We start from the raw sequence: 69,660 nt of genomic DNA, 5'->3' as shown, positions 1-69,660 counted from the left end.
AACAGTAACACTTGTTCAGAAGGAAAGAAAGCACAGAGCCCCAGATTTTATGTTGTCCTGGAGAGCTTGCAGAGCACTGGGGAAAGGCAGGCAGAGAATTCCCTGCTAGCACCTTCTCTGTGCCTGTTCACATTGCTTCGCAGAATCGCTTTTGTGCAGAAAACAGTAACACTTGTTCAGAACGAAAGAAAGCACAGAGCCCCAGATTCTATGTTGTCCTGGAGAGCTTGCAGAGCACTGGGGAAAGGCAGGCAGAGAATTCCTTGCTAGCACCTTCTCTGTGCCTGGGAAGCAGAAGTGTTCACATTGCTTCGCAAGAATCGCTTTTGTGCAGAAAACAGTAACACTTGTTCAGAAGGAAAGAAAGCACAGAGCCCCAGATTTTATGTTGTCCTGGAGAGCTTGCAGAGCACTGGGGAAAGGCAGGCAGAGAATTCCCTGATAGCACCTTCTCTGTGCCTGTTCACATTGCTTCGCAGAATCGCTTTTGTGCAGAAAACACTAACACTTGTTCAGAACGAAAGAAAGCACAGAGCCCCAGATTCTATGTTGTCCTGGAGAGCTTGCAGAGCACTGGGGAAAGGCAGGCAGAGAATTCCTTGCTAGCACCTTCTCTGTGCCTGGGAAGCAGAAGTGTTCACATTGCTTCGCAAGAATCGCTTTTGTGCAGAAAACAGTAACACTTGTTCAGAACGAAAGAAAGCACAGAGCCCCAGATTTTATGTTGTCCTGGAGAGCTTGCAGAGCACTGGGGAAAGGCAGGCAGAGAATTCCCTGCTAGCACCTTCTCTGTGCCTGTTCACATTGCTTCGCAGAATCGCTTTTGTGCAGAAAACAGTAACACTTGTTCAGAACGAAAGAAAGCACAGAGCCCCAGATTTTATGTTGTCCTGGAGAGCTTGCAGAGCACTGGGGAAAGGCAGGCAGAGAATTCCCTGATAGCACCTTCTCTGTGCCTGTTCACATTGCTTCGCAGAATCGCTTTTGTGCAGAAAACACTAACACTTGTTCAGAACGAAAGAAAGCACAGAGCCCCAGATTCTATGTTGTCCTGGAGAGCTTGCAGAGCACTGGGGAAAGGCAGGCAGAGAATTCCTTGCTAGCACCTTCTCTGTGCCTGGGAAGCAGAAGTGTTCACATTGCTTCGCAAGAATCGCTTTTGTGCAGAAAACAGTAACACTTGTTCAGAAGGAAAGAAAGCACAGAGCCCCAGATTTTATGTTGTCCTGGAGAGCTTGCAGAGCACTGGGGAAAGGCAGGCAGAGAATTCCCTGATAGCACCTTCTCTGTGCCTGTTCACATTGCTTCGCAGAATCGCTTTTGTGCAGAAAACACTAACACTTGTTCAGAACGAAAGAAAGCACAGAGCCCCAGATTCTATGTTGTCCTGGAGAGCTTGCAGAGCACTGGGGAAAGGCAGGCAGAGAATTCCCTGCTAGCACCTTCTCTGTGCCTGGGAAGCAGAAGTGTTCACATTGCTTCGCAGAATCGCTTTTGTGCAGAAAACACTAACACTTGTTCAGAACGAAAGAAAGCACAGAGCCCCAGATTTTATGTTGTCCTGGAGAGCTTGCAGAGCACTGGGGAAAGGCAGGCATAGAATTCCTTGCTAGCACCTTCTCTGTGCCTGGGAAGCAGAAGTGTTCACATTGCTTCGCAAGAATCGCTTTTGTGCAGAAAACAGTAACACTTGTTCAGAACGAAAGAAAGCACAGAGCCCCAGATTCTATGTTGTCCTGGAGAGCTTGCAGAGCACTGGGGAAGGCAGGCAGAGAATTCCCTGCTAGCACCTTCTCTGTGCCTGGGAAGCAGAAGTGTTCACATTGCTTCGCAGAATTGCTTTTGTGCAGAAATCAGTAACACTTGTTCAGAAGGAAAGAAAGCACAGAGCCCCAGATTTTATGTTGTCCTGGAGAGCTTGCAGAGCACTGGGGAAAGGCAGGCAGAGAATTCCCTGCTAGCACCTTCTCTGTGCCTGTTCACATTGCTTCGCAGAATCGCTTTTGTGCAGAAAACAGTAACACTTGTTCAGAAGGAAAGAAAGCACAGAGCCCCAGATTTTATGTTGTCCTGGAGAGCTTGCAGAGCACTGGGGAAAGGCAGGCAGAGAATTCCCTGCTAGCACCTTCTCTGTGCCTGGGAAGCAGAAGTGTTCACATTGCTTCGCAGAATCGCTTTTGTGCAGAAAACAGTAACACTTGTTCAGAACGAAAGAAAGCAGAGAGCCCCAGATTCTATGTTGTCCTGGAGAGCTTGCAGAGCACTGGGGAAAGGCAGGCAGAGAATTCCCTGCTAGCACCTTCTCTGTGCCTGGGAAGCAGAAGTGTTCACATTGCTTCGCAAGAATCGCTTTTGTGCAGAAAACACTAACACTTGTTCAGAAGGAAAGAAAGCACAGAGCCCCAGATTTGCTGTTGTCCTGGAGAGCTTGCAGAGCACTGGGGAAAGGCAGGCAGAGAATTCCCTGCTAGCACCTTCTCTGTGCCTGTTCACATTGCTTCGCAGAATCGCTTTTGTGCAGAAAACACTAACACTTGTTCAGAACGAAAGAAAGCACAGAGCCCCAGATTCTATGTTGTCCTGGAGAGCTTGCAGAGCACTGGGGAAAGGCAGGCATAGAATTCCCTGCTAGCACCTTCTCTGTGCCTGTTCACATTGCTTCGCAGAATCGCTTTTGTGCAGAAAACAGTAACACTTGTTCAGAAGGAAAGAAAGCAGAGAGCCCCAGATTTTATGTTGTCCTGGAGAGCTTGCAGAGCACTGGGGAAAGGCAGGCAGAGAATTCCCTGCTAGCACCTTCTCTGTGCCTGGGAAGCAGAAGTGTTCACATTGCTTCGCAAGAATCGCTTTTGTGCAGAAAACAGTAACACTTGTTCAGAAGGAAAGAAAGCACAGAGCCCCAGATTTTATGTTGTCCTGGAGAGCTTGCAGAGCACTGGGGAAAGGCAGGCATAGAATTCCCTGCTAGCACCTTCTCTGTGCCTGTTCACATTGCTTCGCAGAATCGCTTTTCTGCAGAAAACAGTAACACTTGTTCAGAACGAAAGAAAGCAGAGAGCCCCAGATTTTATGTTGTCCTGGAGAGCTTGCAGAGCACTGGGGAAAGGCTGGCAGAGAATTCCTTGCTAGCACCTTCTCTGTGCCTGGGAAGCAGATGTGTTCACATTGCTTCGCAGAATCGCTTTTGTGCAGAAAACAGTAACACTTGTACAGAAGGAAAGAAAGCAGAGAGCCCCCGATTTTATGTTGTCCTGGAGAGCTTGCAGAGCACTGGGGAAAGGCAGGCAGAGAATTCCCTGCTAGCACCTTCTCTGTGCCTGGGAAGCAGAAGTGTTCACATTGCTTCGCAAGAATCGCTTTTGTGCAGAAAACACTAACACTTGTTCAGAAGGAAAGAAAGCACAGAGCCCCAGATTTGCTGTTGTCCTGGAGAGCTTGCAGAGCACTGGGGAAAGGCAGGCAGAGAATTCCCTGCTAGCACCTTCTCTGTGCCTGTTCACATTGCTTCGCAGAATCGCTTTTGTGCAGAAAACACTAACACTTGTTCAGAACGAAAGAAAGCACAGAGCCCCAGATTCTATGTTGTCCTGGAGAGCTTGCAGAGCACTGGGGAAAGGCAGGCAGAGAATTCCTTGCTAGCACCTTCTCTGTGCCTGGGAAGCAGAAGTGTTCACATTGCTTCGCAAGAATCGCTTTTGTGCAGAAAACAGTAACACTTGTTCAGAAGGAAAGAAAGCACAGAGCCCCAGATTTTATGTTGTCCTGGAGAGCTTGCAGAGCACTGGGGAAAGGCAGGCAGAGAATTCCCTGATAGCACCTTCTCTGTGCCTGTTCACATTGCTTCGCAGAATCGCTTTTGTGCAGAAAACACTAACACTTGTTCAGAACGAAAGAAAGCACAGAGCCCCAGATTCTATGTTGTCCTGTAGAGCTTGCAGAGCACTGGGGAAAGGCAGGCAGAGAATTCCCTGCTAGCACCTTCTCTGTGCCTGGGAAGCAGAAGTGTTCACATTGCTTCGCAGAATCGCTTTTGTGCAGAAAACACTAACACTTGTTCAGAAGGAAAGAAAGCAGAGAGCCCCAGATTTTATGTTGTCCTGGAGAGCTTGCAGAGCACTGGGGAAAGGCAGGCATAGAATTCCTTGCTAGCACCTTCTCTGTGCCTGGGAAGCAGAAGTGTTCACATTGCTTCGCAAGAATCGCTTTTGTGCAGAAAACAGTAACACTTGTTCAGAACGAAAGAAAGCACAGAGCCCCAGATTCCATGTTGTCCTGGAGAGCTTGCAGAGCACTGGGGAAGGCAGGCAGAGATTTCCCTGCTAGCACCTTCTCTGTGCCTGGGAAGCAGAAGTGTTCACATTGCTTCGCAGAATTGCTTTTGTGCAGAAATCAGTAACACTTGTTCAGAAGGAAAGAAAGCACAGAGCCCCAGATTTTATGTTGTCCTGGAGAGCTTGCAGAGCACTGGGGAAAGGCAGGCAGAGAATTCCCTGCTAGCACCTTTTCTGTGCCTGGGAAGCAGAAGTGTTCACATTGCTTCGCAAGAATCGCTTTTGTGCAGAAAACACTAACACTTGTTCAGAAGGAAAGAAAGCACAGAGCCCCAGATTTGCTGTTGTCCTGGAGAGCTTGCAGAGCACTGGGGAAAGGCAGGCAGAGAATTCCCTGCTAGCACCTTCTCTGTGCCTGTTCACATTGCTTCGCAGAATCGCTTTTGTGCAGAAAACAGTAACACTTGTTCAGAACGAAAGAAAGCAGAGAGCCCCAGATTTTATGTTGTCCTGGAGAGCTTGCAGAGCACTGGGGAAAGGCAGGCAGAGAATTCCTTGCTAGCACCTTCTCTGTGCCTGTGAAGCAGAAGTGTTCACATTGCTTCGCAGAATCGCTTTTGTGCAGAAAACAGTAACACTTGTTCAGAACGAAAGAAAGCACAGAGCCCCAGATTTGATGTTGTCCTGGAGAGCTTGCAGAGCACTGGGGAAAGGCAGGCAGAGAATTCCCTGCTAGCACCTTCTCTGTGCCTGGGAAGCAGATGTGTTCACATTGCTTTGCAGAATCGCTTTTGTGCAGAAAACAGTAAGACTTGTTCAGAAGGAAAGAAAGCAGAGAGCCCCAGATTTTATGTTGTCCTGGAGAGCTTGCAGAGCACTGGGGAAAGGCAGGCAGAGAATTCCTTGCTAGCACCTTCTCTGTGCCTGGGAAGCAGAAGTGTTCACATTGCTTCGCAGAATCGCTTTTGTGCAGAAAACAGTAACACTTGTTCAGAAGGAAAGAAAGCACAGAGCCCCAGATTTGATGTTGTCCTGGAGAGCTTGCAGAGCACTGGGGAAAGGCAGGCAGAGAATTCCCTGCTAGCACCTTCTCTGTGCCTGGGAAGCAGATGTGTTCACATTGCTTTGCAGAATCGCTTTTGTGCGGGAAACATTAACACTTGTTCAGAACGAAAGAAAGCAGAGAGCCCCAGATTTTATGTTGTCCTGGAGAGCTTGCAGAGCACTGGGGAAAGGCAGGCAGAGAATTCCTTGCTAGCACCTTCTCTGTGCCTGGGAAGCAGAAGTGTTCACATTGCTTCGCAGAATCGCTTTTGTGCAGAAAACAGTAACACTTGTTCAGAAGGAAAGAAAGCACAGAGCCCCAGATTTTATGTTGTCCTGGAGAGCTTGCAGAGCACTGGGGAAAGGCAGGCAGAGAATTCCCTGCTAGCACCTTCTCTGTGCCTGTTCACATTGCTTCGCAGAATCGCTTTTGTGCAGAAAACAGTAACACTTGTTCAGAACGAAAGAAAGCAGAGAGCCCCAGATTTTATGTTGTCCTGGAGAGCTTGCAGAGCACTGGGGAAAGGCAGGCAGAGAATTCCTTGCTAGCACCTTCTCTGTGCCTGGGAAGCAGAAGTGTTCACATTGCTTCGCAGAATCGCTTTTGTGCAGAAAACAGTAACACTTGTTCAGAACGAAAGAAAGCACAGAGCCCCAGATTTGATGTTGTCCTGGAGAGCTTGCAGAGCACTGGGGAAAGGCAGGCAAAGAATTCCCTGCTAGCACCTTCTCTGTGCCTGGGAAGCAGATGTGTTCACATTGCTTTGCAGAATCGCTTTTGTGCAGAAAACAGTAACACTTGTTCAGAAGGAAAGAAAGCACAGAGCCCCAGATTTTATGTTGTCCTGGAGAGCTTGCAGAGCACTGGGGAAAGGCAGGCAGAGAATTCCTTGCTAGCACCTTCTCTGTGCCTGGGAAGCAGATGTGTTCACATTGCTTCGCAGAATCGCTTTTGTGCAGAAAACACTAACACTTGTTCAGAACGAAAGAAAGCACAGAGCCCCAGATTTTATGTTGTCCTGGAGAGCTTGCAGAGCACTGGGGAAAGGCAGGCAGAGAATTCCCTGATAGCACCTTCTCTGTGCCTGTTCACATTGCTTCGCAGAATCGCTTTTGTGCAGAAAACACTAACACTTGTTCAGAACGAAAGCAAGCACAGAGCCCCAGATTCTATGTTGTCCTGGAGAGCTTGCAGAGCACTGGGGAAAGGCAGGCAGAGAATTCCTTGCTAGCACCTTCTCTGTGCCTGTTCACATTGCTTCGCAGAATCGCTTTTGTGCAGAAAACAGTAACACTTGTTCAGAACGAAAGAAAGCAGAGAGCCCCAGATTTTATGTTGTCCTGGAGAGCTTGCAGAGCACTGGGGAAAGGCTGGCAGAGAATTCCTTGCTAGCACCTTCTCTGTGCCTGGGAAGCAGAAGTGTTCACATTGCTTCGCAGAATCGCTTTTGTGCAGAAAACAGTAACACTTGTTCAGAAGGAAAGAAAGCACAGAGCCCCAGATTTTATGTTGTCCTGGAGAGCTTGCAGAGCACTGGGGAAAGGCAGGCAGAGAATTCCCTGCTAGCACCTTCTCTGTGCCTGTTCACATTGCTTCGCAGAATCGCTTTTGTGCAGAAAACAGTAACACTTGTTCAGAACGAAAGAAAGCAGAGAGCCCCACATTCTATGTTGTCCTGGAGAGCTTGCAGAGCACTGGGGAAAGGCAGGCAGAGAATTCCTTGCTAGCACCTTCTCTGTGCCTGGGAAGCAGATGTGTTCACATTGCTTTGCAGAATCGCTTTTGTGCAGAAAACAGTAACACTTGTTCAGAACGAAAGAAAGCAGAGAGCCCCAGATTTTATGTTGTCCTGGAGAGCTTGCAGAGCACTGGGGAAAGGCAGGCAGAGAATTCCTTGCTAGCACCTTCTCTGTGCCTGGGAAGCAGAAGTGTTCACATTGCTTCGCAGAATCGCTTTTGTGCAGAAAACAGTAACACTTGTTCAGAAGGAAAGAAAGCACAGAGCCCCAGATTTTATGTTGTCCTAGAGAGCTTGCAGAGCACTGGGGAAAGGCAGGCAGAGAATTCCTTGCTAGCACCTTTTCTGTGCCTGGGAAGCAGAAGTGTTCACATTGCTTCGCAAGAATCGCTTTTGTGCAGAAAACAGTAACACTTGTTCAGAAGGAAAGAAAGCAGAGAGCCCCAGATTTTATGTTGTCCTGGAGAGCTTGCAGAGCACTGGGGAAAGGCAGGCAGAGAATTCCCTGCTAGCACCTTCTCTGTGCCTGGGAATCAGATGTGTTACATTGCTTCGCAGAATCGCTTTTGTGCAGGAAACATTAACACTTGTTCAGAACGAAAGAAAGCAGAGAGCCCCAGATTCTATGTTGTCCTGGAGAGCTTGCAGAGCACTGGGGAAAGGCAGGCAGAGAATTCCCTGCTAGCACCTTCTCTGTGCCTGGGAAGCAGAAGTGTTCACATTGCTTCGCAGAATCGCTTTTGTGCAGAAAACAGTAACACTTGTTCAGAAGGAAAGAAAGCAGAGAGCCCCAGATTCTATGTTGTCCTGGAGAGCTTGCAGAGCACTGGGGAAAGGCAGGCAGAGAATTCCTTGCTAGCACCTTCTCTGTGCCTGGGAAGCAGAAGTGTTCACATTGCTTCGCAAGAATCGCTTTTGTGCAGAAAACAGTAACACTTGTTCAGAAGGAAAGAAAGCACAGAGCCCCAGATTTTATGTTGTCCTGGAGAGCTTGCAGAGCACTGGGGAAAGGCAGGCAGAGAATTCCCTGATAGCACCTTCTCTGTGCCTGTTCACATTGCTTCGCAGAATCGCTTTTGTGCAGAAAACACTAACACTTGTTCAGAACGAAAGAAAGCACAGAGCCCCAGATTCTATGTTGTCCTGGAGAGCTTGCAGAGCACTGGGGAAAGGCAGGCAGAGAATTCCTTGCTAGCACCTTCTCTGTGCCTGGGAAGCAGAAGTGTTCACATTCCTTCGCAAGAATCGCTTTTGTGCAGAAAACACTAACACTTGTTCAGAAGGAAAGAAAGCACAGAGCCCCAGATTTTATGTTGTCCTGGAGAGCTTGCAGAGCACTGGGGAAAGGCAGGCAGAGAATTCCCTGATAGCACCTTCTCTGTGCCTGTTCACATTGCTTCGCAGAATCGCTTTTGTGCAGAAAACACTAACACTTGTTCAGAACGAAAGAAAGCAGAGAGCCCCAGATTCTATGTTGTCCTGGAGAGCTTGCAGAGCACTGGGGAAAGGCAGGCAGAGAATTCCCTGCTAGCACCTTCTCTGTGCCTGGGAAGCAGAAGTGTTCACATTGCTTCGCAGAATCGCTTTTGTGCAGAAAACAGTAACACTTGTTCAGAAGGAAAGAAAGCACAGAGCCCCAGATTTTATGTTGTCCTGGAGAGCTTGCAGAGCACTGGGGAAAGGCAGGCATAGAATTCCTTGCTAGCACCTTCTCTGTGCCTGGGAAGCAGAAGTGTTCACATTGCTTCGCAAGAATCGCTTTTGTGCAGAAAACAGTAACACTTGTTCAGAAGGAAAGAAAGCACAGAGCCCCAGATTCTATGTTGTCCTGGAGAGCTTGCAGAGCACTGGGGAAGGCAGGCAGAGAATTCCCTGCTAGCACCTTCTCTGTGCCTGGGAAGCAGAAGTGTTCACATTGCTTCGCAGAATTGCTTTTGTGCAGAAATCAGTAACACTTGTTCAGAAGGAAAGAAAGCACAGAGCCCCAGATTTTATGTTGTCCTGGAGAGCTTGCAGAGCACTGGGGAAAGGCAGGCAGAGAATTCCCTGCTAGCACCTTCTCTGTGCCTGTTCACATTGCTTCGCAGAATCGCTTTTGTGCAGAAAACAGTAACACTTGTTCAGAAGGAAAGAAAGCACAGAGCCCCAGATTTTATGTTGTCCTGGAGAGCTTGCAGAGCACTGGGGAAAGGCAGGCAGAGAATTCCTTGCTAGCACCTTTTCTGTGCCTGGGAAGCAGAAGTGTTCACATTGCTTCGCAGAATCGCTTTTGTGCAGAAAACAGTAACACTTGTTCAGAACGAAAGAAAGCAGAGAGCCCCAGATTCTATGTTGTCCTGGAGAGCTTGCAGAGCACTGGGGAAAGGCAGGCAGAGAATTCCCTGCTAGCACCTTCTCTGTGCCTGGGAAGCAGAAGTGTTCACATTGCTTCGCAAGAATCGCTTTTGTGCAGAAAACACTAACACTTGTTCAGAAGGAAAGAAAGCACAGAGCCCCAGATTTTATGTTGTCCTGGAGAGCTTGCAGAGCACTGGGGAAAGGCAGGCAGAGAATTCCCTGCTAGCACCTTCTCTGTGCCTGTTCACATTGCTTCGCAGAATCGCTTTTGTGCAGAAAACACTAACACTTGTTCAGAATGAAAGAAAGCAGAGAGCCCCAGATTCTATGTTGTCATGGAGAGCTTGCAGAGCACTGGGGAAAGGCAGGCAGAGAATTCCTTGCTAGCACCTTCTCTGTGCCTGGGAAGCAGATGTGTTCACATTGCTTTGCAGAATCGCTTTTGTGCAGAAAACAGTAACACTTGTTCAGAACGAAAGAAAGCAGAGAGCCCCAGATTTTATGTTGTCCTGGAGAGCTTGCAGAGCACTGGGGAAAGGCAGGCAGAGAATTCCTTGCTAGCACCTTCTCTGTGCCTGGGAAGCAGAAGTGTTCACATTGCTTCGCAGAATCGCTTTTGTGCAGAAAACAGTAACACTTGTTCAGAAGGAAAGAAAGCACAGAGCCCCAGATTTGCTGTTGTCCTGGAGAGCTTGCAGAGCACTGGGGAAAGGCAGGCAGAGAATTCCCTGCTAGCACCTTCTCTGTGCCTGGGAAGCAGATGTGTTCACATTGCTTTGCAGAATCGCTTTTGTGCAGAAAACAGTAAGACTTGTTCAGAACGAAAGAAAGCAGAGAGCCCCAGATTTTATGTTGTCCTGGAGAGCTTGCAGAGCACTGGGGAAAGGCAGGCAGAGAATTCCTTGCTAGCACCTTCTCTGTGCCTGGGAAGCAGAAGTGTTCACATTGCTTCGCAGAATCGCTTTTGTGCAGAAAACAGTAACACTTGTTCAGAAGGAAAGAAAGCACAGAGCCCCAGATTTTATGTTGTCCTGGAGAGCTTGCAGAGCACTGGGGAAAGGCAGGCAGAGAATTCCCTGCTAGCACCTTCTCTGTGCCTGGGAAGCAGAAGTGTTACATTGCTTCGCAGAATCGCTTTTGTGCAGGAAACATTAACACTTGTTCAGAACGAAAGAAAGCAGAGAGCCCCAGATTCTATGTTGTCCTGGAGAGCTTGCAGAGCACTGGGGAAAGGCAGGCAGAGAATTCCTTGCTAGCACCTTCTCTGTGCCTGGGAAGCAGAAGTGTTCACATTGCTTCGCAGAATCGCTTTTGTGCAGAAAACACTAACACTTGTTCAGAAGGAAAGAAAGCACAGAGCCCCAGATTTTATGTTGTCCTGGAGAGCTTGCAGAGCACTGGGGAAAGGCAGGCAGAGAATTCCCTGCTAGCACCTTCTCTGTGCCTGGGAAGCAGAAGTGTTCACATTGCTTCGCAAGAATCGCTTTTGTGCAGAAAACAGTAACACTTGTTCAGAAGGAAAGAAAGCACAGAGCCCCAGATTTTATGTTGTCCTGGAGAGCTTGCAGAGCACTGGGGAAAGGCAGGCAGAGAATTCCCTGCTAGCACCTTCTCTGTGCCTGTTCACATTGCTTCGCAGAATCGCTTTTGTGCAGAAAACAGTAACACTTGTTCAGAAGGAAAGAAAGCAGAGAGCCCCAGATTCTATGTTGTCCTGGAGAGCTTGCAGAGCACTGGGGAAAGGCAGGCAGAGAATTCCTTGCTAGCACCTTCTCTGTGCCTGGGAAGCAGAAGTGTTCACATTGCTTCGCAAGAATCGCTTTTGTGCAGAAAACAGTAACACTTGTTCAGAAGGAAAGAAAGCACAGAGCCCCAGATTTTATGTTGTCCTGGAGAGCTTGCAGAGCACTGGGGAAAGGCAGGCAGAGAATTCCCTGATAGCACCTTCTCTGTGCCTGTTCACATTGCTTCGCAGAATCGCTTTTGTGCAGAAAACACTAACACTTGTTCAGAACGAAAGAAAGCAGAGAGCCCCAGATTCTATGTTGTCCTGGAGAGCTTGCAGAGCACTGGGGAAAGGCAGGCAGAGAATTCCTTGCTAGCACCTTCTCTGTGCCTGGGAAGCAGAAGTGTTCACATTGCTTCGCACAATCGCTTTTGTGCAGAAAACAGTAACACTTGTTCAGAACGAAAGAAAGCACAGAGCCCCAGATTTTATGTTGTCCTGGAGAGCTTGCAGAGCACTGGGGAAAGGCTGGCAGAGAATTCCTTGCTAGCACCTTCTCTGTGCCTGGGAAGCAGAAGTGTTCACATTGCTTCGCAAGAATCGCCTTTGTGCAGAAAACAGTAACACTTGTTCAGAAGGAAAGAAAGCACAGAGCCCCAGATTTGCTGTTGTCCTGGAGAGCTTGCAGAGCACTGGGGAAAGGCAGGCAGAGAATTCCCTGCTAGCACCTTCTCTGTGCCTGTTCACATTGCTTCGCAGAATCGCTTTTGTGCAGAAAACAGTAACACTTGTTCAGAAGGAAAGAAAGCACAGAGCCCCAGATTTTATGTTGTCCTGGAGAGCTTGCAGAGCACTGGGGAAAGGCAGGCAGAGAATTCCCTGCTAGCACCTTCTCTGTGCCTGGGAAGCAGAAGTGTTCACATTGCTTCGCAGAATCGCTTTTGTGCAGAAAACAGTAACACTTGTTCAGAAGGAAAGAAAGCACAGAGCCCCAGATTTTATGTTGTCCTGGAGAGCTTGCAGAGCACTGGGGAAAGGCAGGCAGAGAATTCCTTGCTAGCACCTTCTCTGTGCCTGGGAAGCAGAAGTGTTCACATTGCTTCGCAGAATCGCTTTTGTGCAGAAAACAGTAACACTTGTTCAGAAGGAAAGAAAGCACAGAGCCCCAGATTTTATGTTGTCCTGGAGAGCTTGCAGAGCACTGGGGAAAGGCAGGCAGAGAATTCCCTGCTAGCACCTTCTCTGTGCCTGTTCACATTGCTTCGCAGAATCGCTTTTGTGCAGAAAACAGTAACACTTGTTCAGAACGAAAGAAAGCAGAGAGCCCCACATTCTATGTTGTCCTGGAGAGCTTGCAGAGCACTGGGGAAAGGCAGGCAGAGAATTCCTTGCTAGCACCTTCTCTGTGCCTGGGAAGCAGATGTGTTCACATTGCTTTGCAGAATCGCTTTTGTGCAGAAAACAGTAACACTTGTTCAGAACGAAAGAAAGCAGAGAGCCCCAGATTTTATGTTGTCCTGGAGAGCTTGCAGAGCACTGGGGAAAGGCAGGCAGAGAATTCCTTGCTAGCACCTTCTCTGTGCCTGGGAAGCAGAAGTGTTCACATTGCTTCGCAGAATCGCTTTTGTGCAGAAAACAGTAACACTTGTTCAGAAGGAAAGAAAGCACAGAGCCCCAGATTTTATGTTGTCCTAGAGAGCTTGCAGAGCACTGGGGAAAGGCAGGCAGAGAATTCCTTGCTAGCACCTTTTCTGTGCCTGGGAAGCAGAAGTGTTCACATTGCTTCGCAAGAATCGCTTTTGTGCAGAAAACAGTAACACTTGTTCAGAAGGAAAGAAAGCACAGAGCCCCAGATTTGCTGTTGTCCTGGAGAGCTTGCAGAGCACTGGGGAAAGGCAGGCAGAGAATTCCCTGCTAGCACCTTCTCTGTGCCTGGGAAGCAGATGTGTTACATTGCTTCGCAGAATCGCTTTTGTGCAGGAAACATTAACACTTGTTCAGAACGAAAGAAAGCAGAGAGCCCCAGATTCTATGTTGTCCTGGAGAGCTTGCAGAGCACTGGGGAAAGGCAGGCAGAGAATTCCCTGCTAGCACCTTCTCTGTGCCTGGGAAGCAGAAGTGTTCACATTGCTTCGCAGAATCGCTTTTGTGCAGAAAACACTAACACTTGTTCAGAAGGAAAGAAAGCAGAGAGCCCCAGATTCTATGTTGTCCTGGAGAGCTTGCAGAGCACTGGGGAAAGGCAGGCAGAGAATTCCTTGCTAGCACCTTCTCTGTGCCTGGGAAGCAGAAGTGTTCACATTGCTTCGCAAGAATCGCTTTTGTGCAGAAAACAGTAACACTTGTTCAGAAGGAAAGAAAGCACAGAGCCCCAGATTTTATGTTGTCCTGGAGAGCTTGCAGAGCACTGGGGAAAGGCAGGCAGAGAATTCCCTGATAGCACCTTCTCTGTGCCTGTTCACATTGCTTCGCAGAATCGCTTTTGTGCAGAAAACACTAACACTTGTTCAGAACGAAAGAAAGCACAGAGTCCCAGATTCTATGTTGTCCTGGAGAGCTTGCAGAGCACTGGGGAAAGGCAGGCAGAGAATTCCTTGCTAGCACCTTCTCTGTGCCTGGGAAGCAGAAGTGTTCACATTCCTTCGCAAGAATCGCTTTTGTGCAGAAAACAGTAACACTTGTTCAGAAGGAAAGAAAGCACAGAGCCCCAGATTTTATGTTGTCCTGGAGAGCTTGCAGAGCACTGGGGAAAGGCAGGCAGAGAATTCCCTGATAGCACCTTCTCTGTGCCTGTTCACATTGCTTCGCAGAATCGCTTTTGTGCAGAAAACACTAACACTTGTTCAGAACGAAAGAAAGCAGAGAGCCCCAGATTCTATGTTGTCCTGGAGAGCTTGCAGAGCACTGGGGAAAGGCAGGCAGAGAATTCCCTGCTAGCACCTTCTCTGTGCCTGGGAAGCAGAAGTGTTCACATTGCTTCGCAGAATCGCTTTTGTGCAGAAAACAGTAACACTTGTTCAGAAGGAAAGAAAGCAGAGAGCCCCAGATTTTATGTTGTCCTGGAGAGCTTGCAGAGCACTGGGGAAAGGCAGGCATAGAATTCCTTGCTAGCACCTTCTCTGTGCCTGGGAAGCAGAAGTGTTCACATTGCTTCGCAAGAATCGCTTTTGTGCAGAAAACAGTAACACTTGTTCAGAAGGAAAGAAAGCACAGAGCCCCAGATTCTATGTTGTCCTGGAGAGCTTGCAGAGCACTGGGGAAGGCAGGCAGAGAATTCCCTGCTAGCACCTTCTCTGTGCCTGGGAAGCAGAAGTGTTCACATTGCTTCGCAGAATTGCTTTTGTGCAGAAATCAGTAACACTTGTTCAGAAGGAAAGAAAGCACAGAGCCCCAGATTTTATGTTGTCCTGGAGAGCTTGCAGAGCACTGGGGAAAGGCAGGCAGAGAATTCCCTGCTAGCACCTTCTCTGTGCCTGTTCACATTGCTTTGCAAGAATCGCTTTTGTGCAGAAAACACTAACACTTGTTCAGAAGGAAAGAAAGCACAGAGCCCCAGATTTTATGTTGTCCTGGAGAGCTTGCAGAGCACTGGGGAAAGGCAGGCAGAGAATTCCCTGCTAGCACCTTCTCTGTGCCTGTTCACATTGCTTCGCAGAATCGCTTTTGTGCAGAAAACACTAACACTTGTTCAGAATGAAAGAAAGCAGAGAGCCCCAGATTCTATGTTGTCCTGGAGAGCTTGCAGAGCACTGGGGAAAGGCAGGCAGAGAATTCCTTGCTAGCACCTTCTCTGTGCCTGGGAAGCAGATGTGTTCACATTGCTTTGCAGAATCGCTTTTGTGCAGAAAACAGTAACACTTGTTCAGAACGAAAGAAAGCAGAGAGCCCCAGATTTTATGTTGTCCTGGAGAGCTTGCAGAGCACTGGGGAAAGGCAGGCAGAGAATTCCTTGCTAGCACCTTCTCTGTGCCTGGGAAGCAGAAGTGTTCACATTGCTTCGCAGAATCGCTTTTGTGCAGAAAACAGTAACACTTGTTCAGAAGGAAAGAAAGCACAGAGCCCCAGATTTGCTGTTGTCCTGGAGAGCTTGCAGAGCACTGGGGAAAGGCAGGCAGAGAATTCCCTGCTAGCACCTTCTCTGTGCCTGGGAAGCAGATGTGTTCACATTGCTTTGCAGAATCGCTTTTGTGCAGAAAACAGTAAGACTTGTTCAGAACGAAAGAAAGCACAGAGCCCCAGATTTTATGTTGTCCTGGAGAGCTTGCAGAGCACTGGGGAAAGGCAGGCAGAGAATTCCTTGCTAGCACCTTCTCTGTGCCTGGGAAGCAGAAGTGTTCACATTGCTTCGCAGAATCGCTTTTGTGCAGAAAACAGTAACACTTGTTCAGAAGGAAAGAAAGCACAGAGCCCCAGATTTTATGTTGTCCTGGAGAGCGTGCAGAGCACTGGGGAAAGGCAGGCAGAGAATTCCCTGATAGCACCTTCTCTGTGCCTGGGAAGCAGAAGTGTTACATTGCTTCGCAGAATCGCTTTTGTGCAGGAAACATTAACACTTGTTCAGAACGAAAGAAAGCAGAGAGCCCCAGATTCTATGTTGTCCTGGAGAGCTTGCAGAGCACTGGGGAAAGGCAGGCAGAGAATTCCTTGCTAGCACCTTCTCTGTGCCTGGGAAGCAGATGTGTTCACATTGCTTCGCAGAATCGCTTTTGTGCAGAAAACACTAACACTTGTTCAGAACGAAAGAAAGCACAGAGCCCCAGATTTTATGTTGTCCTGGAGAGCTTGCAGAGCACTGGGGAAAGGCAGGCAGAGAATTCCCTGCTAGCACCTTCTCTGTGCCTGTTCACATTGCTTTGCAGAATCGCTTTTGTGCAGAAAACACTAACACTTGTTCAGAACGAAAGCAAGCACAGAGCCCCAGATTCTATGTTGTCCTGGAGAGCTTGCAGAGCACTGGGGAAAGGCAGGCAGAGAATTCCTTGCTAGCACCTTCTCTGTGCCTGTTCACATTGCTTCGCAGAATCGCTTTTGTGCAGAAAACAGTAACACTTGTTCAGAACGAAAGAAAGCAGAGAGCCCCAGATTTTATGTTGTCCTGGAGAGCTTGCAGAGCACTGGGGAAAGGCAGGCAGAGAATTCCCTGCTAGCACCTTCTCTGTGCCTGGGAAGCAGAAGTGTTCACATTGCTTCGCAAGAATCGCTTTTGTGCAGAAAACAGTAACACTTGTTCAGAAGGAAAGAAAGCACAGAGCCCCAGATTTTATGTTGTCCTGGAGAGCTTGCAGAGCACTGGGGAAAGGCAGGCAGAGAATTCCCTGCTAGCACCTTCTCTGTGCCTGTTCACATTGCTTCGCAGAATCGCTTTTGTGCAGAAAACAGTAACACTTGTTCAGAAGGAAAGAAAGCACAGAGCCCCAGATTCTATGTTGTCCTGGAGAGCTTCCAGAGCACTGGGGAAAGGCAGGCAGAGAATTCCTTGCTAGCACCTTCTCTGTGCCTGGGAAGCAGAAGTGTTCACATTGCTTCGCAAGAATCGCTTTTGTGCAGAAAACAGTAACACTTGTTCAGAAGGAAAGAAAGCACAGAGCCCCAGATTTTATGTTGTCCTGGAGAGCTTGCAGAGCACTGGGGAAAGGCAGGCAGAGAATTCCCTGATAGCACCTTCTCTGTGCCTGTTCACATTGCTTCGCAGAATCGCTTTTGTGCAGAAAACACTAACACTTGTTCAGAACGAAAGAAAGCAGAGAGCCCCAGATTCTATGTTGTCCTGGAGAGCTTGCAGAGCACTGGGGAAAGGCAGGCAGAGAATTCCTTGCTAGCACCTTCTCTGTGCCTGGGAAGCAGAAGTGTTCACATTGCTTCGCAGAATCGCTTTTGTGCAGAAAACAGTAACACTTGTTCAGAAGGAAAGAAAGCACAGAGCCCCAGATTTTATGTTGTCCTGGAGAGCTTGCAGAGCACTGGGGAAAGGCAGGCATAGAATTCCTTGCTAGCACCTTCTCTGTGCCTGGGAAGCAGAAGTGTTCACATTGCTTCGCAAGAATCGCTTTTGTGCAGAAAACAGTAACACTTGTTCAGAAGGAAAGAAAGCACAGAGCCCCAGATTCTATGTTGTCCTGGAGAGCTTGCAGAGCACTGGGGAAGGCAGGCAGAGAATTCCCTGCTAGCACCTTCTCTGTGCCTGGGAAGCAGAAGTGTTCACATTGCTTCGCAGAATTGCTTTTGTGCAGAAATCAGTAACACTTGTTCAGAAGGAAAGAAAGCACAGAGCCCCAGATTTTATGTTGTCCTGGAGAGCTTGCAGAGCACTGGGGAAAGGCAGGCAGAGAATTCCCTGCTAGCACCTTCTCTGTGCCTGTTCACTTTGCTTCGCAAGAATCGCTTTTGTGCAGAAAACACTAACACTTGTTCAGAAGGAAAGAAAGCACAGAGCCCCAGATTTTATGTTGTCCTGGAGAGCTTGCAGAGCACTGGGGAAAGGCAGGCAGAGAATTCCCTGCTAGCACCTTCTCTGTGCCTGTTCACATTGCTTCGCAGAATCGCTTTTGTGCAGAAAACACTAACACTTGTTCAGAATGAAAGAAAGCAGAGAGCCCCAGATTCTATGTTGTCCTGGAGAGCTTGCAGAGCACTGGGGAAAGGCAGGCAGAGAATTCCTTGCTAGCACCTTCTCTGTGCCTGGGAAGCAGATGTGTTCACATTGCTTTGCAGAATCGCTTTTGTGCAGAAAACAGTAACACTTGTTCAGAACGAAAGAAAGCAGAGAGCCCCAGATTTTATGTTGTCCTGGAGAGCTTGCAGAGCACTGGGGAAAGGCAGGCAGAGAATTCCTTGCTAGCACCTTCTCTGTGCCTGGGAAGCAGAAGTGTTCACATTGCTTCGCAGAATCGCTTTTGTGCAGAAAACAGTAACACTTGTTCAGAAGGAAAGAAAGCACAGAGCCCCAGATTTGCTGTTGTCCTGGAGAGCTTGCAGAGCACTGGGGAAAGGCAGGCAGAGAATTCCCTGCTAGCACCTTCTCTGTGCCTGGGAAGCAGATGTGTTCACATTGCTTTGCAGAATCGCTTTTGTGCAGAAAACAGTAAGACTTGTTCAGAACGAAAGAAAGCAGAGAGCCCCAGATTTTATGTTGTCCTGGAGAGCTTGCAGAGCACTGGGGAAAGGCAGGCAGAGAATTCCTTGCTAGCACCTTCTCTGTGCCTGGGAAGCAGAAGTGTTCACATTGCTTCGCAGAATCGCTTTTGTGCAGAAAACAGTAACACTTGTTCAGAAGGAAAGAAAGCACAGAGCCCCAGATTTTATGTTGTCCTGGAGAGCTTGCAGAGCACTGGGGAAAGGCAGGCAGAGAATTCCCTGCTAGCACCTTCTCTGTGCCTGGGAAGCAGAAGTGTTCACATTGCTTCGCAGAATCGCTTTTGTGCAGGAAACATTAACACTTGTTCAGAACGAAAGAAAGCAGAGAGCCCCAGATTCTATGTTGTCCTGGAGAGCTTGCAGAGCACTGGGGAAAGGCAGGCAGAGAATTCCTTGCTAGCACCTTCTCTGTGCCTGGGAAGCAGATGTGTTCACATTGCTTCGCAGAATCGCTTTTGTGCAGAAAACACTAACACTTGTTCAGAACGAAAGAAAGCACAGAGCCCCAGATTTTATGTTGTCCTGGAGAGCTTGCAGAGCACTGGGGAAAGGCAGGCAGAGAATTCCCTGATAGCACCTTCTCTGTGCCTGTTCACATTGCTTTGCAGAATCGCTTTTGTGCAGAAAACACTAACACTTGTTCAGAACGAAAGCAAGCACAGAGCCCCAGATTCTATGTTGTCCTGGAGAGCTTGCAGAGCACTGGGGAAAGGCAGGCAGAGAATTCCTTGCTAGCACCTTCTCTGTGCCTGTTCACTTTGCTTCGCAGAATCGCTTTTGTGCAGAAAACAGTAACACTTGTTCAGAACGAAAGAAAGCAGAGAGCCCCAGATTTTATGTTGTCCTGGAGAGCTTGCAGAGCACTGGGGAAAGGCTGGCAGAGAATTCCTTGCTAGCACCTTCTCTGTGCCTGGGAAGCAGAAGTGTTCACATTGCTTCGCAGAATCGCTTTTGTGCAGAAAACAGTAACACTTGTTCAGAAGGAAAGAAAGCAGAGAGCCCCAGATTTTATGTTGTCCTGGAGAGCTTGCAGAGCACTGGGGAAAGGCAGGCAGAGAATTCCCTGCTAGCACCTTCTCTGTGCCTGGGAAGCAGAAGTGTTCACATTGCTTCGCAAGAATCGCTTTTGTGCAGAAAACAGTAACACTTGTTCAGAAGGAAAGAAAGCACAGAGCCCCAGATTTTATGTTGTCCTGGAGAGCTTGCAGAGCACTGGGGAAAGGCAGGCAGAGAATTCCCTGCTAGCACCTTCTCTGTGCCTGTTCACATTGCTTCGCAGAATCGCTTTTGTGCAGAAAACAGTAACACTTGTTCAGAAGGAAAGAAAGCACAGAGCCCCAGATTCTATGTTGTCCTGGAGAGCTTGCAGAGCACTGGGGAAAGGCAGGCAGAGAATTCCCTGCTAGCACCTTCTCTGTGCCTGGGAAGCAGATGTGTTCACATTGCTTTGCAGAATCGCTTTTGTGCAGAAAACAGTAACACTTGTTCAGAACGAAAGAAAGCAGAGAGCCCCAGATTTTATGTTGTCCTGGAGAGCTTGCAGAGCACTGGGGAAAGGCAGGCAGAGAATTCCTTGCTAGCACCTTCTCTGTGCCTGGGAAGCAGAAGTGTTCACATTGCTTCGCAGAATCGCTTTTGTGCAGAAAACAGTAACACTTGTTCAGAAGGAAAGAAAGCACAGAGCCCCAGATTTGCTGTTCTCCTGGAGAGCTTGCAGAGCACTGGGGAAAGGCAGGCAGAGAATTCCCTGCTAGCACCTTCTCTGTGCCTGGGAAGCAGATGTGTTCACATTGCTTTGCAGAATCGCTTTTGTGCAGAAAACAGTAAGACTTGTTCAGAACGAAAGAAAGCAGAGAGCCCCAGATTTTATGTTGTCCTGGAGAGCTTGCAGAGCACTGGGGAAAGGCAGGCAGAGAATTCCTTGCTAGCACCTTCTCTGTGCCTGGGAAGCAGAAGTGTTCACATTGCTTCGCAGAATCGCTTTTGTGCAGAAAACAGTAACACTTGTTCAGAAGGAAAGAAAGCACAGAGCCCCAGATTTTATGTTGTCCTGGAGAGCTTGCAGAGCACTGGGGAAAGGCAGGCAGAGAATTCCCTGCTAGCACCTTCTCTGTGCCTGGGAAGCAGAAGTGTTACATTGCTTCGCAGAATCGCTTTTGTGCAGGAAACATTAACACTTGTTCAGAACGAAAGAAAGCAGAGAGCCCCAGATTCTATGTTGTCCTGGAGAGCTTGCAGAGCACTGGGGAAAGGCAGGCAGAGAATTCCTTGCTAGCACCTTCTCTGTGCCTGGGAAGCAGATGTGTTCACATTGCTTCGCAGAATCGCTTTTGTGCAGAAAACACTAACACTTGTTCAGAACGAAAGAAAGCACAGAGCCCCAGATTTTATGTTGTCCTGGAGAGCTTGCAGAGCACTGGGGAAAGGCAGGCAGAGAATTCCCTGATAGCACCTTCTCTGTGCCTGTTCACATTGCTTTGCAGAATTGCTTTTGTGCAGAAAACACTAACACTTGTTCAGAACGAAAGCAAGCACAGAGCCCCAGATTCTATGTTGTCCTGGAGAGCTTGCAGAGCACTGGGGAAAGGCAGGCAGAGAATTCCTTGCTAGCACCTTCTCTGTGCCTGTTCACATTGCTTCGCAGAATCGCTTTTGTGCAGAAAACAGTAACACTTGTTCAGAACGAAAGAAAGCAGAGAGCCCCAGATTTTATGTTGTCCTGGAGAGCTTGCAGAGCACTGGGGAAAGGCTGGCAGAGAATTCCTTGCTAGCACCTTCTCTGTGCCTGGGAAGCAGAAGTGTTCACATTGCTTCGCAGAATCGCTTTTGTGCAGAAAACAGTAACACTTGTTCAGAAGGAAAGAAAGCAGAGAGCCCCAGATTTTATGTTGTCCTGGAGAGCTTGCAGAGCACTGGGGAAAGGCAGGCAGAGAATTCCCTGCTAGCACCTTCTCTGTGCCTGGGAAGCAGAAGTGTTCACATTGCTTCGCAAGAATCGCTTTTGTGCAGAAAACAGTAACACTTGTTCAGAAGGAAAGAAAGCACAGAGCCCCAGATTTGCTGTTGTCCTGGAGAGCTTGCAGAGCACTGGGGAAAGGCAGGCAGAGAATTCCCTGCTAGCACCTTCTCTGTGCCTGGGAAGCAGATGTGTTCACATTGCTTTGCAGAATCGCTTTTGTGCAGAAAACAGTAAGACTTGTTCAGAACGAAAGAAAGCACAGAGCCCCAGATTTTATGTTGTCCTGGAGAGCTTGCAGAGCACTGGGGAAAGGCAGGCAGAGAATTCCTTGCTAGCACCTTCTCTGTGCCTGGGAAGCAGAAGTGTTCACATTGCTTCGCAGAATCGCTTTTGTGCAGAAAACAGTAACACTTGTTCAGAAGGAAAGAAAGCACAGAGCCCCAGATTTTATGTTGTCCTGGAGAGCGTGCAGAGCACTGGGGAAAGGCAGGCAGAGAATTCCCTGATAGCACCTTCTCTGTGCCTGGGAAGCAGAAGTGTTACATTGCTTCGCAGAATCGCTTTTGTGCAGGAAACATTAACACTTGTTCAGAACGAAAGAAAGCAGAGAGCCCCAGATTCTATGTTGTCCTGGAGAGCTTGCAGAGCACTGGGGAAAGGCAGGCAGAGAATTCCTTGCTAGCACCTTCTCTGTGCCTGGGAAGCAGATGTGTTCACATTGCTTCGCAGAATCGCTTTTGTGCAGAAAACACTAACACTTGTTCAGAACGAAAGAAAGCACAGAGCCCCAGATTTTATGTTGTCCTGGAGAGCTTGCAGAGCACTGGGGAAAGGCAGGCAGAGAATTCCCTGATAGCACCTTCTCTGTGCCTGTTCACATTGCTTTGCAGAATCGCTTTTGTGCAGAAAACACTAACACTTGTTCAGAACGAAAGCAAGCACAGAGCCCCAGATTCTATGTTGTCCTGGAGAGCTTGCAGAGCACTGGGGAAAGGCAGGCAGAGAATTCCTTGCTAGCACCTTCTCTGTGCCTGTTCACATTGCTTCGCAGAATCGCTTTTGTGCAGAAAACAGTAACACTTGTTCAGAACGAAAGAAAGCAGAGAGCCCCAGATTTTATGTTGTCCTGGAGAGCTTGCAGAGCACTGGGGAAAGGCAGGCAGAGAATTCCCTGCTAGCACCTTCTCTGTGCCTGGGAAGCAGAAGTGTTCACATTGCTTCGCAAGAATCGCTTTTGTGCAGAAAACAGTAACACTTGTTCAGAAGGAAAGAAAGCACAGAGCCCCAGATTTTATGTTGTCCTGGAGAGCTTGCAGAGCACTGGGGAAAGGCAGGCAGAGAATTCCCTGCTAGCACCTTCTCTGTGCCTGTTCACATTGCTTCGCAGAATCGCTTTTGTGCAGAAAACAGTAACACTTGTTCAGAAGGAAAGAAAGCACAGAGCCCCAGATTCTATGTTGTCCTGGAGAGCTTCCAGAGCACTGGGGAAAGGCAGGCAGAGAATTCCTTGCTAGCACCTTCTCTGTGCCTGGGAAGCAGAAGTGTTCACATTGCTTCGCAAGAATCGCTTTTGTGCAGAAAACAGTAACACTTGTTCAGAAGGAAAGAAAGCACAGAGCCCCAGATTTTATGTTGTCCTGGAGAGCTTGCAGAGCACTGGGGAAAGGCAGGCAGAGAATTCCCTGATAGCACCTTCTCTGTGCCTGTTCACATTGCTTCGCAGAATCGCTTTTGTGCAGAAAACACTAACACTTGTTCAGAACGAAAGAAAGCAGAGAGCCCCAGATTCTATGTTGTCCTGGAGAGCTTGCAGAGCACTGGGGAAAGGCAGGCAGAGAATTCCTTGCTAGCACCTTCTCTGTGCCTGGGAAGCAGAAGTGTTCACATTGCTTCGCAGAATCGCTTTTGTGCAGAAAACAGTAACACTTGTTCAGAAGGAAAGAAAGCACAGAGCCCCAGATTTTATGTTGTCCTGGAGAGCTTGCAGAGCACTGGGGAAAGGCAGGCATAGAATTCCTTGCTAGCACCTTCTCTGTGCCTGGGAAGCAGAAGTGTTCACATTGCTTCGCAAGAATCGCTTTTGTGCAGAAAACAGTAACACTTGTTCAGAAGGAAAGAAAGCACAGAGCCCCAGATTCTATGTTGTCCTGGAGAGCTTGCAGAGCACTGGGGAAGGCAGGCAGAGAATTCCCTGCTAGCACCTTCTCTGTGCCTGGGAAGCAGAAGTGTTCACATTGCTTCGCAGAATTGCTTTTGTGCAGAAATCAATAACACTTGTTCAGAAGGAAAGAAAGCACAGAGCCCCAGATTTTATGTTGTCCTGGAGAGCTTGCAGAGCACTGGGGAAAGGCAGGCAGAGAATTCCCTGCTAGCACCTTCTCTGTGCCTGTTCACATTGCTTCGCAAGAATCGCTTTTGTGCAGAAAACACTAACACTTGTTCAGAAGGAAAGAAAGCACAGAGCCCCAGATTTTATGTTGTCCTGGAGAGCTTGCAGAGCACTGGGGAAAGGCAGGCAGAGAATTCCCTGCTAGCACCTTCTCTGTGCCTGTTCACATTGCTTCGCAGAATCGCTTTTGTGCAGAAAACACTAACACTTGTTCAGAATGAAAGAAAGCAGAGAGCCCCAGATTCTATGTTGTCCTGGAGAGCTTGCAGAGCACTGGGGAAAGGCAGGCAGAGAATTCCTTGCTAGCACCTTCTCTGTGCCTGGGAAGCAGATGTGTTCACATTGCTTTGCAGAATCGCTTTTGTGCAGAAAACAGTAACACTTGTTCAGAACGAAAGAAAGCAGAGAGCCCCAGATTTTATGTTGTCCTGGAGAGCTTGCAGAGCACTGGGGAAAGGCAGGCAGAGAATTCCTTGCTAGCACCTTCTCTGTGCCTGGGAAGCAGAAGTGTTCACATTGCTTCGCAGAATCGCTTTTGTGCAGAAAACAGTAACACTTGTTCAGAAGGAAAGAAAGCACAGAGCCCCAGATTTGCTGTTGTCCTGGAGAGCTTGCAGAGCACTGGGGAAAGGCAGGCAGAGAATTCCCTGCTAGCACCTTCTCTGTGCCTGGGAAGCAGATGTGTTCACATTGCTTTGCAGAATCGCTTTTGTGCAGAAAACAGTAAGACTTGTTCAGAACGAAAGAAAGCAGAGAGCCCCAGATTTTATGTTGTCCTGGAGAGCTTGCAGAGCACTGGGGAAAGGCAGGCAGAGAATTCCTTGCTAGCACCTTCTCTGTGCCTGGGAAGCAGAAGTGTTCACATTGCTTCGCAGAATCGCTTTTGTGCAGAAAACAGTAACACTTGTTCAGAAGGAAAGAAAGCACAGAGCCCCAGATTTTATGTTGTCCTGGAGAGCTTGCAGAGCACTGGGGAAAGGCAGGCAGAGAATTCCCTGCTAGCACCTTCTCTGTGCCTGGGAAGCAGAAGTGTTCACATTCCTTCGCAGAATCGCTTTTGTGCAGGAAACATTAACACTTGTTCAGAACGAAAGAAAGCAGAGAGCCCCAGATTCTATGTTGTCCTGGAGAGCTTGCAGAGCACTGGGGAAAGGCAGGCAGAGAATTCCTTGCTAGCACCTTCTCTGTGCCTGGGAAGCAGATGTGTTCACATTGCTTCGCAGAATCGCTTTTGTGCAGAAAACACTAACACTTGTTCAGAACGAAAGAAAGCACAGAGCCCCAGATTTTATGTTGTCCTGGAGAGCTTGCAGAGCACTGGGGAAAGGCAGGCAGAGAATTCCCTGATAGCACCTTCTCTGTGCCTGTTCACATTGCTTTGCAGAATCGCTTTTGTGCAGAAAACACTAACACTTGTTCAGAACGAAAGCAAGCACAGAGCCCCAGATTCTATGTTGTCCTGGAGAGCTTGCAGAGCACTGGGGAAAGGCAGGCAGAGAATTCCTTGCTAGCACCTTCTCTGTGCCTGTTCACTTTGCTTCGCAGAATCGCTTTTGTGCAGAAAACAGTAACACTTGTTCAGAACGAAAGAAAGCAGAGAGCCCCAGATTTTATGTTGTCCTGGAGAGCTTGCAGAGCACTGGGGAAAGGCTGGCAGAGAATTCCTTGCTAGCACCTTCTCTGTGCCTGGGAAGCAGAAGTGTTCACATTGCTTCGCAGAATCGCTTTTGTGCAGAAAACAGTAACACTTGTTCAGAAGGAAAGAAAGCAGAGAGCCCCAGATTTTATGTTGTCCTGGAGAGCTTGCAGAGCACTGGGGAAAGGCAGGCAGAGAATTCCCTGCTAGCACCTTCTCTGTGCCTGGGAAGCAGAAGTGTTCACATTGCTTCGCAAGAATCGCTTTTGTGCAGAAAACAGTAACACTTGTTCAGAAGGAAAGAAAGCACAGAGCCCCAGATTTTATGTTGTCCTGGAGAGCTTGCAGAGCACTGGGGAAAGGCAGGCAGAGAATTCCCTGCTAGCACCTTCTCTGTGCCTGTTCACATTGCTTCGCAGAATCGCTTTTGTGCAGAAAACAGTAACACTTGTTCAGAAGGAAAGAAAGCACAGAGCCCCAGATTCTATGTTGTCCTGGAGAGCTTGCAGAGCACTGGGGAAAGGCAGGCAGAGAATTCCCTGCTAGCACCTTCTCTGTGCCTGGGAAGCAGATGTGTTCACATTGCTTTGCAGAATCGCTTTTGTGCAGAAAACAGTAACACTTGTTCAGAACGAAAGAAAGCAGAGAGCCCCAGATTTTATGTTGTCCTGGAGAGCTTGCAGAGCACTGGGGAAAGGCAGGCAGAGAATTCCTTGCTAGCACCTTCTCTGTGCCTGGGAAGCAGAAGTGTTCACATTGCTTCGCAGAATCGCTTTTGTGCAGAAAACAGTAACACTTGTTCAGAAGGAAAGAAAGCACAGAGCCCCAGATTTGCTGTTGTCCTGGAGAGCTTGCAGAGCACTGGGGAAAGGCAGGCAGAGAATTCCCTGCTAGCACCTTCTCTGTGCCTGGGAAGCAGATGTGTTCACATTGCTTTGCAGAATCGCTTTTGTGCAGAAAACAGTAAGACTTGTTCAGAACGAAAGAAAGCAGAGAGCCCCAGATTTTATGTTGTCCTGGAGAGCTTGCAGAGCACTGGGGAAAGGCAGGCAGAGAATTCCTTGCTAGCACCTTCTCTGTGCCTGGGAAGCAGAAGTGTTCACATTGCTTCGCAGAATCGCTTTTGTGCAGAAAACAGTAACACTTGTTCAGAAGGAAAGAAAGCACAGAGCCCCAGATTTTATGTTGTCCTGGAGAGCTTGCAGAGCACTGGGGAAAGGCAGGCAGAGAATTCCCTGCTAGCACCTTCTCTGTGCCTGGGAAGCAGAAGTGTTACATTGCTTCGCAGAATCGCTTTTGTGCAGGAAACATTAACACTTGTTCAGAACGAAAGAAAGCAGAGAGCCCCAGATTCTATGTTGTCCTGGAGAGCTTGCAGAGCACTGGGGAAAGGCAGGCAGAGAATTCCTTGCTAGCACCTTCTCTGTGCCTGGGAAGCAGATGTGTTCACATTGCTTCGCAGAATCGCTTTTGTGCAGAAAACACTAACACTTGTTCAGAACGAAAGAAAGCACAGAGCCCCAGATTTTATGTTGTCCTGGAGAGCTTGCAGAGCACTGGGGAAAGGCAGGCAGAGAATTCCCTGATAGCACCTTCTCTGTGCCTGTTCACATTGCTTTGCAGAATTGCTTTTGTGCAGAAAACACTAACACTTGTTCAGAACGAAAGCAAGCACAGAGCCCCAGATTCTATGTTGTCCTGGAGAGCTTGCAGAGCACTGGGGAAAGGCAGGCAGAGAATTCCTTGCTAGCACCTTCTCTGTGCCTGTTCACATTGCTTCGCAGAATCGCTTTTGTGCAGAAAACAGTAACACTTGTTCAGAACGAAAGAAAGCAGAGAGCCCCAGATTTTATGTTGTCCTGGAGAGCTTGCAGAGCACTGGGGAAAGGCTGGCAGAGAATTCCTTGCTAGCACCTTCTCTGTGCCTGGGAAGCAGAAGTGTTCACATTGCTTCGCAGAATCGCTTTTGTGCAGAAAACAGTAACACTTGTTCAGAAGGAAAGAAAGCAGAGAGCCCCAGATTTTATGTTGTCCTGGAGAGCTTGCAGAGCACTGGGGAAAGGCAGGCAGAGAATTCCCTGCTAGCACCTTCTCTGTGCCTGGGAAGCAGAAGTGTTCACATTGCTTCGCAAGAATCGCTTTTGTGCAGAAAACAGTAACACTTGTTCAGAAGGAAAGAAAGCACAGAGCCCCAGATTTTATGTTGTCCTGGAGAGCTTGCAGAGCACTGGGGAAAGGCAGGCAGAGAATTCCCTGCTAGCACCTTCTCTGTGCCTGTTCACATTGCTTCGCAGAATCGCTTTTGTGCAGAAAACAGTAACATTTGTTCAGAAGGAAAGAAAGCACAGAGCCCCAGATTCTATGTTGTCCTGGAGAGCTTCCAGAGCACTGGGGAAAGGCAGGCAGAGAATTCCTTGCTAGCACCTTCTCTGTGCCTGGGAAGCAGAAGTGTTCACATTGCTTCGCAAGAATCGCTTTTGTGCAGAAAACAGTAACACTTGTTCAGAAGGAAAGAAAGCACAGAGCCCCAGATTTTATGTTGTCCTGGAGAGCTTGCAGAGCACTGGGGAAAGGCAGGCAGAGAATTCCCTGATAGCACCTTCTCTGTGCCTGTTCACATTGCTTCGCAGAATCGCTTTTGTGCAGAAAACACTAACACTTGTTCAGAACGAAAGAAAGCAGAGAGCCCCAGATTCTATGTTGTCCTGGAGAGCTTGCAGAGCACTGGGGAAAGGCAGGCAGAGAATTCCTTGCTAGCACCTTCTCTGTGCCTGGGAAGCAGAAGTGTTCACATTGCTTCGCACAATCGCTTTTGTGCAGAAACAGTAACACTTGTTCAGAACGAAAGAAAGCACAGAGCCCCAGATTTTATGTTGTCCTGGAGAGCTTGCAGAGCACTGGGGAAAGGCAGGCAGAGAATTCCCTGCTAGCACCTTCTCTGTGCCTGGGAAGCAGATGTGTTACATTGCTTCGCAGAATCGCTTTTGTGCGGGAAACATTAACACTTGTTCAGAACGAAAGAAAGCAGAGAGCCCCAGATTCTATGTTGTCCTGGAGAGCTTGCAGAGCACTGGGGAAAGGCAGGCAGAGAATTCCTTGCTAGCACCTTCTCTGTGCCTGGGAAGCAGATGTGTTCACATTGCTTCGCAGAATCGCTTTTGTGCAGAAAACAGTAACACTTGTTCAGAACGAAAGAAAGCACAGAGCCCCAGATTTTATGTTGTCCTGGAGAGCTTGCAGAGCACTGGGGAAAGGCAGGCATAGAATTCCTTGCTAGCACCTTCTCTGTGCCTGGGAAGCAGAAGTGTTCACATTGCTTCGCAAGAATCGCTTTTGTGCAGAAAACATTAACACTTGTTCAGAACGAAAGAAAGCACAGAGCCCCAGATTTTATGTTGTCCTGGAGAGCTTGCAGAGCACTGGGGAAAGGCAGGCATAGAATTCCTTGCTAGCACCTTCTCTGTGCCTGGGAAGCAGAAGTGTTCACATTGCTTCGCAAGAATCGCTTTTGTGCAGAAAACAGTAACACTTGTTCAGAAGGAAAGAAAGCAGAGAGCCCCAGATTTTATGTTGTCCTGGAGAGCTTGCAGAGCACTGGGGAAAGGCAGGCAGAGAATTCCCTGCTAGCACCTTCTCTGTGCCTGTTCACATTGCTTCGCAGAATCGCTTTTGTGCAGAAAACAGTAACACTTGTTCAGAACGAAAGAAAGCAGAGAGCCCCAGATTTTATGTTGTCCTGGAGAGCTTGCAGAGCACTGGGGAAAGGCTGGCAGAGAATTCCTTGCTAGCACCTTCTCTGTGCCTGGGAAGCAGAAGTGTTCACATTGCTTCGCAGAATCGCTTTTGTGCAGAAAACAGTAACACTTGTTCAGAAGGAAAGAAAGCAGAGAGCCCCAGATTTTATGTTGTCCTGGAGAGCTTGCAGAGCACTGGGGAAAGGCAGGCAGAGAATTCCCTGCTAGCACCTTCTCTGTGCCTGGGAAGCAGAAGTGTTCACATTGCTTCGCAAGAATCGCTTTTGTGCAGAAAACAGTAACACTTGTTCAGAAGGAAAGAAAGCAGAGAGCCCCAGATTTTATGTTGTCCTGGAGAGCTTGCAGAGCACTGGGGAAAGGCAGGCAGAGAATTCCCTGCTAGCACCTTCTCTGTGCCTGGGAAGCAGAAGTGTTCACATTGCTTCGCAAGAATCGCTTTTGTGCAGAAAACAGTAACACTTGTTCAGAAGGAAAGAAAGCACAGAGCCCCAGATTTTATGTTGTCCTGGAGAGCTTGCAGAGCACTGGGGAAAGGCAGGCAGAGATTTCCCTGATAGCACCTTCTCTGTGCCTGTTCACATTGCTTCGCAGAATCGCTTTTGTGCAGAAAACACTAACACTTGTTCAGAACGAAAGAAAGCAGAGAGCCCCAGATTCTATGTTGTCCTGGAGAGCTTGCAGAGCACTGGGGAAAGGCAGGCAGAGAATTCCTTGCTAGCACCTTCTCTGTGCCTGGGAAGCAGAAGTGTTCACATTGCTTCGCAGAATCGCTTTTGTGCAGAAAACAGTAACACTTGTTCAGAACGAAAGAAAGCACAGAGCCCCAGATTTGCTGTTGTCCTGGAGAGCTTGCAGAGCACTGGGGAAAGGCAGGCAGAGAATTCCCTGCTAGCACCTTCTCTGTGCCTGTTCACATTGCTTCGCAGAATCGCTTTTGTGCAGAAAACAGTAACACTTGTTCAGAACGAAAGAAAGCAGAGAGCCCCAGATTCTATGTTGTCCTGGAGAGCTTGCAGAGCACTGGGGAAAGGCAGGCAGAGAATTCCTTGCTAGCACCTTCTCTGTGCCTGGGAAGCAGATGTGTTCACATTGCTTTGCAGAATCGCTTTTGTGCAGAAAACAGTAACACTTGTTCAGAACGAAAGAAAGCAGAGAGCCCCAGATTTTATGTTGTCCTGGAGAGCTTGCAGAGCACTGGGGAAAGGCAGGCAGAGAATTCCTTGCTAGCACCTTCTCTGTGCCTGGGAAGCAGAAGTGTTCACATTGCTTCGCAGAATCGCTTTTGTGCAGAAAACAGTAACACTTGTTCAGAAGGAAAGAAAGCACAGAGCCCCAGATTTTATGTTGTCCTGGAGAGCTTGCAGAGCACTGGGGAAAGGCAGGCAGAGAATTCCTTGCTAGCACCTTTTCTGTGCCTGGGAAGCAGAAGTGTTCACATTGCTTCGGAAGAATCGCTTTTGTGCAGAAAACAGTAACACTTGTTCAGAAGGAAAGAAAGCACAGAGCCCCAGATTTGATGTTGTCCTGGAGAGCTTGCAGAGCACTGGGGAAAGGCAGGCAGAGAATTCCCTGCTAGCACCTTCTCTGTGCCTGGGAAGCAGATGTGTTACATTGCTTCGCAGAATCGCTTTTGTGCAGGAAACATTAACACTTGTTCAGAACGAAAGAAAGCAGAGAGCCCCAGATTCTATGTTGTCCTGGAGAGCTTGCAGAGCACTGGGGAAAGGCAGGCAGAGAATTCCCTGATAGCACCTTCTCTGTGCCTGGGAAGCAGAAGTGTTCACATTGCTTCGCAGAATCGCTTTTGTGCAGAAAACAGTAACACTTGTTCAGAAGGAAAGAAAGCAGAGAGCCCCAGATTCTATGTTGTCCTGGAGAGCTTGCAGAGCACTGGGGAAAGGCAGGCATAGAATTCCTTGCTAGCACCTTCTCTGTGCCTGGGAAGCAGAAGTGTTCACATTGCTTCGCAAGAATCGCTTTTGTGCAGAAAACACTAACACTTGTTCAGAACGAAAGAAAGCACAGAGCCCCAGATTTTATGTTGTCCTGGAGAGCTTGCAGAGCACTGGGGAAAGGCAGGCAGAGAATTCCTTGCTAGCACCTTCTCTGTGCCTGTTCACATTGCTTCGCAGAATCGCTTTTGTGCAGAAAACAGTAACACTTGTTCAGAACGAAAGAAGGCACAGAGCCCCAGATTCTATGTTGTCCTGGAGAGCTTGCAGAGCACTGGGGAAAGGCAGGCAGAGAATTCCCTGCTAGCACCTTCTCTGTGCCTGGGAAGCAGAAGTGTTCACATTGCTTCGCAGAATCGCTTTTGTGCAGAAAACAGTAACACTTGTTCAGAACGAAAGAAAGCAGAGAACCCCAGATTCTATGTTGTCCTGGAGAGCTTGCAGAGCACTGGGGAAAGGGTGGCAGAGAATTCCTTGCTAGCACCTTCTCTGTGCCTGGGAAGCAGAAGTGTTCACATTGCTTCGCAGAATCGCTTTTGTGCAGAAAACAGTAACACTTGTTCAGAAGGAAAGAAAGCACAGAGCCCCAGATTTTATGTTGTCCTGGAGAGCTTGCAGAGCACTGGGGAAAGGCAGGCAGAGAATTCCCTGCTAGCACCTTCTCTGTGCCTGTTCACATTGCTTCGCAGAATCGCTTTTGTGCAGAAAACAGTAACACTTGTTCAGAACGAAAGAAAGCACAGAGCCCCAGATTCTATGTTGTCCTGGAGAGCTTGCAGAGCACTGGGGAAAGGCAGGCAGAGAATTCCTTGCTAGCACCTTCTCTGTGCCTGGGAAGCAGAAGTGTTCACATTGCTTCGCAAGAATCGCTTTTGTGCAGAAAACAGTAACACTTGTTCAGAAGGAAAGAAAGCACAGAGCCCCAGATTTTATGTTGTCCTGGAGAGCTTGCAGAGCACTGGGGAAAGGCAGGCAGAGAATTCCCTGATAGCACCTTCTCTGTGCCTGTTCACATTGCTTCGCAGAATCGCTTTTGTGCAGAAAACACTAACACTTGTTCAGAACGAAAGCAAGCAGAGAGCCCCAGATTCTATGTTGTCCTGGAGAGCTTGCAGAGCACTGGGGAAAGGCAGGCAGAGAATTCCTTGCTAGCACCTTCTCTGTGCCTGTTCACATTGCTTCGCAGAATCGCTTTTGTGCAGAAAACAGTAACACTTGTTCAGAACGAAAGAAAGCAGAGAGCCCCAGATTTTATGTTGTCCTGGAGAGCTTGCAGAGCACTGGGGAAAGGCTGGCAGAGAATTCCTTGCTAGCACCTTCTCTGTGCCTGGGAAGCAGAAGTGTTCACATTGCTTCGCAGAATCGCTTTTGTGCAGAAAACAGTAACACTTGTTCAGAAGGAAAGAAAGCAGAGAGCCCCAGATTTTATGTTGTCCTGGAGAGCTTGCAGAGCACTGGGGAAAGGCAGGCAGAGAATTCCCTGCTAGCACCTTCTCTGTGCCTGGGAAGCAGAAGTGTTCACATTGCTTCGCAAGAATCGCTTTTGTGCAGAAAACAGTAACACTTGTTCAGAAGGAAAGAAAGCACAGAGCCCCAGATTTTATGTTGTCCTGGAGAGCTTGCAGAGCACTGGGGAAAGGCAGGCAGAGAATTCCCTGCTAGCACCTTCTCTGTGCCTGTTCACATTGCTTCGCAGAATCGCTTTTGTGCAGAAAACAGTAACACTTGTTCAGAAGGAAAGAAAGCACAGAGCCCCAGATTCTATGTTGTCCTGGAGAGCTTCCAGAGCACTGGGGAAAGGCAGGCAGAGAATTCCTTGCTAGCACCTTCTCTGTGCCTGGGAAGCAGAAGTGTTCACATTGCTTCGCAAGAATCGCTTTTGTGCAGAAAACAGTAACACTTGTTCAGAAGGAAAGAAAGCACAGAGCCCCAGATTTTATGTTGTCCTGGAGAGCTTGCAGAGCACTGGGGAAAGGCAGGCAGAGAATTCCCTGATAGCACCTTCTCTGTGCCTGTTCACATTGCTTCGCAGAATCGCTTTTGTGCAGAAAACACTAACACTTGTTCAGAACGAAAGAAAGCAGAGAGCCCCAGATTCTATGTTGTCCTGGAGAGCTTGCAGAGCACTGGGGAAAGGCAGGCAGAGAATTCCTTGCTAGCACCTTCTCTGTGCCTGGGAAGCAGATGTGTTACATTGCTTCGCAGAATCGCTTTTGTGCGGGAAACATTAACACTTGTTCAGAACGAAAGAAAGCAGAGAGCCCCAGATTCTATGTTGTCCTGGAGAGCTTGCAGAGCACTGGGGAAAGGCAGGCAGAGAATTCCTTGCTAGCACCTTCTCTGTGCCTGGGAAGCAGATGTGTTCACATTGCTTCGCAGAATCGCTTTTGTGCAGAAAACAGTAACACTTGTTCAGAACGAAAGAAAGCACAGAGCCCCAGATTTTATGTTGTCCTGGAGAGCTTGCAGAGCACTGGGGAAAGGCAGGCATAGAATTCCTTGCTAGCACCTTCTCTGTGCCTGGGAAGCAGAAGTGTTCACATTGCTTCGCAAGAATCGCTTTTGTGCAGAAAACAGTAACACTTGTTCAGAAGGAAAGAAAGCAGAGAGCCCCAGATTTTATGTTGTCCTGGAGAGCTTGCAGAGCACTGGGGAAAGGCAGGCATAGAATTCCCTGCTAGCACCTTCTCTGTGCCTGTTCACATTGCTTCGCAGAATCGCTTTTGTGCAGAAAACAGTAACACTTGTTCAGAACGAAAGAAAGCAGAGAGCCCCAGATTTTATGTTGTCCTGGAGAGCTTGCAGAGCACTGGGGAAAGGCTGGCAGAGAATTCCTTGCTAGCACCTTCTCTGTGCCTGGGAAGCAGAAGTGTTCACATTGCTTCGCAGAATCGCTTTTGTGCAGAAAACAGTAACACTTGTTCAGAAGGAAAGAAAGCAGAGAGCCCCAGATTTTATGTTGTCCTGGAGAGCTTGCAGAGCACTGGGGAAAGGCAGGCAGAGAATTCCCTGCTAGCACCTTCTCTGTGCCTGGGAAGCAGAAGTGTTCACATTGCTTCGCAAGAATCGCTTTTGTGCAGAAAACAGTAACACTTGTTCAGAAGGAAAGAAAGCACAGAGCCCCAGATTTTATGTTGTCCTGGAGAGCTTGCAGAGCACTGGGGAAAGGCAGGCAGAGAATTCCCTGCTAGCACCTTCTCTGTGCCTGTTCACATTGCTTCGCAGAATCGCTTTTGTGCAGAAAACAGTAACACTTGTTCAGAAGGAAAGAAAGCAGAGAGCCCCAGATTTTATGTTGTCCTGGAGAGCTTGCAGAGCACTGGGGAAAGGCAGGCAGAGAATTCCCTGCTAGCACCTTCTCTGTGCCTGGGAAGCAGAAGTGTTCACATTGCTTCGCAAGAATCGCTTTTGTGCAGAAAACAGTAACACTTGTTCAGAAGGAAAGAAAGCACAGAGCCCCAGATTTTATGTTGTCCTGGAGAGCTTGCAGAGCACTGGGGAAAGGCAGGCAGAGATTTCCCTGATAGCACCTTCTCTGTGCCTGTTCACATTGCTTCGCAGAATCGCTTTTGTGCAGAAAACACTAACACTTGTTCAGAACGAAAGAAAGCAGAGAGCCCCAGATTCTATGTTGTCCTGGAGAGCTTGCAGAGCACTGGGGAAAGGCAGGCAGAGAATTCCTTGCTAGCACCTTCTCTGTGCCTGGGAAGCAGAAGTGTTCACATTGCTTCGCAGAATCGCTTTTGTGCAGAAAACAGTAACACTTGTTCAGAACGAAAGAAAGCACAGAGCCCCAGATTTTATGTTGTCCTGGAGAGCTTGCAGAGCACTGGGGAAAGGCTGGCAGAGAATTCCTTGCTAGCACCTTCTCTGTGCCTGGGAAGCAGAAGTGTTCACATTGCTTCGCAAGAATCGCTTTTGTGCAGAAAACAGTAACACTTGTTCAGAAGGAAAGAAAGCACAGAGCCCCAGATTTGCTGTTGTCCTGGAGAGCTTGCAGAGCACTGGGGAAAGGCAGGCAGAGAATTCCCTGCTAGCACCTTCTCTGTGCCTGTTCACATTGCTTCGCAGAATCGCTTTTGTGCAGAAAACAGTAACACTTGTTCAGAACGAAAGAAAGCAGAGAGCCCCAGATTCTATGTTGTCCTGGAGAGCTTGCAGAGCACTGGGGAAAGGCAGGCAGAGAATTCCTTGCTAGCACCTTCTCTGTGCCTGGGAAGCAGATGTGTTCACATTGCTTTGCAGAATCGCTTTTGTGCAGAAAACAGTAACACTTGTTCAGAACGAAAGAAAGCAGAGAGCCCCAGATTTTATGTTGTCCTGGAGAGCTTGCAGAGCACTGGGGAAAGGCAGGCAGAGAATTCCTTGCTAGCACCTTCTCTGTGCCTGGGAAGCAGAAGTGTTCACATTGCTTCGCAGAATCGCTTTTGTGCAGAAAACAGTAACACTTGTTCAGAAGGAAAGAAAGCACAGAGCCCCAGATTTTATGTTGTCCTGGAGAGCTTGCAGAGCACTGGGGAAAGGCAGGCAGAGAATTCCCTGCTAGCACCTTCTCTGTGCCTGGGAAGCAGATGTGTTACATTGCTTCGCAGAATCGCTTTTGTGCAGGAAACATTAACACTTGTTCAGAACGAAAGAAAGCAGAGAGCCCCAGATTCTATGTTGTCCTGGAGAGCTTGCAGAGCACTGGGGAAAGGCAGGCAGAGAATTCCCTGCTAGCACCTTCTCTGTGCCTGGGAAGCAGAAGTGTTCACATTGCTTCGCAGAATCGCTTTTGTGCAGAAAACAGTAACACTTGTTCAGAAGGAAAGAAAGCAGAGAGCCCCAGATTCTATGTTGTCCTGGAGAGCTTGCAGAGCACTGGGGAAAGGCAGGCATAGAATTCCTTGCTAGCACCTTCTCTGTGCCTGGGAAGCAGAAGTGTTCACATTGCTTCGCAAGAATCGCTTTTGTGCAGAAAACACTAACACTTGTTCAGAACGAAAGAAAGCACAGAGCCCCAGATTTTATGTTGTCCTGGAGAGCTTGCAGAGCACTGGGGAAAGGCAGGCAGAGAATTCCTTGCTAGCACCTTCTCTGTGCCTGTTCACATTGCTTCGCAGAATCGCTTTTGTGCAGAAAACAGTAACACTTGTTCAGAACGAAAGAAGGCACAGAGCCCCAGATTCTATGTTGTCCTGGAGAGCTTGCAGAGCACTGGGGAAAGGCAGGCAGAGAATTCCCTGCTAGCACCTTCTCTGTGCCTGGGAAGCAGAAGTGTTCACATTGCTTCGCAGAATCGCTTTTGTGCAGAAAACAGTAACACTTGTTCAGAACGAAAGAAAGCAGAGAGCCCCAGATTCTATGTTGTCCTGGAGAGCTTGCAGAGCACTGGGGAAAGGGTGGCAGAGAATTCCTTGCTAGCACCTTCTCTGTGCCTGGGAAGCAGAAGTGTTCACATTGCTTCGCAGAATCGCTTTTGTGCAGAAAACAGTAACACTTGTTCAGAAGGAAAGAAAGCACAGAGCCCCAGATTTTATGTTGTCCTGGAGAGCTTGCAGAGCACTGGGGAAAGGCAGGCAGAGAATTCCCTGCTAGCACCTTCTCTGTGCCTGTTCACATTGCTTCGCAGAATCGCTTTTGTGCAGAAAACAGTAACACTTGTTCAGAACGAAAGAAAGCACAGAGCCCCAGATTCTATGTTGTCCTGGAGAGCTTGCAGAGCACTGGGGAAAGGCAGGCAGAGAATTCCTTGCTAGCACCTTCTCTGTGCCTGGGAAGCAGAAGTGTTCACATTGCTTCGCAAGAATCGCTTTTGTGCAGAAAACAGTAACACTTGTTCAGAAGGAAAGAAAGCACAGAGCCCCAGATTTTATGTTGTCCTGGAGAGCTTGCAGAGCACTGGGGAAAGGCAGGCAGAGAATTCCCTGATAGCACCTTCTCTGTGCCTGTTCACATTGCTTCGCAGAATCGCTTTTGTGCAGAAAACACTAACACTTGTTCAGAACGAAAGAAAGCACAGAGCCCCAGATTCTATGTTGTCCTGGAGAGCTTGCAGAGCACTGGGGAAAGGCAGGCAGAGAATTCCTTGCTAGCACCTTCTCTGTGCCTGGGAAGCAGAAGTGTTCACATTCCTTCGCAAGAATCGCTTTTGTGCAGAAAACATTAACACTTGTTCAGAAGGAAAGAAAGCACAGAGCCCCAGATTTTATGTTGTCCTGGAGAGCTTGCAGAGCACTGGGGAAAGGCAGGCAGAGAATTCCCTGATAGCACCTTCTCTGTGCCTGTTCACATTGCTTCGCAGAATCGCTTTTGTGCAGAAAACACTAACACTTGTTCAGAACGAAAGAAAGCAGAGAGCCCCAGATTCTATGTTGTCCTGGAGAGCTTGCAGAGCACTGGGGAAAGGCAGGCAGAGAATTCCCTGCTAGCACCTTCTCTGTGCCTGGGAAGCAGATGTGTTCACATTGCTTCGCAGAATCGCTTTTGTGCAGAAAACAGTAACACTTGTTCAGAACGAAAGAAAGCACAGAGCCCCAGATTTTATGTTGTCCTGGAGAGCTTGCAGAGCACTGGGGAAAGGCAGGCATAGAATTCCTTGCTAGCACCTTCTCTGTGCCTGGGAAGCAGAAGTGTTCACATTGCTTCGCAAGAATCGCTTTTGTGCAGAAAACAGTAACACTTGTTCAGAAGGAAAGAAAGCACAGAGCCCCAGATTCTATGTTGTCCTGGAGAGCTTGCAGAGCACTGGGGAAGGCAGGCAGAGAATTCCCTGCTAGCACCTTCTCTGTGCCTGTTCACATTGCTTCGCAGAATCGCTTTTGTGCAGAAAACACTAACACTTGTTCAGAACGAAAGAAAGCAGAGAGCCCCAGATTTTATGTTGTCCTGGAGAGCTTGCAGAGCACTGGGGAAAGGCAGGCAGAGAATTCCTTGCTAGCACCTTTTCTGTGCCTGGGAAGCAGAAGTGTTCACATTGCTTCGCAGAATCGCTTTTGTGCAGAAAACAGTAACACTTGTTCAGAACGAAAGAAAGCAGAGAGCCCCAGATTCTATGTAGTCCTGGAGAGCTTGCAGAGCACTGGGGAAAGGCAGGCAGAGAATTCCCTGCTAGCACCTTCTCTGTGCCTGGGAAGCAGAAGTGTTCACATTGCTTCGCAAGAATCGCTTTTGTGCAGAAAACACTAACACTTGTTCAGAAGGAAAGAAAGCACAGAGCCCCAGATTTTATGTTGTCCTGGAGAGCTTGCAGAGCACTGGGGAAAGGCAGGCAGAGAATTCCCTGCTAGCACCTTCTCTGTGCCTGTTCACATTGCTTCGCAGAATCGCTTTTGTGCAGAAAACACTAACACTTGTTCAGAACGAAAGAAAGCAGAGAGCCCCAGATTCTATGTTGTCCTGGAGAGCTTGCAGAGCACTGGGGAAAGGCAGGCAGAGAATTCCTTGCTAGCACCTTCTCTGTGCCTGGGAAGCAGATGTGTTCACATTGCTTTGCAGAATCGCTTTTGTGCAGAAAACAGTAACACTTGTTCAGAACGAAAGAAAGCAGAGAGCCCCAGATTTTATGTTGTCCTGGAGAGCTTGCAGAGCACTGGGGAAAGGCAGGCAGAGAATTCCTTGCTAGCACCTTCTCTGTGCCTGGGAAGCAGAAGTGTTCACATTGCTTCGCAGAATCGCTTTTGTGCAGAAAACAGTAACACTTGTTCAGAAGGAAAGAAAGCACAGAGCCCCAGATTTGCTGTTGTCCTGGAGAGCTTGCAGAGCACTGGGGAAAGGCAGGCAGAGAATTCCCTGCTAGCACCTTCTCTGTGCCTGGGAAGCAGATGTGTTCAAATTGCTTTGCAGAATCGCTTTTGTGCAGAAAACAGTAAGACTTGTTCAGAACGAAAGAAAGCAGAGAGCCCCAGATTCTATGTTGTCCTGGAGAGCTTGCAGAGCACTGGGGAAAGGCAGGCAGAGAATTCCTTGCTAGCACCTTCTCTGTGCCTGGGAAGCAGAAGTGTTCACATTGCTTCGCAGAATCGCTTTTGTGCAGAAAAAAGTAACACTTGTTCAGAAGGAAAGAAAGCACAGAGCCCCAGATTTTATGTTGTCCTGGAGAGCTTGCAGAGCACTGGGGAAAGGCAGGCAGAGAATTCCCTGCTAGCACCTTCTCTGTGCCTGGGAAGCAGAAGTGTTACATTGCTTCGCAGAATCGCTTTTGTGCAGGAAACATTAACACTTGTTCAGAACGAAAGAAAGCAGAGAGCCCCAGATTCTATGTTGTCCTGGAGAGCTTGCAGAGCACTGGGGAAAGGCTGGCAGAGAATTCCTTGCTAGCACCTTCTCTGTGCCTGGGAAGCAGAAGTGTTCACATTGCTTCGCAAGAATCGCTTTTGTGCAGAAAACATTAACACTTGTTCAGAACGAAAGAAAGCAGAGAGCCCCAGATTTTATGTTGTCCTGGAGAGCTTGCAGAGCACTGGGGAAAGGCAGGCAGAGAATTCCCTGATAGCACCTTCTCTGTGCCTGTTCACATTGCTTTGCAGAATCGCTTTTGTGCAGAAAACACTAACACTTGTTCAGAACGAAAGAAAGCACAGAGCCCCAGATTCTATGTTGTCCTGGAGAGCTTGCAGAGCACTGGGGAAAGGCAGGCAGAGAATTCCTTGCTAGCACCTTCTCTGTGCCTGTTCACTTTGCTTCGCAGAATCGCTTTTGTGCAGAAAACAGTAACACTTGTTCAGAACGAAAGAAAGCAGAGAGCCCCAGATTTTATGTTGTCCTGGAGAGCTTGCAGAGCACTGGGGAAAGGCAGGCAGAGAATTCCCTGCTAGCACCTTCTCTGTGCCTGGGAAGCAGAAGTGTTCACATTGCTTCGCAAGAATCGCTTTTGTGCAGAAAACAGTAACACTTGTTCAGAAGGAAAGAAAGCACAGAGCCCCAGATTTTATGTTGTCCTGGAGAGCTTGCAGAGCACTGGGGAAAGGCAGGCAGAGAATTCCCTGCTAGCACCTTCTCTGTGCCTGTTCACATTGCTTCGCAGAATCGCTTTTGTGCAGAAAACAGTAACACTTGTTCAGAACGAAAGAAAGCACAGAGCCCCAGATTCTATGTTGTCCTGGAGAGCTTGCAGAGCACTGGGGAAAGGCAGGCAGAGAATTCCTTGCTAGCACCTTCTCTGTGCCTGGGAAGCAGAAGTGTTCACATTGCTTCGCAAGAATCGCTTTTGTGCAGAAAACAGTAACACTTGTTCAGAAGGAAAGAAAGCACAGAGCCCCAGATTTTATGTTGTCCTGGAGAGCTTGCAGAGCACTGGGGAAAGGCAGGCAGAGAATTCCCTGATAGCACCTTCTCTGTGCCTGTTCACATTGCTTCGCAGAATCGCTTTTGTGCAGAAAACACTAACACTTGTTCAGAACGAAAGAAAGCACAGAGCCCCAGATTCTATGTTGTCCTGGAGAGCTTGCAGAGCACTGGGGAAAGGCAGGCAGAGAATTCCTTGCTAGCACCTTCTCTGTGCCTGGGAAGCAGAAGTGTTCACATTGCTTCGCAGAATCGCTTTTGTGCAGAAAACAGTAACACTTGTTCAGAAGGAAAGAAAGCACAGAGCCCCAGATTTGCTGTTGTCCTGGAGAGCTTGCAGAGCACTGGGGAAAGGCAGGCAGAGAATTCCCTGCTAGCACCTTCTCTGTGCCTGGGAAGCAGATGTGTTCAAATTGCTTTGCAGAATCGCTTTTGTGCAGAAAACAGTAAGACTTGTTCAGAACGAAAGAAAGCAGAGAGCCCCAGATTCTATGTTGTCCTGGAGAGCTTGCAGAGCACTGGGGAAAGGCAGGCAGAGAATTCCTTGCTAGCACCTTCTCTGTGCCTGGGAAGCAGAAGTGTTCACATTGCTTCGCAGAATCGCTTTTGTGCAGAAAAAAGTAACACTTGTTCAGAAGGAAAGAAAGCACAGAGCCCCAGATTTTATGTTGTCCTGGAGAGCTTGCAGAGCACTGGGGAAAGGCAGGCAGAGAATTCCCTGCTAGCACCTTCTCTGTGCCTGGGAAGCAGAAGTGTTACATTGCTTCGCAGAATCGCTTTTGTGCAGGAAACATTAACACTTGTTCAGAACGAAAGAAAGCAGAGAGCCCCAGATTCTATGTTGTCCTGGAGAGCTTGCAGAGCACTGGGGAAAGGCTGGCAGAGAATTCCTTGCTAGCACCTTCTCTGTGCCTGGGAAGCAGAAGTGTTCACATTGCTTCGCAAGAATCGCTTTTGTGCAGAAAACATTAACACTTGTTCAGAACGAAAGAAAGCAGAGAGCCCCAGATTTTATGTTGTCCTGGAGAGCTTGCAGAGCACTGGGGAAAGGCAGGCAGAGAATTCCCTGATAGCACCTTCTCTGTGCCTGTTCACATTGCTTTGCAGAATCGCTTTTGTGCAGAAAACACTAACACTTGTTCAGAACGAAAGAAAGCACAGAGCCCCAGATTCTATGTTGTCCTGGAGAGCTTGCAGAGCACTGGGGAAAGGCAGGCAGAGAATTCCTTGCTAGCACCTTCTCTGTGCCTGTTCACATTGCTTCGCAGAATCGCTTTTGTGCAGAAAACAGTAACACTTGTTCAGAACGAAAGAAAGCAGAGAGCCCCAGATTTTATGTTGTCCTGGAGAGCTTGCAGAGCACTGGGGAAAGGCAGGCAGAGAATTCCCTGCTAGCACCTTCTCTGTGCCTGGGAAGCAGAAGTGTTCACATTGCTTCGCAAGAATCGCTTTTGTGCAGAAAACAGTAACACTTGTTCAGAAGGAAAGAAAGCACAGAGCCCCAGATTTTATGTTGTCCTGGAGAGCTTGCAGAGCACTGGGGAAAGGCAGGCAGAGAATTCCCTGCTAGCACCTTCTCTGTGCCTGTTCACATTGCTTCGCAGAATCGCTTTTGTGCAGAAAACAGTAACACTTGTTCAGAACGAAAGAAAGCACAGAGCCCCAGATTCTATGTTGTCCTGGAGAGCTTGCAGAGCACTGGGGAAAGGCAGGCAGAGAATTCCTTGCTAGCACCTTCTCTGTGCCTGGGAAGCAGAAGTGTTCACATTGCTTCGCAAGAATCGCTTTTGTGCAGAAAACAGTAACACTTGTTCAGAAGGAAAGAAAGCACAGAGCCCCAGATTTTATGTTGTCCTGGAGAGCTTGCAGAGCACTGGGGAAAGGCAGGCAGAGAATTCCCTGATAGCACCTTCTCTGTGCCTGTTCACATTGCTTCGCAGAATCGCTTTTGTGCAGAAAACACTAACACTTGTTCAGAACGAAAGAAAGCACAGAGCCCCAGATTCTATGTTGTCCTGGAGAGCTTGCAGAGCACTGGGGAAAGGCAGGCAGAGAATTCCTTGCTAGCACCTTCTCTGTGCCTGGGAAGCAGAAGTGTTCACATTGCTTCGCAAGAATCGCTTTTGTGCAGAAAACAGTAACACTTGTTCAGAAGGAAAGAAAGCACAGAGCCCCAGATTTTATGTTGTCCTGGAGAGCTTGCAGAGCACTGGGGAAAGGCAGGCAGAGAATTCCTTGCTAGCACCTTTTCTGTGCCTGGGAAGCAGAAGTGTTCACATTGCTTCGCAGAATCGCTTTTGTGCAGGAAACATTAACACTTATTCAGAACGAAAGAAAGCAGAGAGCCCCAGATTCTATGTTGTCCTGGAGAGCTTGCAGAGCACTGGGGAAAGGCAGGCAGAGAATTCCCTGCTAGCACCTTCTCTGTGCCTGTTCACATTGCTTCGCAGAATCGCTTTTGTGCAGAAAACAGTAACACTTGTTCAGAACGAAAGAAAGCAGAGAGCCCCAGATTCTATGTTGTCCTGGAGAGCTTGCAGAGCACTGGGGAAAGGCAGGCAGAGAATTCCCTGCTAGCACCTTCTCTGTGCCTGGGAAGCAGAAGTGTTCACATTGCTTCGCAGAATCGCTTTTGTGCAGAAAACAGTAACACTTGTTCAGAACGAAAGAAAGCACAGAGCCCCAGATTTTATGTTGTCCTGGAGAGCTTGCAGAGCACTGGGGAAAGGCAGGCATAGAATTCCTTGCTAGCACCTTCTCTGTGCCTGGGAAGCAGAAGTGTTCACATTGCTTCGCAAGAATCGCTTTTGTGCAGAAAACAGTAACACTTGTTCAGAAGGAAAGAAAGCACAGAGCCCCAGATTCTATGTTGTCCTGGAGAGCTTGCAGAGCACTGGGGAAGGCAGGCAGAGAATTCCCTGCTAGCACCTTCTCTGTGCCTGGGAAGCAGAAGTGTTCACATTGCTTCGCAGAATTGCTTTTGTGCAGAAATCAGTAACACTTGTTCAGAAGGAAAGAAAGCACAGAGCCCCAGATTTTATGTTGTCCTGGAGAGCTTGCAGAGCACTGGGGAAAGGCAGGCAGAGAATTCCCTGCTAGCACCTTCTCTGTGCCTGTTCACATTGCTTCGCAGAATCGCTTTTGTGCAGAAAACAGTAACACTTGTTCAGAAGGAAAGAAAGCACAGAGCCCCAGATTTTATGTTGTCCTGGAGAGCTTGCAGAGCACTGGGGAAAGGCAGGCAGAGAATTCCTTGCTAGCACCTTTTCTGTGCCTGGGAAGCAGAAGTGTTCACATTGCTTCGCAGAATCGCTTTTGTGCAGAAAACAGTAACACTTGTTCAGAACGAAAGAAAGCAGAGAGCCCCAGATTCTATGTTGTCCTGGAGAGCTTGCAGAGCACTGGGGAAAGGCAGGCAGAGAATTCCCTGCTAGCACCTTCTCTGTGCCTGGGAAGCAGAAGTGTTCACATTGCTTCGCAAGAATCGCTTTTGTGCAGAAAACACTAACACTTGTTCAGAAGGAAAGAAAGCACAGAGCCCCAGATTTGCTGTTGTCCTGGAGAGCTTGCAGAGCACTGGGGAAAGGCAGGCAGAGAATTCCCTGCTAGCACCTTCTCTGTGCCTGTTCACATTGCTTCGCAGAATCGCTTTTCTGCAGAAAACAGTAACACTTGTTCAGAAGGAAAGAAAGCAGAGAGCCCCAGATTCTATGTTGTCCTGGAGAGCTTGCAGAGCACTGGGGAAAGGCAGGCAGAGAATTCCTTGCTAGCACCTTCTCTGTGCCTGGGAAGCAGAAGTGTTCACATTGCTTCGCAGAATCGCTTTTGTGCAGAAAACAGTAACACTTGTTCAGAAGGAAAGAAAGCAGAGAGCCCCAGATTCTATGTTGTCCTGGAGAGCTTGCAGAGCACTGGGGAAAGGCAGGCATAGAATTCCTTGCTAGCACCTTCTCTGTGCCTGGGAAGCAGAAGTGTTCACATTGCTTCGCAAGAATCGCTTTTGTGCAGAAAACAGTAACACTTGTTCAGAAGGAAAGAAAGCACAGAGCCCCAGATTTTATGTTGTCCTGGAGAGCTTGCAGAGCACTGGGGAAAGGCAGGCAGAGAATTCCCTGCTAGCACCTTCTCTGTGCCTGTTCACATTGCTTCGCAGAATCGCTTTTGTGCAGAAAACACTAACACTTATTCAGAACGAAAGAAAGCAGAGAGCCCCAGATTCTATGTTGTCCTGGAGAGCTTGCAGAGCACTGGGGAAAGGCAGGCAGAGAATTCCCTGCTAGCACCTTCTCTGTGCCTGGGAAGCAGAAGTGTTCACATTGCTTCGCAGAATCGCTTTTGTGCAGAAAACAGTAACACTTGTTCAGAAGGAAAGAAAGCAGAGAGCCCCAGATTCTATGTTGTCCTGGAGAGCTTGCAGAGCACTGGGGAAAGGCAGGCATAGAATTCATTGCTAGCACCTTCTCTGTGCCTGGGAAGCAGAAGTGTTCACATTGCTTCGCAAGAATCGCTTTTGTGCAGAAAACAGTAACACTTGTTCAGAAGGAAAGAAAGCACAGAGCCCCAGATTTTATGTTGTCCTGGAGAGCTTGCAGAGCACTGGGGAAAGGCAGGCAGAGAATTCCCTGCTAGCACCTTCTCTGTGCCTGTTCACATTGCTTCGCAGAATCGCTTTTGTGCAGAAAACAGTAACACTTGTTCAGAACGAAAGAAAGCAGAGAGCCCCAGATTCTATGTTGTCCTGGAGAGCTTGCAGAGCACTGGGGAAAGGCAGGCAGAGAATTCCCTGCTAGCACCTTCTCTGTGCCTGGGAAGCAGAAGTGTTCACATTGCTTCGCAGAATCGCTTTTGTGCAGAAAACAGTAACACTTGTTCAGAACGAAAGAAAGCACAGAGCCCCAGATTTTATGTTGTCCTGGAGAGCTTGCAGAGCACTGGGGAAAGGCAGGCATAGAATTCCTTGCTAGCACCTTCTCTGTGCCTGGGAAGCAGAAGTGTTCACATTGCTTCGCAAGAATCGCTTTTGTGCAGAAAACAGTAACACTTGTTCAGAAGGAAAGAAAGCACAGAGCCCCAGATTCTATGTTGTCCTGGAGAGCTTGCAGAGCACTGGGGAAGGCAGGCAGAGAATTCCCTGCTAGCACCTTCTCTGTGCCTGGGAAGCAGAAGTGTTCACATTGCTTCGCAGAATCGCTTTTGTGCAGAAATCAGTAACACTTGTTCAGAAGGAAAGAAAGCACAGAGCCCCAGATTTTATGTTGTCCTGGAGAGCTTGCAGAGCACTGGGGAAAGGCAGGCAGAGAATTCCCTGCTAGCACCTTCTCTGTGCCTGTTCACATTGCTTCGCAGAATCGCTTTTGTGCAGAAAACAGTAACACTTGTTCAGAAGGAAAGAAAGCACAGAGCCCCAGATTTTATGTTGTCCTGGAGAGCTTGCAGAGCACTGGGGAAAGGCAGGCAGAGAATTCCTTGCTAGCACCTTTTCTGTGCCTGGGAAGCAGAAGTGTTCACATTGCTTCGCAGAATCGCTTTTGTGCAGAAAACAGTAACACTTGTTCAGAACGAAAGAAAGCAGAGAGCCCCAGATTCTATGTTGTCCTGGAGAGCTTGCAGAGCACTGGGGAAAGGCAGGCAGAGAATTCCCTGCTAGCACCTTCTCTGTGCCTGGGAAGCAGAAGTGTTCACATTGCTTCGCAAGAATCGCTTTTGTGCAGAAAACACTAACACTTGTTCAGAAGGAAAGAAAGCACAGAGCCCCAGATTTGCTGTTGTCCTGGAGAGCTTGCAGAGCACTGGGGAAAGGCAGGCAGAGAATTCCCTGCTAGCACCTTCTCTGTGCCTGTTCACATTGCTTCGCAGAATCGCTTTTGTGCAGAAAACACTAACACTTGTTCAGAACGAAAGAAAGCAGAGAGCCCCAGATTCTATGTTGTCCTGGAGAGCTTGCAGAGCACTGGGGAAAGGCAGGCATAGAATTCCTTGCTAGCACCTTCTCTGTGCCTGGGAAGCAGAAGTGTTCACATTGCTTCGCAGAATTGCTTTTGTGCAGAAACAGGAACACTTGTTCAGAAGGAAAGAAAGCACAGAGCCCCAGATTCTATGTTGTCCTGGAGAGCTTGCAGAGCACTGGGGAAGGCAGGCAGAGAATTCCCTGCTAGCACCTTCTCTGTGCCTGGGAAGCAGATGTGTTCACATTGCTTCGCAGAATTGCTTTTGTGCAGAAATCAGTAACACTTGTTCAGAAGGAAAGAAAGCACAGAGCCCCAGATTTTATGTTGTCCTGGAGAGCTTGCAGAGCACTGGGGAAAGGCAGGCAGAGAATTCCTTGCTAGCACCTTCTCTGTGCCTGTTCACATTGCTTCGCAGAATCGCTTTTGTGCAGAAAACAGTAACACTTGTTCAGAAGGAAAGAAAGCACAGAGCCCCAGATTTTATGTTGTCCTGGAGAGCTTGCAGAGCACTGGGGAAAGGCAGGCAGAGAATTCCTTGCTAGCACCTTTTCTGTGCCTGGGAAGCAGAAGTGTTCACATTGCTTCGCAGAATCGCTTTTGTGCAGAAAACAGTAACACTTGTTCAGAACGAAAGAAAGCAGAGAGCCCCAGATTCTATGTTGTCCTGGAGAGCTTGCAGAGCACTGGGGAAAGGCAGGCAGAGAATTCCCTGCTAGCACCTTCTCTGTGCCTGGGAAGCAGAAGTGTTCACATTGCTTCGCAGAATCGCTTTTGTGCAGAAAACTGTAACACTTGTTCAGAAGGAAAGAAAGCAGAGAGCCCCAGATTCTATGTTGTCCTGGAGAGCTTGCAGAGCACTGGGGAAAGGCAGGCATAGAATTCCTTGCTAGCACCTTCTCTGTGCCTGGGAAGCAGAAGTGTTCACATTGCTTCGCAAGAATCGCTTTTGTGCAGAAAACAGTAACACTTGTTCAGAAGGAAAGAAAGCACAGAGCCCCAGATTTTATGTTGTCCTGGAGAGCTTGCAGAGCACTGGGGAAAGGCAGGCAGAGAATTCCCTGCTAGCACCTTCTCTGTGCCTGTTCACATTGCTTCGCAGAATCGCTTTTGTGCAGAAAACAGTAACACTTGTTCAGAACGAAAGAAAGCAGAGAGCCCCAGATTCTATGTTGTCCTGGAGAGCTTGCAGAGCACTGGGGAAAGGCAGGCAGAGAATTCCCTGCTAGCACCTTCTCTGTGCCTGGGAAGCAGAAGTGTTCACATTGCTTCGCAGAATCGCTTTTGTGCAGAAAACACTAACACTTGTTCAGAACGAAAGCAAGCACAGAGCCCCAGATTCTATGTTGTCCTGGAGAGCTTGCAGAGCACTGGGGAAAGGCAGGCAGAGAATTCCTTGCTAGCACCTTCTCTGTGCCTGGGAAGCAGAAGTGTTCACATTGCTTCGCAAGAATCGCTTTTGTGCAGAAAACAGTAACACTTGTTCAGAAGGAAAGAAAGCACAGAGCCCCAGATTCTATGTTGTCCTGGAGAGCTTGCAGAGCACTGGGGAAGGCAGGCAGAGAATTCCCTGCTAGCACCTTCTCTGTGCCTGGGAAGCAGAAGTGTTCACATTGCTTCGCAGAATTGCTTTTGTGCAGAAATCAGTAACACTTGTTCAGAAGGAAAGAAAGCACAGAGCCCCAGATTTTATGTTGTCCTGGAGAGCTTGCAGAGCACTGGGGAAAGGCAGGCAGAGAATTCCCTGCTAGCACCTTCTCTGTGCCTGTTCACATTGCTTCGCAGAATCGCTTTTGTGCAGAAAACAGTAACACTTGTTCAGAAGGAAAGAAAGCACAGAGCCCCAGATTTTATGTTGTCCTGGAGAGCTTGCAGAGCACTGGGGAAAGGCAGGCAGAGAATTCCCTGCTAGCACCTTCTCTGTGCCTGGGAAGCAGAAGTGTTCACATTGCTTCGCAGAATCGCTTTTGTGCAGAAAACAGTAACACTTGTTCAGAACGAAAGAAAGCACAGAGCCCCAGATTTTATGTTGTCCTGGAGAGCTTGCAGAGCACTGGGGAAAGGCAGGCAGAGAATTCCCTGCTAGCACCTTCTCTGTGCCTTGGAAGCAGAAGTGTTCACATTGCTTCGCAAGAATCGCTTTTGTGCAGAAAACACTAACACTTGTTCAGAAGGAAAGAAAGCACAGAGCCCCAGATTTGCTGTTGTCCTGGAGAGCTTGCAGAGCACTGGGGAAAGGCAGGCAGAGAATTCCCTGCTAGCACCTTCTCTGTGCCTGTTCACATTGCTTCGCAGAATCGCTTTTGTGCAGAAAACACTAACACTTGTTCAGAACGAAAGAAAGCAGAGAGCCCCAGATTCTATGTTGTCCTGGAGAGCTTGCAGAGCACTGGGGAAAGGCAGGCAGAGAATTCCTTGCTAGCACCTTCTCTGTGCCTGGGAAGCAGATGTGTTCACATTGCTTTGCAGAATCGCTTTTGTGCAGAAAACAGTAACACTTGTTCAGAACGAAAGAAAGCAGAGAGCCCCAGATTTTATGTTGTCCTGGAGAGCTTGCAGAGCACTGGGGAAAGGCAGGCAGAGAATTCGCTGCTAGCACCTTCTCTGTGCCTGGGAAGCAGAAGTGTTCACATTGCTTCGCAGAATTGCTTTTGTGCAGAAATCAGTAACACTTGTTCAGAAGGAAAGAAAGCACAGAGCCCCAGATTTTATGTTGTCCTGGAGAGCTTGCAGAGCACTGGGGAAAGGCAGGCAGAGAATTCCCTGCTAGCACCTTCTCTGTGCCTCTTCACATTGCTTCGCACAATCGCTTTTGTGCAGAAAACAGTAACACTTGTTCAGAACGAAAGAAAGCAGAGAGCCCCAGATTCTATGTTGTCCTGGAGAGCTTGCAGAGCACTGGGGAAAGGCAGGCAGAGAATTCCCTGCTAGCACCTTCTCTGTGCCTGGGAAGCAGAAGTGTTCACATTGCTTCGCAAGAATCGCTTTTGTGCAGAAAACAGTAACACTTGTTCAGAAGGAAAGAAAGCACAGAGCCCCAGATTTGCTGTTGTCCTGGAGAGCTTGCAGAGCACTGGGGAAAGGCAGGCAGAGAATTCCCTGCTAGCACCTTCTCTGTGCCTGTTCACATTGCTTCGCAGAATCGCTTTTGTGCAGAAAACACTAACACTTGTTCAGAACGAAAGAAAGCAGAGAGCCCCAGATTCTATGTTGTCCTGGAGAGCTTGCAGAGCACTGGGGAAAGGCAGGCAGAGAATTCCTTGCTAGCACCTTCTCTGTGCCTGGGAAGCAGATGTGTTCACATTGCTTTGCAGAATCGCTTTTGTGCAGAAAACAGTAACACTTGTTCAGAACGAAAGAAAGCAGAGAGCCCCAGATTTTATGTTGTCCTGGAGAGCTTGCAGAGCACTGGGGAAAGGCAGGCAGAGAATTCCTTGCTAGCACCTTCTCTGTGCCTGGGAAGCAGAAGTGTTCACATTGCTTCGCAGAATCGCTTTTGTGCAGAAAACAGTAACACTTGTTCAGAAGGAAAGAAAGCACAGAGCCCCAGATTTGCTGTTGTCCTGGAGAGCTTGCAGAGCACTGGGGAAAGGCAGGCAGAGAATTCCCTGCTAGCACCTTCTCTGTGCCTGGGAAGCAGATGTGTTACATTGCTTCGCAGAATCGCTTTTGTGCAGGAAACATTAACACTTGTTCAGAACGAAAGAAAGCAGAGAGCCCCAGATTCTATGTTGTCCTGGAGAGCTTGCAGAGCACTGGGGAAAGGCAGGCAGAGAATTCCCTGCTAGCACCTTCTCTGTGCCTGGGAAGCAGAAGTGTTCACATTGCTTCGCAGAATCGCTTTTGTGCAGAAAACAGTAACACTTGTTCAGAAGGAAAGAAAGCAGAGAGCCCCAGATTCTATGTTGTCCTGGAGAGCTTGCAGAGCACTGGGGAAAGGCAGGCATAGAATTCCTTGCTAGCACCTTCTCTGTGCCTGGGAAGCAGAAGTGTTCACATTGCTTCGCAAGAATCGCTTTTGTGCAGAAAACAGTAACACTTGTTCAGAAGGAAAGAAAGCACAGAGCCCCAGATTTTATGTTGTCCTGGAGAGCTTGCAGAGCACTGGGGAAAGGCAGGCATAGAATTCCCTGCTAGCACCTTCTCTGTGCCTGTTCACATTGCTTCGCAGAATCGCTTTTGTGCAGAAAACAGTAACACTTGTTCAGAACGAAAGAAAGCAGAGAGCCCCAGATTCTATGTTGTCCTGGAGAGCTTGCAGAGCACTGGGGAAAGGCAGGCAGAGAATTCCCTGCTAGCACCTTCTCTGTGCCTGGGAAGCAGAAGTGTTCACATTGCTTCGCAGAATCGCTTTTGTGCAGAAAACAGTAACACTTGTTCAGAACGAAAGAAAGCACAGAGCCCCAGATTTTATGTTGTCCTGGAGAGCTTGCAGAGCACTGGGGAAAGGCAGGCATAGAATTCCTTGCTAGCACCTTCTCTGTGCCTGGGAAGCAGAAGTGTTCACATTGCTTCGCAGAATTGCTTTTGTGCAGAAATCAGTAACACTTGTTCAGAAGGAAAGAAAGCACAGAGCCCCAGATTCTATGTTGTCCTGGAGAGCTTGCAGAGCACTGGGGAAGGCAGGCAGAGAATTCCCTGCTAGCACCTTCTCTGTGCCTGGGAAGCAGATGTGTTCACATTGCTTCGCAGAATTGCTTTTGTGCAGAAATCAGTAACACTTGTTCAGAAGGAAAGAAAGCACAGAGCCCCAGATTTTATGTTGTCCTGGAGAGCTTGCAGAGCACTGGGGAAAGGCAGGCAGAGAATTCCTTGCTAGCACCTTCTCTGTGCCTGTTCACATTGCTTCGCAGAATCGCTTTTGTGCAGAAAACAGTAACACTTGTTCAGAAGGAAAGAAAGCACAGAGCCCCAGATTTTATGTTGTCCTGGAGAGCTTGCAGAGCACTGGGGAAAGGCAGGCAGAGAATTCCTTGCTAGCACCTTTTCTGTGCCTGGGAAGCAGAAGTGTTCACATTGCTTCGCAGAATCGCTTTTGTGCAGAAAACAGTAACACTTGTTCAGAACGAAAGAAAGCAGAGAGCCCCAGATTCTATGTTGTCCTGGAGAGCTTGCAGAGCACTGGGGAAAGGCAGGCAGAGAATTCCCTGCTAGCACCTTCTCTGTGCCTGGGAAGCAGAAGTGTTCACATTGCTTCGCAAGAATCGCTTTTGTGCAGAAAACACTAACACTTGTTCAGAAGGAAAGAAAGCACAGAGCCCCAGATTTGCTGTTGTCCTGGAGAGCTTGCAGAGCACTGGGGAAAGGCAGGCAGAGAATTCCCTGCTAGCACCTTCTCTGTGCCTGTTCACATTGCTTCGCAGAATCGCTTTTGTGCAGAAAACACTAACACTTGTTCAGAACGAAAGAAAGCAGAGAGCCCCAGATTCTATGTTGTCCTGGAGAGCTTGCAGAGCACTGGGGAAAGGCAGGCAGAGAATTCCTTGCTAGCACCTTCTCTGTGCCTGGGAAGCAGATGTGTTCACATTGCTTTGCAGAATCGCTTTTGTGCAGAAAACAGTAACACTTGTTCAGAACGAAAGAAAGCAGAGAGCCCCAGATTTTATGTTGTCCTGGAGAGCTTGCAGAGCACTGGGGAAAGGCAGGCAGAGAATTCGCTGCTAGCACCTTCTCTGTGCCTGGGAAGCAGAAGTGTTCACATTGCTTCGCAGAATTGCTTTTGTGCAGAAATCAGTAACACTTGTTCAGAAGGAAAGAAAGCACAGAGCCCCAGATTTTATGTTGTCCTGGAGAGCTTGCAGAGCACTGGGGAAAGGCAGGCAGAGAATTCCCTGCTAGCACCTTCTCTGTGCCTCTTCACATTGCTTCGCACAATCGCTTTTGTGCAGAAAACAGTAACACTTGTTCAGAACGAAAGAAAGCAGAGAGCCCCAGATTCTATGTTGTCCTGGAGAGCTTGCAGAGCACTGGGGAAAGGCAGGCAGAGAATTCCCTGCTAGCACCTTCTCTGTGCCTGGGAAGCAGAAGTGTTCACATTGCTTCGCAAGAATCGCTTTTGTGCAGAAAACAGTAACACTTGTTCAGAAGGAAAGAAAGCACAGAGCCCCAGATTTGCTGTTGTCCTGGAGAGCTTGCAGAGCACTGGGGAAAGGCAGGCAGAGAATTCCCTGCTAGCACCTTCTCTGTGCCTGTTCACATTGCTTCGCAGAATCGCTTTTGTGCAGAAAACACTAACACTTGTTCAGAACGAAAGAAAGCAGAGAGCCCCAGATTCTATGTTGTCCTGGAGAGCTTGCAGAGCACTGGGGAAAGGCAGGCAGAGAATTCCTTGCTAGCACCTTCTCTGTGCCTGGGAAGCAGATGTGTTCACATTGCTTTGCAGAATCGCTTTTGTGCAGAAAACAGTAACACTTGTTCAGAACGAAAGAAAGCAGAGAGCCCCAGATTTTATGTTGTCCTGGAGAGCTTGCAGAGCACTGGGGAAAGGCAGGCAGAGAATTCCTTGCTAGCACCTTCTCTGTGCCTGGGAAGCAGAAGTGTTCACATTGCTTCGCAGAATCGCTTTTGTGCAGAAAACAGTAACACTTGTTCAGAAGGAAAGAAAGCACAGAGCCCCAGATTTTATGTTGTCCTGGAGAGCTTGCAGAGCACTGGGGAAAGGCAGGCAGAGAATTCCCTGCTAGCACCTTCTCTGTGCCTGGGAAGCAGATGTGTTACATTGCTTCGCAGAATCGCTTTTGTGCAGGAAACATTAACACTTGTTCAGAACGAAAGAAAGCAGAGAGCCCCAGATTCTATGTTGTCCTGGAGAGCTTGCAGAGCACTGGGGAAAGGCAGGCAGAGAATTCCCTGCTAGCACCTTCTCTGTGCCTGGGAAGCAGAAGTGTTCACATTGCTTCGCAGAATCGCTTTTGTGCAGAAAACAGTAACACTTGTTCAGAAGGAAAGAAAGCAGAGAGCCCCAGATTCTATGTTGTCCTGGAGAGCTTGCAGAGCACTGGGGAAAGGCAGGCATAGAATTCCTTGCTAGCACCTTCTCTGTGCCTGGGAAGCAGAAGTGTTCACATTGCTTCGCAAGAATCGCTTTTGTGCAGAAAACAGTAACACTTGTTCAGAAGGAAAGAAAGCACAGAGCCCCAGATTTTATGTTGTCCTGGAGAGCTTGCAGAGCACTGGGGAAAGGCAGGCAGAGAATTCCCTGCTAGCACCTTCTCTGTGCCTGTTCACATTGCTTCGCAGAATCGCTTTTGTGCAGAAAACAGTAACACTTGTTCAGAACGAAAGAAAGCAGAGAGCCCCAGATTCTATGTTGTCCTGGAGATCTTGCAGAGCACTGGGGAAAGGCAGGCAGAGAATTCCCTGCTAGCACCTTCTCTGTGCCTGGGAAGCAGAAGTGTTCACATTGCTTCGCAGAATCGCTTTTGTGCAGAAAACAGTAACACTTGTTCAGAACGAAAGAAAGCACAGAGCCCCAGATTTTATGTTGTCCTGGAGAGCTTGCAGAGCACTGGGGAAAGGCAGGCATAGAATTCCTTGCTAGCACCTTCTCTGTGCCTGGGAAGCAGAAGTGTTCACATTGCTTCGCAGAATTGCTTTTGTGCAGAAATCAGTAACACTTGTTCAGAAGGAAAGAAAGCACAGAGCCCCAGATTCTATGTTGTCCTGGAGAGCTTGCAGAGCACTGGGGAAGGCAGGCAGAGAATTCCCTGCTAGCACCTTCTCTGTGCCTGGGAAGCAGATGTGTTCACATTGCTTCGCAGAATTGCTTTTGTGCAGAAATCAGTAACACTTGTTCAGAAGGAAAGAAAGCACAGAGCCCCAGATTTTATGTTGTCCTGGAGAGCTTGCAGAGCACTGGGGAAAGGCAGGCAGAGAATTCCTTGCTAGCACCTTCTCTGTGCCTGTTCACATTGCTTCGCAGAATCGCTTTTGTGCAGAAAACAGTAACACTTGTTCAGAAGGAAAGAAAGCACAGAGCCCCAGATTTTATGTTGTCCTGGAGAGCTTGCAGAGCACTGGGGAAAGGCAGGCAGAGAATTCCTTGCTAGCACCTTTTCTGTGCCTGGGAAGCAGAAGTGTTCACATTGCTTCGCAGAATCGCTTTTGTGCAGAAAACAGTAACACTTGTTCAGAACGAAAGAAAGCAGAGAGCCCCAGATTCTATGTTGTCCTGGAGAGCTTGCAGAGCACTGGGGAAAGGCAGGCAGAGAATTCCCTGCTAGCACCTTCTCTGTGCCTGGGAAGCAGAAGTGTTCACATTGCTTCGCAAGAATCGCTTTTGTGCAGAAAACACTAACACTTGTTCAGAAGGAAAGAAAGCACAGAGCCCCAGATTTTATGTTGTCCTGGAGAGCTTGCAGAGCACTGGGGAAAGGCAGGCAGAGAATTCCCTGCTAGCACCTTCTCTGTGCCTGTTCACATTGCTTCGCAGAATCGCTTTTGTGCAGAAAACACTAACACTTGTTCAGAACGAAAGAAAGCAGAGAGCCCCAGATTCTATGTTGTCCTGGAGAGCTTGCAGAGCACTGGGGAAAGGCAGGCAGAGAATTCCTTGCTAGCACCTTCTCTGTGCCTGGGAAGCAGATGTGTTCACATTGCTTTGCAGAATCGCTTTTGTGCAGAAAACAGTAACACTTGTTCAGAAGGAAAGAAAGCACAGAGCCCCAGATTTGCTGTTGTCCTGGAGAGCTTGCAGAGCACTGGGGAAAGGCAGGCAGAGAATTCGCTGCTAGCACCTTCTCTGTGCCTGGGAAGCAGAAGTGTTCACATTGCTTCGCAGAATTGCTTTTGTGCAGAAATCAGTAACACTTGTTCAGAAGGAAAGAAAGCACAGAGCCCCAGATTTTATGTTGTCCTGGAGAGCTTGCAGAGCACTGGGGAAAGGCAGGCAGAGAATTCCCTGCTAGCACCTTCTCTGTGCCTCTTCACATTGCTTCGCACAATCGCTTTTGTGCAGAAAACAGTAACACTTGTTCAGAACGAAAGAAAGCAGAGAGCCCCAGATTCTATGTTGTCCTGGAGAGCTTGCAGAGCACTGGGGAAAGGCAGGCAGAGAATTCCCTGCTAGCACCTTCTCTGTGCCTGGGAAGCAGAAGTGTTCACATTGCTTCGCAAGAATCGCTTTTGTGCAGAAAACAGTAACACTTGTTCAGAAGGAAAGAAAGCACAGAGCCCCAGATTTGCTGTTGTCCTGGAGAGCTTGCAGAGCACTGGGGAAAGGCAGGCAGAGAATTCCCTGCTAGCACCTTCTCTGTGCCTGTTCACATTGCTTCGCAGAATCGCTTTTGTGCAGAAAACACTAACACTTGTTCAGAACGAAAGAAAGCAGAGAGCCCCAGATTCTATGTTGTCCTGGAGAGCTTGCAGAGCACTGGGGAAAGGCAGGCAGAGAATTCCTTGCTAGCACCTTCTCTGTGCCTGGGAAGCAGATGTGTTCACATTGCTTTGCAGAATCGCTTTTGTGCAGAAAACAGTAACACTTGTTCAGAACGAAAGAAAGCAGAGAGCCCCAGATTTTATGTTGTCCTGGAGAGCTTGCAGAGCACTGGGGAAAGGCAGGCAGAGAATTCCTTGCTAGCACCTTCTCTGTGCCTGGGAAGCAGAAGTGTTCACATTGCTTCGCAGAATCGCTTTTGTGCAGAAAACAGTAACACTTGTTCAGAAGGAAAGAAAGCACAGAGCCCCAGATTTGCTGTTGTCCTGGAGAGCTTGCAGAGCACTGGGGAAAGGCAGGCAGAGAATTCCCTGCTAGCACCTTCTCTGTGCCTGGGAAGCAGATGTGTTACATTGCTTCGCAGAATCGCTTTTGTGCAGGAAACATTAACACTTGTTCAGAACGAAAGAAAGCAGAGAGCCCCAGATTCTATGTTGTCCTGGAGAGCTTGCAGAGCACTGGGGAAAGGCAGGCAGAGAATTCCCTGCTAGCACCTTCTCTGTGCCTGGGAAGCAGAAGTGTTCACATTGCTTCGCAGAATCGCTTTTGTGCAGAAAACAGTAACACTTGTTCAGAAGGAAAGAAAGCAGAGAGCCCCAGATTCTATGTTGTCCTGGAGAGCTTGCAGAGCACTGGGGAAAGGCAGGCATAGAATTCCTTGCTAGCACCTTCTCTGTGCCTGGGAAGCAGAAGTGTTCACATTGCTTCGCAAGAATCGCTTTTGTGCAGAAAACAGTAACACTTGTTCAGAAGGAAAGAAAGCACAGAGCCCCAGATTTTATGTTGTCCTGGAGAGCTTGCAGAGCACTGGGGAAAGGCAGGCATAGAATTCCCTGCTAGCACCTTCTCTGTGCCTGTTCACATTGCTTCGCAGAATCGCTTTTGTGCAGAAAACAGTAACACTTGTTCAGAACGAAAGAAAGCAGAGAGCCCCAGATTCTATGTTGTCCTGGAGAGCTTGCAGAGCACTGGGGAAAGGCAGGCAGAGAATTCCCTGCTAGCACCTTCTCTGTGCCTGGGAAGCAGAAGTGTTCACATTGCTTCGCAGAATCGCTTTTGTGCAGAAAACAGTAACACTTGTTCAGAACGAAAGAAAGCACAGAGCCCCAGATTTTATGTTGTCCTGGAGAGCTTGCAGAGCACTGGGGAAAGGCAGGCATAGAATTCCTTGCTAGCACCTTCTCTGTGCCTGGGAAGCAGAAGTGTTCACATTGCTTCGCAGAATTGCTTTTGTGCAGAAATCAGTAACACTTGTTCAGAAGGAAAGAAAGCACAGAGCCCCAGATTCTATGTTGTCCTGGAGAGCTTGCAGAGCACTGGGGAAGGCAGGCATAGAATTCCCTGCTAGCACCTTCTCTGTGCCTGGGAAGCAGATGTGTTCACATTGCTTCGCAGAATTGCTTTTGTGCAGAAATCAGTAACACTTGTTCAGAAGGAAAGAAAGCACAGAGCCCCAGATTTTATGTTGTCCTGGAGAGCTTGCAGAGCACTGGGGAAAGGCAGGCAGAGAATTCCCTGCTAGCACCTTCTCTGTGCCTGTTCACATTGCTTCGCAGAATCGCTTTTGTGCAGAAAACACTAACACTTGTTCAGAACGAAAGAAAGCAGAGAGCCCCAGATTCTATGTTGTCCTGGAGAGCTTGCAGAGCACTGGGGAAAGGCAGGCAGAGAATTCCTTGCTAGCACCTTCTCTGTGCCTGGGAAGCAGATGTGTTCACATTGCTTTGCAGAATCGCTTTTGTGCAGAAAACAGTAACACTTGTTCAGAACGAAAGAAAGCAGAGAGCCCCAGATTTTATGTTGTCCTGGAGAGCTTGCAGAGCACTGGGGAAAGGCAGGCAGAGAATTCGCTGCTAGCACCTTCTCTGTGCCTGGGAAGCAGAAGTGTTCACATTGCTTCGCAGAATTGCTTTTGTGCAGAAATCAGTAACACTTGTTCAGAAGGAAAGAAAGCACAGAGCCCCAGATTTTATGTTGTCCTGGAGAGCTTGCAGAGCACTGGGGAAAGGCAGGCAGAGAATTCCCTGCTAGCACCTTCTCTGTGCCTCTTCACATTGCTTCGCACAATCGCTTTTGTGCAGAAAACAGTAACACTTGTTCAGAACGAAAGAAAGCAGAGAGCCCCAGATTCTATGTTGTCCTGGAGAGCTTGCAGAGCACTGGGGAAAGGCAGGCAGAGAATTCCCTGCTAGCACCTTCTCTGTGCCTGGGAAGCAGAAGTGTTCACATTGCTTCGCAAGAATCGCTTTTGTGCAGAAAACAGTAACACTTGTTCAGAAGGAAAGAAAGCACAGAGCCCCAGATTTGCTGTTGTCCTGGAGAGCTTGCAGAGCACTGGGGAAAGGCAGGCAGAGAATTCCCTGCTAGCACCTTCTCTGTGCCTGTTCACATTGCTTCGCAGAATCGCTTTTGTGCAGAAAACACTAACACTTGTTCAGAACGAAAGAAAGCAGAGAGCCCCAGATTCTATGTTGTCCTGGAGAGCTTGCAGAGCACTGGGGAAAGGCAGGCAGAGAATTCCTTGCTAGCACCTTCTCTGTGCCTGGGAAGCAGATGTGTTCACATTGCTTTGCAGAATCGCTTTTGTGCAGAAAACAGTAACACTTGTTCAGAACGAAAGAAAGCAGAGAGCCCCAGATTTTATGTTGTCCTGGAGAGCTTGCAGAGCACTGGGGAAAGGCAGGCAGAGAATTCCTTGCTAGCACCTTCTCTGTGCCTGGGAAGCAGAAGTGTTCACATTGCTTCGCAGAATCGCTTTTGTGCAGAAAACAGTAACACTTGTTCAGAAGGAAAGAAAGCACAGAGCCCCAGATTTGCTGTTGTCCTGGAGAGCTTGCAGAGCACTGGGGAAAGGCAGGCAGAGAATTCCCTGCTAGCACCTTCTCTGTGCCTGGGAAGCAGATGTGTTACATTGCTTCGCAGAATCGCTTTTGTGCAGGAAACATTAACACTTGTTCAGAACGAAAGAAAGCAGAGAGCCCCAGATTCTATGTTGTCCTGGAGAGCTTGCAGAGCACTGGGGAAAGGCAGGCAGAGAATTCCCTGCTAGCACCTTCTCTGTGCCTGGGAAGCAGAAGTGTTCACATTGCTTCGCAGAATCGCTTTTGTGCAGAAAACAGTAACACTTGTTCAGAAGGAAAGAAAGCAGAGAGCCCCAGATTCTATGTTGTCCTGGAGAGCTTGCAGAGCACTGGGGAAAGGCAGGCATAGAATTCCTTGCTAGCACCTTCTCTGTGCCTGGGAAGCAGAAGTGTTCACATTGCTTCGCAAGAATCGCTTTTGTGCAGAAAACAGTAACACTTGTTCAGAAGGAAAGAAAGCACAGAGCCCCAGATTTTATGTTGTCCTGGAGAGCTTGCAGAGCACTGGGGAAAGGCAGGCATAGAATTCCCTGCTAGCACCTTCTCTGTGCCTGTTCACATTGCTTCGCAGAATCGCTTTTGTGCAGAAAACAGTAACACTTGTTCAGAACGAAAGAAAGCAGAGAGCCCCAGATTCTATGTTGTCCTGGAGAGCTTGCAGAGCACTGGGGAAAGGCAGGCAGAGAATTCCCTGCTAGCACCTTCTCTGTGCCTGGGAAGCAGAAGTGTTCACATTGCTTCGCAGAATCGCTTTTGTGCAGAAAACAGTAACACTTGTTCAGAACGAAAGAAAGCACAGAGCCCCAGATTTTATGTTGTCCTGGAGAGCTTGCAGAGCACTGGGGAAAGGCAGGCATAGAATTCCTTGCTAGCACCTTCTCTGTGCCTGGGAAGCAGAAGTGTTCACATTGCTTCGCAGAATTGCTTTTGTGCAGAAATCAGTAACACTTGTTCAGAAGGAAAGAAAGCACAGAGCCCCAGATTCTATGTTGTCCTGGAGAGCTTGCAGAGCACTGGGGAAGGCAGGCAGAGAATTCCCTGCTAGCACCTTCTCTGTGCCTGGGAAGCAGATGTGTTCACATTGCTTCGCAGAATTGCTTTTGTGCAGAAATCAGTAACACTTGTTCAGAAGGAAAGAAAGCACAGAGCCCCAGATTTTATGTTGTCCTGGAGAGCTTGCAGAGCACTGGGGAAAGGCAGGCAGAGAATTCCTTGCTAGCACCTTCTCTGTGCCTGTTCACATTGCTTCGCAGAATCGCTTTTGTGCAGAAAACAGTAACACTTGTTCAGAAGGAAAGAAAGCACAGAGCCCCAGATTTTATGTTGTCCTGGAGAGCTTGCAGAGCACTGGGGAAAGGCAGGCAGAGAATTCCTTGCTAGCACCTTTTCTGTGCCTGGGAAGCAGAAGTGTTCACATTGCTTCGCAGAATCGCTTTTGTGCAGAAAACAGTAACACTTGTTCAGAACGAAAGAAAGCAGAGAGCCCCAGATTCTATGTTGTCCTGGAGAGCTTGCAGAGCACTGGGGAAAGGCAGGCAGAGAATTCCCTGCTAGCACCTTCTCTGTGCCTGGGAAGCAGAAGTGTTCACATTGCTTCGCAAGAATCGCTTTTGTGCAGAAAACACTAACACTTGTTCAGAAGGAAAGAAAGCACAGAGCCCCAGATTTGCTGTTGTCCTGGAGAGCTTGCAGAGCACTGGGGAAAGGCAGGCAGAGAATTCCCTGCTAGCACCTTCTCTGTGCCTGTTCACATTGCTTCGCAGAATCGCTTTTGTGCAGAAAACACTAACACTTGTTCAGAACGAAAGAAAGCAGAGAGCCCCAGATTCTATGTTGTCCTGGAGAGCTTGCAGAGCACTGGGGAAAGGCAGGCAGAGAATTCCTTGCTAGCACCTTCTCTGTGCCTGGGAAGCAGATGTGTTCACATTGCTTTGCAGAATCGCTTTTGTGCAGAAAACAGTAACACTTGTTCAGAACGAAAGAAAGCAGAGAGCCCCAGATTTTATGTTGTCCTGGAGAGCTTGCAGAGCACTGGGGAAAGGCAGGCAGAGAATTCGCTGCTAGCACCTTCTCTGTGCCTGGGAAGCAGAAGTGTTCACATTGCTTCGCAGAATTGCTTTTGTGCAGAAATCAGTAACACTTGTTCAGAAGGAAAGAAAGCACAGAGCCCCAGATTTTATGTTGTCCTGGAGAGCTTGCAGAGCACTGGGGAAAGGCAGGCAGAGAATTCCCTGCTAGCACCTTCTCTGTGCCTCTTCACATTGCTTCGCACAATCGCTTTTGTGCAGAAAACAGTAACACTTGTTCAGAACGAAAGAAAGCAGAGAGCCCCAGATTCTATGTTGTCCTGGAGAGCTTGCAGAGCACTGGGGAAAGGCAGGCAGAGAATTCCCTGCTAGCACCTTCTCTGTGCCTGGGAAGCAGAAGTGTTCACATTGCTTCGCAAGAATCGCTTTTGTGCAGAAAACAGTAACACTTGTTCAGAAGGAAAGAAAGCACAGAGCCCCAGATTTGCTGTTGTCCTGGAGAGCTTGCAGAGCACTGGGGAAAGGCAGGCAGAGAATTCCCTGCTAGCACCTTCTCTGTGCCTGTTCACATTGCTTCGCAGAATCGCTTTTGTGCAGAAAACACTAACACTTGTTCAGAACGAAAGAAAGCAGAGAGCCCCAGATTCTATGTTGTCCTGGAGAGCTTGCAGAGCACTGGGGAAAGGCAGGCAGAGAATTCCTTGCTAGCACCTTCTCTGTGCCTGGGAAGCAGATGTGTTCACATTGCTTTGCAGAATCGCTTTTGTGCAGAAAACAGTAACACTTGTTCAGAACGAAAGAAAGCAGAGAGCCCCAGATTTTATGTTGTCCTGGAGAGCTTGCAGAGCACTGGGGAAAGGCAGGCAGAGAATTCCTTGCTAGCACCTTCTCTGTGCCTGGGAAGCAGAAGTGTTCACATTGCTTCGCAGAATCGCTTTTGTGCAGAAAACAGTAACACTTGTTCAGAAGGAAAGAAAGCACAGAGCCCCAGATTTGCTGTTGTCCTGGAGAGCTTGCAGAGCACTGGGGAAAGGCAGGCAGAGAATTCCCTGCTAGCACCTTCTCTGTGCCTGGGAAGCAGATGTGTTACATTGCTTCGCAGAATCGCTTTTGTGCAGGAAACATTAACACTTGTTCAGAACGAAAGAAAGCAGAGAGCCCCAGATTCTATGTTGTCCTGGAGAGCTTGCAGAGCACTGGGGAAAGGCAGGCAGAGAATTCCCTGCTAGCACCTTCTCTGTGCCTGGGAAGCAGAAGTGTTCACATTGCTTCGCAGAATCGCTTTTGTGCAGAAAACAGTAACACTTGTTCAGAAGGAAAGAAAGCAGAGAGCCCCAGATTCTATGTTGTCCTGGAGAGCTTGCAGAGCACTGGGGAAAGGCAGGCATAGAATTCCTTGCTAGCACCTTCTCTGTGCCTGGGAAGCAGAAGTGTTCACATTGCTTCGCAAGAATCGCTTTTGTGCAGAAAACAGTAACACTTGTTCAGAAGGAAAGAAAGCACAGAGCCCCAGATTTTATGTTGTCCTGGAGAGCTTGCAGAGCACTGGGGAAAGGCAGGCAGAGAATTCCCTGCTAGCACCTTCTCTGTGCCTGTTCACATTGCTTCGCAGAATCGCTTTTGTGCAGAAAACAGTAACACTTGTTCAGAACGAAAGAAAGCAGAGAGCCCCAGATTCTATGTTGTCCTGGAGAGCTTGCAGAGCACTGGGGAAAGGCAGGCAGAGAATTCCCTGCTAGCACCTTCTCTGTGCCTGGGAAGCAGAAGTGTTCACATTGCTTCGCAGAATCGCTTTTGTGCAGAAAACAGTAACACTTGTTCAGAACGAAAGAAAGCACAGAGCCCCAGATTTTATGTTGTCCTGGAGAGCTTGCAGAGCACTGGGGAAAGGCAGGCATAGAATTCCTTGCTAGCACCTTCTCTGTGCCTGGGAAGCAGAAGTGTTCACATTGCTTCGCAGAATTGCTTTTGTGCAGAAATCAGTAACACTTGTTCAGAAGGAAAGAAAGCACAGAGCCCCAGATTCTATGTTGTCCTGGAGAGCTTGCAGAGCACTGGGGAAGGCAGGCAGAGAATTCCCTGCTAGCACCTTCTCTGTGCCTGGGAAGCAGATGTGTTCACATTGCTTCGCAGAATTGCTTTTGTGCAGAAATCAGTAACACTTGTTCAGAAGGAAAGAAAGCACAGAGCCCCAGATTTTATGTTGTCCTGGAGAGCTTGCAGAGCACTGGGGAAAGGCAGGCAGAGAATTCCTTGCTAGCACCTTCTCTGTGCCTGTTCACATTGCTTCGCAGAATCGCTTTTGTGCAGAAAACAGTAACACTTGTTCAGAAGGAAAGAAAGCACAGAGCCCCAGATTTTATGTTGTCCTGGAGAGCTTGCAGAGCACTGGGGAAAGGCAGGCAGAGAATTCCTTGCTAGCACCTTTTCTGTGCCTGGGAAGCAGAAGTGTTCACATTGCTTCGCAGAATCGCTTTTGTGCAGAAAACAGTAACACTTGTTCAGAACGAAAGAAAGCAGAGAGCCCCAGATTCTATGTTGTCCTGGAGAGCTTGCAGAGCACTGGGGAAAGGCAGGCAGAGAATTCCCTGCTAGCACCTTCTCTGTGCCTGGGAAGCAGAAGTGTTCACATTGCTTCGCAAGAATCGCTTTTGTGCAGAAAACACTAACACTTGTTCAGAAGGAAAGAAAGCACAGAGCCCCAGATTTGCTGTTGTCCTGGAGAGCTTGCAGAGCACTGGGGAAAGGCAGGCAGAGAATTCCCTGCTAGCACCTTCTCTGTGCCTGTTCACATTGCTTCGCAGAATCGCTTTTGTGCAGAAAACACTAACACTTGTTCAGAACGAAAGAAAGCAGAGAGCCCCAGATTCTATGTTGTCCTGGAGAGCTTGCAGAGCACTGGGGAAAGGCAGGCAGAGAATTCCTTGCTAGCACCTTCTCTGTGCCTGGGAAGCAGATGTGTTCACATTGCTTTGCAGAATCGCTTTTGTGCAGAAAACAGTAACACTTGTTCAGAAGGAAAGAAAGCACAGAGCCCCAGATTTGCTGTTGTCCTGGAGAGCTTGCAGAGCACTGGGGAAAGGCAGGCAGAGAATTCGCTGCTAGCACCTTCTCTGTGCCTGGGAAGCAGAAGTGTTCACATTGCTTCGCAGAATTGCTTTTGTGCAGAAATCAGTAACACTTGTTCAGAAGGAAAGAAAGCACAGAGCCCCAGATTTTATGTTGTCCTGGAGAGCTTGCAGAGCACTGGGGAAAGGCAGGCAGAGAATTCCCTGCTAGCACCTTCTCTGTGCCTCTTCACATTGCTTCGCACAATCGCTTTTGTGCAGAAAACAGTAACACTTGTTCAGAACGAAAGAAAGCAGAGAGCCCCAGATTCTATGTTGTCCTGGAGAGCTTGCAGAGCACTGGGGAAAGGCAGGCAGAGAATTCCCTGCTAGCACCTTCTCTGTGCCTGGGAAGCAGAAGTGTTCACATTGCTTCGCAAGAATCGCTTTTGTGCAGAAAACAGTAACACTTGTTCAGAAGGAAAGAAAGCACAGAGCCCCAGATTTGCTGTTGTCCTGGAGAGCTTGCAGAGCACTGGGGAAAGGCAGGCAGAGAATTCCCTGCTAGCACCTTCTCTGTGCCTGTTCACATTGCTTCGCAGAATCGCTTTTGTGCAGAAAACACTAACACTTGTTCAGAACGAAAGAAAGCAGAGAGCCCCAGATTCTATGTTGTCCTGGAGAGCTTGCAGAGCACTGGGGAAAGGCAGGCAGAGAATTCCTTGCTAGCACCTTCTCTGTGCCTGGGAAGCAGATGTGTTCACATTGCTTTGCAGAATCGCTTTTGTGCAGAAAACAGTAACACTTGTTCAGAACGAAAGAAAGCAGAGAGCCCCAGATTTTATGTTGTCCTGGAGAGCTTGCAGAGCACTGGGGAAAGGCAGGCAGAGAATTCCTTGCTAGCACCTTCTCTGTGCCTGGGAAGCAGAAGTGTTCACATTGCTTCGCAGAATCGCTTTTGTGCAGAAAACAGTAACACTTGTTCAGAAGGAAAGAAAGCACAGAGCCCCAGATTTGCTGTTGTCCTGGAGAGCTTGCAGAGCACTGGGGAAAGGCAGGCAGAGAATTCCCTGCTAGCACCTTCTCTGTGCCTGGGAAGCAGATGTGTTACATTGCTTCGCAGAATCGCTTTTGTGCAGGAAACATTAACACTTGTTCAGAACGAAAGAAAGCAGAGAGCCCCAGATTCTATGTTGTCCTGGAGAGCTTGCAGAGCACTGGGGAAAGGCAGGCAGAGAATTCCCTGCTAGCACCTTCTCTGTGCCTGGGAAGCAGAAGTGTTCACATTGCTTCGCAGAATCGCTTTTGTGCAGAAAACAGTAACACTTGTTCAGAAGGAAAGAAAGCAGAGAGCCCCAGATTCTATGTTGTCCTGGAGAGCTTGCAGAGCACTGGGGAAAGGCAGGCATAGAATTCCTTGCTAGCACCTTCTCTGTGCCTGGGAAGCAGAAGTGTTCACATTGCTTCGCAAGAATCGCTTTTGTGCAGAAAACAGTAACACTTGTTCAGAAGGAAAGAAAGCACAGAGCCCCAGATTTTATGTTGTCCTGGAGAGCTTGCAGAGCACTGGGGAAAGGCAGGCATAGAATTCCCTGCTAGCACCTTCTCTGTGCCTGTTCACATTGCTTCGCAGAATCGCTTTTGTGCAGAAAACAGTAACACTTGTTCAGAACGAAAGAAAGCAGAGAGCCCCAGATTCTATGTTGTCCTGGAGAGCTTGCAGAGCACTGGGGAAAGGCAGGCAGAGAATTCCCTGCTAGCACCTTCTCTGTGCCTGGGAAGCAGAAGTGTTCACATTGCTTCGCAGAATCGCTTTTGTGCAGAAAACAGTAACACTTGTTCAGAACGAAAGAAAGCACAGAGCCCCAGATTTTATGTTGTCCTGGAGAGCTTGCAGAGCACTGGGGAAAGGCAGGCATAGAATTCCTTGCTAGCACCTTCTCTGTGCCTGGGAAGCAGAAGTGTTCACATTGCTTCGCAGAATTGCTTTTGTGCAGAAATCAGTAACACTTGTTCAGAAGGAAAGAAAGCACAGAGCCCCAGATTCTATGTTGTCCTGGAGAGCTTGCAGAGCACTGGGGAAGGCAGGCAGAGAATTCCCTGCTAGCACCTTCTCTGTGCCTGGGAAGCAGATGTGTTCACATTGCTTCGCAGAATTGCTTTTGTGCAGAAATCAGTAACACTTGTTCAGAAGGAAAGAAAGCACAGAGCCCCAGATTTTATGTTGTCCTGGAGAGCTTGCAGAGCACTGGGGAAAGGCAGGCAGAGAATTCCCTGCTAGCACCTTCTCTGTGCCTGTTCACATTGCTTCGCAGAATCGCTTTTGTGCAGAAAACACTAACACTTGTTCAGAACGAAAGAAAGCAGAGAGCCCCAGATTCTATGTTGTCCTGGAGAGCTTGCAGAGCACTGGGGAAAGGCAGGCAGAGAATTCCTTGCTAGCACCTTCTCTGTGCCTGGGAAGCAGATGTGTTCACATTGCTTTGCAGAATCGCTTTTGTGCAGAAAACAGTAACACTTGTTCAGAACGAAAGAAAGCAGAGAGCCCCAGATTTTATGTTGTCCTGGAGAGCTTGCAGAGCACTGGGGAAAGGCAGGCAGAGAATTCGCTGCTAGCACCTTCTCTGTGCCTGGGAAGCAGAAGTGTTCACATTGCTTCGCAGAATTGCTTTTGTGCAGAAATCAGTAACACTTGTTCAGAAGGAAAGAAAGCACAGAGCCCCAGATTTTATGTTGTCCTGGAGAGCTTGCAGAGCACTGGGGAAAGGCAGGCAGAGAATTCCCTGCTAGCACCTTCTCTGTGCCTCTTCACATTGCTTCGCACAATCGCTTTTGTGCAGAAAACAGTAACACTTGTTCAGAACGAAAGAAAGCAGAGAGCCCCAGATTCTATGTTGTCCTGGAGAGCTTGCAGAGCACTGGGGAAAGGCAGGCAGAGAATTCCCTGCTAGCACCTTCTCTGTGCCTGGGAAGCAGAAGTGTTCACATTGCTTCGCAAGAATCGCTTTTGTGCAGAAAACAGTAACACTTGTTCAGAAGGAAAGAAAGCACAGAGCCCCAGATTTGCTGTTGTCCTGGAGAGCTTGCAGAGCACTGGGGAAAGGCAGGCAGAGAATTCCCTGCTAGCACCTTCTCTGTGCCTGTTCACATTGCTTCGCAGAATCGCTTTTGTGCAGAAAACACTAACACTTGTTCAGAACGAAAGAAAGCAGAGAGCCCCAGATTCTATGTTGTCCTGGAGAGCTTGCAGAGCACTGGGGAAAGGCAGGCAGAGAATTCCTTGCTAGCACCTTCTCTGTGCCTGGGAAGCAGATGTGTTCACATTGCTTTGCAGAATCGCTTTTGTGCAGAAAACAGTAACACTTGTTCAGAACGAAAGAAAGCAGAGAGCCCCAGATTTTATGTTGTCCTGGAGAGCTTGCAGAGCACTGGGGAAAGGCAGGCAGAGAATTCCTTGCTAGCACCTTCTCTGTGCCTGGGAAGCAGAAGTGTTCACATTGCTTCGCAGAATCGCTTTTGTGCAGAAAACAGTAACACTTGTTCAGAAGGAAAGAAAGCACAGAGCCCCAGATTTGCTGTTGTCCTGGAGAGCTTGCAGAGCACTGGGGAAAGGCAGGCAGAGAATTCCCTGCTAGCACCTTCTCTGTGCCTGGGAAGCAGATGTGTTACATTGCTTCGCAGAATCGCTTTTGTGCAGGAAACATTAACACTTGTTCAGAACGAAAGAAAGCAGAGAGCCCCAGATTCTATGTTGTCCTGGAGAGCTTGCAGAGCACTGGGGAAAGGCAGGCAGAGAATTCCCTGCTAGCACCTTCTCTGTGCCTGGGAAGCAGAAGTGTTCACATTGCTTCGCAGAATCGCTTTTGTGCAGAAAACAGTAACACTTGTTCAGAAGGAAAGAAAGCAGAGAGCCCCAGATTCTATGTTGTCCTGGAGAGCTTGCAGAGCACTGGGGAAAGGCAGGCATAGAATTCCTTGCTAGCACCTTCTCTGTGCCTGGGAAGCAGAAGTGTTCACATTGCTTCGCAAGAATCGCTTTTGTGCAGAAAACAGTAACACTTGTTCAGAAGGAAAGAAAGCACAGAGCCCCAGATTTTATGTTGTCCTGGAGAGCTTGCAGAGCACTGGGGAAAGGCAGGCAGAGAATTCCCTGCTAGCACCTTCTCTGTGCCTGTTCACATTGCTTCGCAGAATCGCTTTTGTGCAGAAAACAGTAACACTTGTTCAGAACGAAAGAAAGCAGAGAGCCCCAGATTCTATGTTGTCCTGGAGAGCTTGCAGAGCACTGGGGAAAGGCAGGCAGAGAATTCCCTGCTAGCACCTTCTCTGTGCCTGGGAAGCAGAAGTGTTCACATTGCTTCGCAGAATCGCTTTTGTGCAGAAAACAGTAACACTTGTTCAGAACGAAAGAAAGCACAGAGCCCCAGATTTTATGTTGTCCTGGAGAGCTTGCAGAGCACTGGGGAAAGGCAGGCATAGAATTCCTTGCTAGCACCTTCTCTGTGCCTGGGAAGCAGAAGTGTTCACATTGCTTCGCAGAATTGCTTTTGTGCAGAAATCAGTAACACTTGTTCAGAAGGAAAGAAAGCACAGAGCCCCAGATTCTATGTTGTCCTGGAGAGCTTGCAGAGCACTGGGGAAGGCAGGCAGAGAATTCCCTGCTAGCACCTTCTCTGTGCCTGGGAAGCAGATGTGTTCACATTGCTTCGCAGAATTGCTTTTGTGCAGAAATCAGTAACACTTGTTCAGAAGGAAAGAAAGCACAGAGCCCCAGATTTTATGTTGTCCTGGAGAGCTTGCAGAGCACTGGGTAAAGGCAGGCAGAGAATTCCTTGCTAGCACCTTCTCTGTGCCTGTTCACATTGCTTCGCAGAATCGCTTTTGTGCAGAAAACAGTAACACTTGTTCAGAAGGAAAGAAAGCACAGAGCCCCAGATTTTATGTTGTCCTGGAGAGCTTGCAGAGCACTGGGGAAAGGCAGGCAGAGAATTCCTTGCTAGCACCTTTTCTGTGCCTGGGAAGCAGAAGTGTTCACATTGCTTCGCAGAATCGCTTTTGTGCAGAAAACAGTAACACTTGTTCAGAACGAAAGAAAGCAGAGAGCCCCAGATTCTATGTTGTCCTGGAGAGCTTGCAGAGCACTGGGGAAAGGCAGGCAGAGAATTCCCTGCTAGCACCTTCTCTGTGCCTGGGAAGCAGAAGTGTTCACATTGCTTCGCAAGAATCGCTTTTGTGCAGAAAACACTAACACTTGTTCAGAAGGAAAGAAAGCACAGAGCCCCAGATTTGCTGTTGTCCTGGAGAGCTTGCAGAGCACTGGGGAAAGGCAGGCAGAGAATTCCCTGCTAGCACCTTCTCTGTGCCTGTTCACATTGCTTCGCAGAATCGCTTTTGTGCAGAAAACACTAACACTTGTTCAGAACGAAAGAAAGCAGAGAGCCCCAGATTCTATGTTGTCCTGGAGAGCTTGCAGAGCACTGGGGAAAGGCAGGCAGAGAATTCCTTGCTAGCACCTTCTCTGTGCCTGGGAAGCAGATGTGTTCACATTGCTTTGCAGAATCGCTTTTGTGCAGAAAACAGTAACACTTGTTCAGAACGAAAGAAAGCAGAGAGCCCCAGATTTTATGTTGTCCTGGAGAGCTTGCAGAGCACTGGGGAAAGGCAGGCAGAGAATTCCTTGCTAGCACCTTCTCTGTGCCTGGGAAGCAGAAGTGTTCACATTGCTTCGCAGAATCGCTTTTGTGCAGAAAACAGTAACACTTGTTCAGAAGGAAAGAAAGCACAGAGCCCCAGATTTGCTGTTGTCCTGGAGAGCTTGCAGAGCACTGGGGAAAGGCAGGCAGAGAATTCCCTGCTAGCACCTTCTCTGTGCCTGGGAAGCAGAAGTGTTACATTGCTTCGCAGAATCGCTTTTGTGCAGGAAACATTAACACTTGTTCAGAACGAAAGAAAGCAGAGAGCCCCAGATTCTATGTTGTCCTGGAGAGCTTGCAGAGCACTGGGGAAAGGCAGGCAGAGAATTCCTTGCTAGCACCTTCTCTGTGCCTGGGAAGCAGATGTGTTCACATTGCTTCGCAGAATCGCTTTTGTGCAGAAAACACTAACACTTGTTCAGAACGAAAGAAAGCACAGAGCCCCAGA

Source organism: Strix aluco, chromosome 35 (assembly GCF_031877795.1).
Source record: "Strix aluco isolate bStrAlu1 chromosome 35, bStrAlu1.hap1, whole genome shotgun sequence".
Lineage (NCBI taxonomy): Eukaryota > Metazoa > Chordata > Aves > Strigiformes > Strigidae > Strix > Strix aluco.
The sequence above is the reverse complement of the archived record's forward strand: the minus strand, read 5'-3'. Positions refer to the sequence as shown.